The sequence below is a fragment of the Aplidium turbinatum genome, chromosome 5 (genome assembly GCF_918807975.1).
Source record: "Aplidium turbinatum chromosome 5, kaAplTurb1.1, whole genome shotgun sequence".
NCBI lineage: Eukaryota > Metazoa > Chordata > Ascidiacea > Aplousobranchia > Polyclinidae > Aplidium > Aplidium turbinatum.
In genome coordinates, this window is record NC_137476.1 from 28,941,836 (window position 1) to 29,013,924 (window position 72,089).

Here is a 72,089-nt window from a genome sequence, read left to right on the forward strand (position 1 = left end):
CCAGTAACAATTACTGTATAGTTAATTCGGAGTTAAACATGGGAAAAAGGCTTTCACAGTAAACTAAATATTTCCATGGAAAGCTACCCAAGTCCACTTTTCGGTGGGGTATGTTTTTACAAAATGGGAGCAATCTGTGACTTGGGCACCTTTAAAACGAAACTTACATTATTAAACTATATAGTTTCCCTTGTTTCGAAAGCAAGTAACGGGTATCCGCACCAGTGAACCAGCCAATAGCTTACAATATCATGATTTAAATATAAAGTCACCTGAAATCTGGAGTTCCACAGAAAAAAAGTTATCTTTGGTCCCAACTCTATTCTACATTATTTTAAGAAAACAATCCAAGTTTGAAATCTAAAAAAAACTTAACGTTAAGAATTGAATAAATGCTTCGTCGGCTACAAAGTGCTTTGTGAGCGGCCATTTATATTGAATATTAAACCTAGGATCATGTGGAATTATCCCGACAAAATAACCAATCGCGTCGTGGCATACCCTTTTGAAATATACATTTCTTTTCATAGTGGAATGACGACAACATAGCTGAACACAAAAAACCATAATATAAATCTAACTGATACAGTATCCTTGATTTCATCCGACCTCTATTGCAACATCAGGGATCACAATGATTCCGTTTTTTCGTGAACATCCCAGAAACATGAGGCCATTCACAATGAAACGCAATCGACTAAAACTTCTAGAAAGCTTGGCACTGCTGTCAAGCAGCAGGATTTAAAATGGCACAACTGGAAGAGAGTTGTGCGAGCGTTCAGTGTGTACTTGCACGCGATAACATGTTTACTTTATTAGCCGATTTCTAGAACTAAAAGGATGAATCAAAAAAATAAAGAGCACAAAATGTAGATGTTTAACTCATGTTCAGCAAACGTTTCGAAAACTTAACTGTTTTCAACTTTAGTGCTATTGCCTATTGAATTCCAAAAGCACTGAAAGCTCTTTATTTTTTTAAACCAAAACAATGAACTTTTTCAAAGTAAAACATCCAGGGCGGGATATTTTTGCCCGCTAAAATTTTTTATTCTTATTTCTAACGCCTGGTCACTGGTCAGTCGGACAATACGGACACCTTACAATAATTATATTATCACTAAATATTACATTTCAAAAATAAAAATTGATTGCATTAAATTGTTAAAATGGAAGACATTCGATTGATGTTTGTCACTACATAATTTCTGTAGGCGAAGCAAACAAAATAGTTTGCAGAAAAAGATTTACAGGAAGAGAGCTTGTTTCGTATTGATGGAAACCAATAAATTCTTAATCAGCTTCCAATTTTAACACAGAACCGCATAACATTGCTATGATTTTACACTGAATTTCTTCAATAATGAAGTACAAATAACGACGTTGTAGCTGGCCAGGTTCATACGCAAAGAACGAGTTGTTGACATTTTGACTAATGTTCTATCGCCAACGAAACACATAATTTTAACATATTTGAACGTCAATCAACGCAGACACTGGCTGCAGGAGCAAGACGGAAAAAGACGGGTGGAAGGTTCATTTGTTCCAATGGCTTGGAACCGGTTTTGGTCCTTTTGGCTTGCGAAGAATTCTCAGAGGAAAGCCTGAAAAAATAAATTAAAAATTAGAGCTATCATAAACTCTCATGCAGTCTTCTTCTTTGGCACTCCAAATGTCGAGGGTTCTGCCTTTCACCACCCTTGAGCAGAGGCGGCGACTCGGCTAGAAATTTTGGCTAGTGTCTCATGTAGTTACAGCAAACAACGCAGCCGAGAGTAAAGGTACTCTCGTCGTCGTCGTGTGAGCCTCTGGGGCCGAGGGTAAATCTTTTTACTAGTCCAGATTCACGATGTTATACGGGGATGTACGGTTGTGTCTCTGATATCGTACCTCAAATAAACTCAGTCTTACATTGCTTTTACAACAGCAGGAATAGCCATATCAATACTGCACTTTTGAACGATAAAGTTGAATAAGTTCAAAATTTTTGAGTTTGTCATAAAGCCAATATGCTTTGCGAGTTTACCATTCTTATTTTTAGCAAAAAGTAAAAGTGACAAACACGATAAAATCACATTTTAAAACGTTTTATTAAAATTTATCGGCTACATTTTGCAGCAAAACTTTGCGTCGAGTGTATGTTTGCCAAGCGTCAACAATCCAAACAGAAACACAATCAAGTCAATAGCCTGATAAATCCAGTTTCGTTTGTTCAACATCAAGTGGACAACCTTCAACACATTGTCTAAGCAACGTCGAATGATGTTATTTCGACATGTGAAAAATGGTTAATACTTGCACTACTTATTTCGCAAAAATGTCTAGCCAGCTGCTAAAATCCCATCCTTTTTACACTGATTCAACGTCGGCGTCGGCAAACGTTGAATCAATATAAAAAAGACGGGTATTGCTGGGTGGATGGCATTCGAGAATATTCTTGAAATAGTGTGTTGAGAAGCTGATAAGGCGTAATCCGACGTAATCAAAAATGCAAACAATCTCAAAATGTTCTCAGGACGATTCAACAACGTAGACAGCAAAACTCGTAATTTCTACATTGATTTAAAGTCTGCAAAAGTTGAATCAACGTCGTGTAAATGACGTTTTAATGTCTAGGAATTTGGTTTACACGTTAATATCTAATACAAGAGGAAGACCCTCTATGTCTATTCCAAATGACTGTACCACCTTCCGTGTTCTCAGTAAAAAAAGCACGACCCGCATGTCTTTAAGGTAACCAAGAAACTGTTATATTGTTTTTGAGGTCCGAGTGAGTACCTCTACCCTGAGCTAGGGACAATGCATAATATCAGCCCCAACAAGAAACGGGTTGAAAATTTTGGGAAAATTGCAGTTTTCTACTTAAACAATTCAATGGAGGCAAAGTTTACCAAACATACTTGTCACAATTAAACATCTCAAATTTGCCTTTAAAAAAATACTTACTCATATCTTGGCTTCGGTGATTACTAGAGTCTTGTGTGTAAGTCTGTGGAGTTGACTTTGCAGGTTCATCTGTTAAAAATATTTCTACGTTAGAAATCCCATCCAAACAGATTCAGGAAATAAGATTCATTGGCTAACCGATGTTGAAGTGTCTTGTTGAAAAGGAGCGATCTTCCTGGCGCCAGCACTACCTGACTACTCACTATAGAACAGCGAGCATTGTGTTTCGCTAACCATACCGGTGTAGCCTCCACACTAGCCATCAAGACTTTTCCAAAAACATGTGTTTCTCGGCAGTCGAGTGTAGCAGGAACTCAGCGATAGACACGTGTTTCGCCCATTAGGCTGGGCTCATCAGTACCGCATCAGTACATCAGGTGTCTTTCCTGACCAATATATACAACATTGAAACTACACACAAAGTAAACATCTTACAAAAACTAAAAATTCACATTGAGTTTTGATCTTACTAAGTTACGCATTTGATGCTTCTCAACATTTTTTCACCACGAAAAATTCCTCATGGCTCAAAACAGGCCAAAACAACGCATGAACCAACAGTCACTCCAAACCAACATAGTAGGACAGAGGACTTGTTTTTAAAAAAGTAAATAATCTCTTCCACTTACTGCCGGTAGTTCATTTTGAGGTGATTTAAAACGCGTGTGAGAAATATACAAACTCTATTTGAACGAGATTATGATTGAAGAAGTTACCATTACGGTGGTGAAAGCTTCAACAACAATAACCTACACAAGCTGCTGCACCTGACTGGTTTTATTCACTGTAAAAATGGCATGTAGACAATTAGACATGCAAATTTGCATATAGGTTTTGTTTATGACGTCATACAAAATTGCAATGTGACGTTATGTTGACGTCACAAGAAAAGAATTTGATTGGTACTGAGTCAAGAATATTGTATTTTGTTGAGTTCAAAAGATATTGCTGCAAGGAAGACCCTCGTGGCATTACTTGCACATAACTAGCAAAGGTATGCCTGCGAACTTAACTGTTGTGGACACTGAAGCAAAGAAGTAATCAAGCTGATGTGACCATGTAAGTCAGGGGACTTAAATTCATCAAGGGCTAAAAATAGAGAGCATCAAATTGCTCTTGGTGGTTGGTCGAAATATTTCTTAAAGTAATTCTTAATTTAAAAAATTCCCTGTGGTGAAAATTGTTTGCAAACTAGTACGTTCATAAATACGTTTATAACGTTTATAGCGCAGTTTATGGTATGAAACTGGGTACGATACTAGTACCAGGATAGTGGCGAAAAATCAAAAATTCAAACGAATCCCCTGCTACGTTCGTACAACAACAAAAAAATTGTGCGAAGAAACAGAACAGCACGGCGAAGGAAAATAACAGGCTCCTCCTTTCGTATAAAACAGACTGTTTAAATTTTAGGCCAGGCAGTGGAAAGTCAGGTCAGGACAGCTTAGTCCAGTGCTGCTATACCATTATCCATTAGCCTAACTCTGTTTGATGCGAAAAGGCTGGTCCAGCATCAATAAAACTGCGCTCGTCATTTACCCTTTGCGCCATCCTTCGAAACTTTCTTCCTGCCTCGAGGTATACCTCCCGATTTTTCCTTATATATGATACATTACTACTGTCTTTCTCGTGAGAGCGCAACCAATCCATGTCGCTTCCCTCATTGTAATTTGCAATAACGCCACCCTCTCTTTAACTTCACTCAACACTTCATTTGCAGCTTTCTTAATTTTCTTCGCCTTATTTCTCCACCTTTCTCTTCCTCACATGTCACTAACTCCGAAAGGCTTGAGCTTCGTTTTCCTCAGCGCCCAAGTCTCAGATTGTACGTTAACATACCTGACAACATTGCCTTCTTAACTATTCTTCTTAGAAAAGAAGCTTGTGTTTTCTAAATGAATTTTCAGTCAGTTTTTGCTTTTACTTCTATTTCAATGAATGCCTATAAAAAAATAAAGTTTTGGAAAAAATTTACGCGGACAAGAAAGCATGAAAGTTTACGCAATCAAACAATTTCATCTGCCGTATATACAGTAAATCAGAATACGACAAAATAAGTTAAAAAAATTTCCCAATTGTATAATTAATATTTAAAGTAGTGTAATTAATTCATTAAGTCAATGTCAACTTGAAAACAAAAATGCTTTTAAAGTTAAAATTCTTCCCCTGAAATTCCTCCCTGGGGAAGAATTCCTCCCCGACTGGAAACCACTAGTTTAGTGCCATGATAACGCTATGGTTGTGACCTGGCAAGAGGTCAAAACCCAAAACATCGACGAAAACGAGAATGAATATCCACTAAGCTGCAATTGGTATTTTTCCAGAATGGTTGACGTGAAGCAAAAAGAAACAGTGACGTAGTTACCGCAACATGCAAAGGCGAGCTGATGGACGACCGCGCACAGCAAACACGAAATGTCGCCGTTTACCAAGACAAACAGTCCGCAAGGTGAAAAGGTACGCAATCCATAAAGATCGTCGGAAAGTTCAAAGGAAAAGGCCAAAACAAAAAGCTTGCGTACATTTCAAGCAGTCGAAGCTCAAACACCAGTATCACAAACGCAGAGGAAGATCGAAAGCCGCGGCGTCGTCCAGAGACGAGCAGTCCCAATTACACAGGGATTTGTCAGAGATCTACATGCTGAAGCCAAGACTAAGTGCCAGTCGGCGATGTGCAAGGTGGTTGGTTGGACTGCCCAAGAAAAAGAAGTGGTCTACAGGGACAACCCAATCCACTATCACCATTCAAGGCGTGAGAAGAAAGCAACATCATAAACCCGTAAAGAAAATCACAAAATCAAGAAAAGCAGAAAGAGCGTATTCGAAAGAAAATCCAAGCAGCAGCCATTATCACCCGGCTGCTAAACACGTTAAAAAAACAAACAAAAACCCACATGTTAGCGCTAAGCGCCATGCAAGCTTTTCTCATTCACCGTACGAACCCACCATGCACGAGGTGTACAGAAAAAGGTCTGAATACAGCTACAGTCGACCAGACATTCGCTACATATCAAAAAGAGTGGACAGTTACAATGGCAGCGGTGCCAAGTGCCCAGAATGGAGCAACCTAAACTACCCAAATCAGTGTCGTCAGTGCTTGAAGAGGAAGTTACAAGAAGATAGAGACAAACTAAGATCAAGCGGCTTCTATTCTCAATACAGACAACATAAACCAAGCCATCACGTCATTAAACACGGACAGAAAGGTAAAAAGAGTAACAGTCACACGATTGAACTTAGACGTTGTTTTAAGAACAACGAACAAGAGTTTGATGCAAAAACACTTACGGCAAATTTTCAAACTGCATTTGCAAATCTTATAAAATTTTGGAGCTAATTTTTATCGTCTGAATTTTAAAATCAGAATTAAATAGTGTACATTTAGTCCTGGACGTCGAAAAAGATTGCAAGATATACATCAAAGCGTGTTGCAAAAAAGGAACATCCAAAAAACTAGCTCTTGTCATTAGATCATTAGTCGTCTTGATTGATCATCATTCATCAATGGTAGCAAATATGGTGACTACATTCTCCAAAAAAAAACTTAACAATCTGTTTCAATCATAGTGGGATTTTTAAGTTCTTATTCAAATATAATTAATTATGTAATAGATTATTTTTGAGCAATCTTCTGATCTGATCTTTAAAACCTTCTGAAGACAATATCTAGGGTGAAACAAACTATCACGGTTTTCAGGAGAGTAGCAACTATATTCGCTTTTATTCGGTCCGCTTGCTTTTTTGCTATGTAGGCATCTTTATGATGTAAATAAATTTGCATTGCATCATTTAGAATGCAGATATTCAATCTTATGTTAGGTCATCATCTAATAACGCTAGTTTCGTTAAACAACTGTTTTCAGAAGCGTCCTCACTGGGATGGGCAATACTGCAAGTGATTAAGATGTTGGGCAGAAAGCGAGCCTACCCTCTTGCTATACTGGAAGCGCTCAAGAAGAAATGGGGATTTCCAAAACTCAACCTGCTGTAAGTAGACTAGAGCGGGTATTGTGGATAGAAAACATGCCACCACGACAAGCAGCGGAAGTAAAAACGTATTTACAATTGGTGCACTACTGATGCAGCACACAACAGTTGTATACCGCTTCATTTTCTTCTCAATCAACTGGAAACAGGCACGAAATCTATTACCGTAATTGTATTGTGTTAACCTTCATCCGGTGGCATAAGTTTATAACGCTAACAGGCGACATCGGTGCAATTAAACCTTCAAATATGTTGCATGAAAATCAGCCTAGGTATACTTTCTGTATGGTTTTCATTGATCCGAACGTTTTAATACACTACTCAGACAAATCCTATTATGATTGTTGGCAGTTGCTGTCTGACTAGACCAGAAGCTGAAACAACGTTAAACTAAGAAAAGCTATGTAGTTGGTGTCCAACCTGTTTGCGACGAACGTTCACATGCAAAGACAACGTGTGTTATTTGTGAAAATGAATAAAAAAGCTTCATAAATTATCGTTGAAATTGTAAATAAGGTGCTTTGTATTATTTCATCGTAACAAAAAATTATTCCTTCAAAAATAAAATTATGTCTTTTTTCACATTAATTTCATACAAAATCTGGGAAGGTATTATATAATTGTACCTATGCCGCCTGTTAAGGGTGTAAAAACAACTTGGCTCCCTATCCCGGGAATGTGTAGAGACTTTTTTCTGAAATTTTGCCTACAAAATCTATCTCGAAAATGGAGAAACGTCAGGAAATTTAAGGTCAATGCGGACTCCAGTAAAAAAGTTAACAAATCAAAAACGCAAAAGTTACAATTAAATCCACATTACATCAGAGGACAGGTTTTATATAATGAGCCAATAAGTATAAACTTGCTTATGTAGTTTCATGACAACTAAACTAGGCTACTTAGAGTTTTGTAAGAACATTTGAATCTGTTGTTAGAAGAACATCTCTCTCTGTTGTTATTTAATAAAGTATGACAAAGTGAAGCCACCAAACATTTCCTTCACCACCAAAGTGAAGATAAACAAAGCCAACCAATACCAAAAATGATGCCCGACACCAAAGTGAGCACACCAAACTGGCCTAAGATCCTAAATTTATAACGCCAAAATATCATAAAGGTTTCCATGTTTTCCATTAAAGGTAAGATAGGGGATTAATATTTCCATAAAACGGATCACCGTCACAGTTACATAAAAAACTTTCATTTTAGAGAATTAAACAATGCACTGCGATGGATGGAGGAGAGAAAATTGCTTTTCTGCCACATCAAGATGAATAGGCACTACCCGAAGTTCCAAGTGGACACGAGGTAAAGCAATTAATTGCAATAAATTTATATCCAAGGTTAGTTCTGGTCCGGATTTTCATCGATAACTGGCAGTATTCGTGAAAAATAGGTAAAGTACGAGGCCTGTTTCTGTTGGCAGCACTCGTGACAAGATTGTAATGTTTTCAAATTGATTACAACTTTTTATTTGAAAGCTAATCAAGGGCATAAAGCTGGTCATGACAAAAAATAAAAGTCATCTTATTACATTTGAATAACGTTCAATCACCACGTGCCTTGAAACCATCTCTGCGGTGGTAAAACATCTAATTAAAAACCTATTAATGTCACTGAGCCAAGCTATTTTTCCGTAACCAGACAAAAACAAGTACACGACATTCTGGCGCGGCCGACCTGGCGGGATGCAATTGGCCACGTCGACCAGGGACGTCTCACCATGAGACTATTTGGCGCGAATTTCATTTTATCGATTGAAAATACCTTGCCTAAAGCATATATTTTCGCTTACCAATGTTGATACCGGTACTAATTCCATTGCAATTTTTTCACTAGATGCTTGAAACGCAAAATTAATTTAATGTTTGAAAGAAAATAAAAGCTTCCAAGGAAGAAAACCTCTAACTCATAACTGGAAAAAGAAATAACGCAACCATATTTCCACAGGGGAGAAGCGGTGCTTGCAAAGCGAATACGAGAATGTCGAAAGCAGGCATTTTTGGCACATAACTACCAGCGCAGGCAACCAAGAGTGCTCTACCAATCAAGACTACCGGTACCGCTATAGCTTCTGCTTTGCTGGTCACAGTCCACAATTTGGATAGAGAAATCTTTCAAGCTGCTGATTGAGAATTTTTGTTGGCCACGAGCAAAAGGCAGCACCATAAGCAGCTTGGGGGTTAAATTAAGCAAGAAAGAAATTAACGGCATTGTGTTAAACTAGTTTGAACCGGTTTGCACAGGTTACGAATGAAAAACCAGTACGTAGCAAGCTGAAAGGCATCGAATTACGTCTAAGACAATACTGCACGTCCATTATGGCTGGATAAAACGTCTGGAAACGTTGAAACGGTGTAAAACTAACATGCATTGTAAATTACCTCAGTTCAAATTTTTGCCAAGAGACGCTATGCAAGAGTTGATGACGAAAAATCAAAGGACAAATAAACATATATGAGGAAATTTTGAACCTAGTATACGCTCAAGCAGACTAGTTGCAAATTACCACGCAGTCATGTAGTAACTTAAATGATGCCTAATCATGGTTTAACCCATCCGTTGTTGCTGCCTCAGAATCCACAGACAAAAGAACATGCCACGAAATGCGAATGATGATATTGGACATCTTTAAACAAAGCGCTGCGGTAATTGTCATATCAACATACGTTTGCTAACTTGCTCACACATCTTTTAAGTTATGAGAGCGACAAGTCAAGCAGACTCTATAATTTTATGAAATGTCGATAACATCAAAAGAACGTTAAAAAATTAAAATAAAAAAGTAAAAAATTAATGAAACTACTCGATTTATCTCACCTTTGTTGCTTCCAAAGAAGTTTTTCTGCAAACAAAAAATAATTTCATATTCTAATTTTCATAAAAGCAAGGCTCATTTGTCATAATTTATAATCAGATTCTTTTTATTTTTTTTGTTCGAGAGCATGTGCATTGTGCATTGCAGTTCTAACACACAGACAAGCAAATAATTTGATGATGGTAGTGATCCTAGGATCAAATCGCAACAACAAACAAAGTTAAAAAAATGACAGGCAGCGAATTGGTGGCAATTCAAAAAAGTAATGAAAAACAATTAAAATTTCTGGTCAATGTAGTGTTAGGTGCTGTTCTAACAAAAAGTACCATTACACGGACTCTAAATTAGAGTTGACCAGAAATAGTGACAGTCAAAATTTGAACATTTTCTTTGACAGTGAAGGTGGCATAGAAATATTGTAGAACAGTGGAAGAGAACGCAAATTTTTCTAGTAAACAAAAGTTGCCGTTATACATCATCTCACCATCTGATAACGTTAAAAATATGCATAAGTGGAAAGTTTTGTTAACTGGCGTCATTTTGATCCCGGAAGTTTAAGTCGAAACTTCAACGAACACGTAAACTAGATTACTGAAAAAACTGGCTATCTGAGTAAACTGCGTTCAAAAGTTAGCATTTAGGAGAATATTAGTAGAGCTAAAACAAAAATAGTGTCAGCTGCTCAACAGCAAGTAAATGACGGATTTTGCTGTCTGGGTGGGTGGTTAATTAACTCTACAACAATACCATAATCAAACGGCTATGACGCTCAAGGTAAACGACAATCCAGCAGCATAAGCAACCTATCATGGCAACGTTGGCAATGGAGAGAAATATTCTGAAATCTTAACCGAGTAGCCTACATGGCAATGGCGCAAAACTTTTTTCGACCACAACAGCCTTTTTTTAAATGACACGTCTATTTGTGGTTTAACCAAAGTTAACTGCTGTAATATTAATGTAATACGCCTAGAACAAAGTTCTTACCTTGACGAAGATTTCTTTAGCTTTAGCACCCACACCTGCAAAGGTAGCTCCACTTGTACGACGAGCAGGGCTAAGATTAAAAAATATATACAGTACAGTTACGTGTTTGTCACATCACGTTAATTTCAATCTAGCACATATATCAACATTCAACAAGTTAGACTTGATCGAAAACGTTGTGAAAAAAATTCACTTGGAACCATGGTTGAGCCTTGAGTGATCTCAGTTCACAAAAACTTTCTTTTTTATATCAATGATTAACGGAGTTGAAACGGCATAAAAATGGAACTTTTACTAATTTGTCAGTTTGAAGTGGTGCCACTGAAAATTTCAACCCAGTTAGCAAATGGACCCTTTTTACATCGATTCTAAATTTGCAGACGACGAATTAATGCATAAAGAGCCAGCTTTGTGGGAAAACATGTGGAAATAGTTATCGATTTATCCGTCGAACAAAGCGATATGTTTAATTTTCAGCTCGCTGATGGCTTCTTGTGCAATCAGTCGGACGTTAAAAATACTCTACAATCTACATCATACAGACATTACAGCACACGAATGAAATTCCTGAGGCGAGCCTGGTCGGCACACAGATGCTCGTTAAACAAATTAAAAGCTTATAAACTTAGTATGCGTATAGACCAGAAATATAGACAAAGTTTGTAGACCAGAAATATGTAGACTTGTAACATGTACCAATGATAAATTTTACAAGTATTGTGTCATACTCAATTTAGCATAAACGAAACATCTATCTTTCCTGCTACAGTTGACAATTGCTTAACAACTCCATAAGTTTTACTACTAAAATTACAATCAACTCTGCATGAAGTTTAGTGACAACGATACTGCTTTAGCATAAAAGATAAGCATAAATACAGTAGTTTTTAGCCTATATACTGTAGTGCACTACAGTTTTCAGTTTCACGTAGTAAAAATCTTGCACTTCATATCTATATATGATAAAGCTTTGGTAGAGCGTTTACTTTTTTGAACCAAAGAAATTCAAAGCAAAGTAACTTAAGCGGGTTTAACATAATGTATTACACACAAAACAATATATATAATATAACATAATAACTCGAACGTGATTCGACACGTACAAGTGTGTGTCCTCATCAGGAATTAATCATTTGTTCAGTTTGTGCTTTTCAGTCCAGAGTGTCGTTACAGTTGTAGTGCAAAGTCAAATTTATCTTATAATTTTTCATTCATTTTTGTGTACAGTATATACTGTATATATCATATATTGTAGATTTAATTCTTGATGAGGACACACGTACGTGTCGAAAACGTTTGAGTGATTACGTTATGTATTTTGTTTTGTGGGTAATACATTATGTAAAACTCGCCAACATTACTTTGTTTTGCTTGTCAGGGTGACCCAAAAAGGGTTACAGGGTGACCCAAAAAGGGTTACAGGGTGACCCAAAAAGGGTTACAGGGTGACCCAAAAAGATGCGTACCCATGTTTTATTCGATTTTTTCACATTTGGAACACATCTTGGGAAAGCCATAAACTGACTAAAAATTGACAGAAAAAGCTGAAACTCTGGTCAATGGTCTTCCATAAACTGAATAATGTGTGGTTGTAATTTGAAATAAATAGCTTTTCATTTTCAATCAAAGTCACAATTGAAATTTTTATGGGTACGCATCTTTTTGAGTCACCCTGTATATAAGCATGAACTATCTACCACATTTATATCGTACAATTGTACAATGTACATTTCCACAGTGGTACATTGGCTTTTCTGCGTGGCGTTACGCGAATAAAGTTTCAAGTAACCACATTGACAATAAAGAACCAACTCAGCTGAGCTTTTGAGATCCCTTGTTCAAGACAAAGACTTTTGATGTCAACTTCTACCCAAATAAACACAATTTGAGCGTAAGCAATTTAATTGAACCGCAAATCATATCAAGAAAATATTTTCATATTTAATGTTTAAGCAAAACTGTTTCAACCCAGGTAAATGGCCTTGACGAAAGACAATCGGCATTGCCGGTCACGGTTCACTAATTTTCTATGCGAAGAGTAATTACCAGAAGAATTCCTCGAAGGCAAATTTGATTGGTCCAGTCGTAGTATACGCCACGTTCCAGTACAGTGTGACAAAAGCATCAGTCATTCTTTCAGTGTTGTATCGTGGGTAGCATCAATTTTTATAATCGGATTATCTGAGCGGTTTAGTCTAAATTATACATAGTTTTATGTGGGTGCTACTCGCATTCTCGTGAATTGTTTAACCCAAACACTTCACCAGAGTAGTTTAAATTTGATAAATTCAGTCATTCGTTTTAATAAAAAACAGAATTACCGCACTGTACTGCTAAATCACTATGTTTAGACCTTAGGCTCTGGTAACCCAGTTATCAAATCAGTCTTTTTTTACGTTTTTCAACGTCTGCAGACCTTGAAGCAATGTAGAAAAGAACTGATTTGCAAGCTCAAAAACAAATGAAAAGCTGTTTTCCTTCAAAACTAGCCGGAACCAGGGTGAATTGATCAAGCAAAGTATTACCACACTCATGCAGGCTTCTGTTAAGTGCAGTACATACCAGTGCAGTTCATTTCCGGATCAACAACGTGTGATCTAACCTAGAAAAACGAATTTAAAAACGATACATTGCTTCATTTGAACTGAGTGAAGTCGTCCTGTGATGGTACTGTATGACCATTAACTGTAAGTGTTAGACACCCTGCAAGGGTACGCCAACGGGTTTTACGCATGTGGCAGTGGGCACGTTCAAACCGAAACAAAAATCAAGAAAAATCACATGAAGGACGCACACCAACTGAGTTACCTGTACTTCATTTTTAGGCTAGATGAAAAAACAAGTGATTTTCCCAGCTAGAAGAGGAAGTACAACAAATTACCGCGGCACTACAAGGAAATGCACAAGGCAGAAGCCAAAGCAACACGTATCGACTATGAAGCCTTGCATGAGAGTGACCCAAGTCTCGAAACATAAGTCTAGTAAACAATGACATAATGGCAGCAAGAAGAAGCCAGGCTATCGCGATTAGCACAACCTTCGAATCAGAACAGCAACACTCATTGTCGTATGCGTGATTTAATTTAAACTATCCAACTTGTTTAAAAATATCACCGCATGATAACATGTAATACCTACTGTCCAGTGTCCAATGTCCATACAATGTAATATTGAAATAAAACGCAATCAATTGCAATGTAATATTGTTATGGGTAACCTCGTGCGAACTAAACATATCCCGCGATTGGTTAACCAAAAAAGGAAATACAAATGTTAAAATAGCAATGTTAAATGCAACTTGTTTAGAAATATCACCGCGTGATATATAGCATCACCTACGCCCTACGCACCATCTGGCTAAACTATTTACTGTCATAAACACTGCTATAGAATTTCACATGGCCGCAATGCTGAGTGCTACTTAGTCAGTAAAAAGTGCCATTTTCTCAAAAGAATCAAGTTTCGTTGGTTGGGGTATAACGTTAGCATTCGATAATATCAACCCCAGGCAGAAAATCAGTCGTTTTTTAAATTGATTTAACAACTCCAGACGTTAACTCAAGCTAAAAGTGACAGATTTTGTTGTCTGGAACCCTAGGTACCCATGTCTAATATGCATGGAAGATTTACACCGCTGGAGCCCGACGTAAGCTGACGTAACAACAGAAATGGTTGAGAACGTTGGTCTTCTAAACTTTCACAAACTTTTTATATTACAAGGTCGAGAGGTTTTTCTTCCACCAACGCAGATCACGTGACAATGCTGACACAAAACCGCCATTTTCATCCTGCTATTCAGCATGAGCGTATAACTTTCCCTGCTTTCAATGAATAAGTATGCCATTGTATTGGAATTACATTCCTTTACTGACGCTTCAAGCACCATGCTAATCAACTTCCTCGACAGCAAACACAATTTAAATATTCACAAAAGGCATGGAAGGTGAGCTCTTAGACTGAGAGCACACATCACTACACCAACGAAATTCACAACTGTCCCAGCTTGTTTGTGGTTGTGCCGTTTGTTTCTGGGCATAGAGAAACCAAACGTGAACTTTGCAGTTACCATACACAACAAAACTTCAAATAAGCTGCTCATGCGATCAAAGCGAGTTATTATCAATATCTCTTTTCAACCGAGTAAGGCTCAACAACGATAATAATAAAAAAATTAATCGTACTGCATCTCAGACAGCAAACCCGCCATTTTTACGATGAGTCAACGTCAGAAGGATTTTGCCGTCTGGGATACAGTACTGTACACAGCGTGTACATTTTGCAACTACCCTGGCAGCAAATCAGTGTGTTTTTTTTTACATTGATTCAACGTCTGCAAACGTTGAATCAATGGTTCGATACGTTCTACTTTTTGATCATTCACTCAAGTTCAATGACTTACTCTGCTTGCGTTGGGACTGTGTTGATGTCTTCGTAGCAAGATGAACTTGTGTCTGAAATATTGCAATCACAAGTTCAAAGCAACATGAGAGAAATGCAAACCATCAAACAGCCGATTCAACAAACACTACGTCATGATAACTAAAACAAACTGTGTGGGAGATAGCTAATCGTCGATGGTATAAAGATTGACTTCGAGCAAAAACTCTAGAGTTTTATGTCAACTAAAACAGCATCATTACAACTTAATGAAAATTTATTGTTTTTACATTACTCCTTAGGTTCATCATGCGTTCACAGACGTTCAATTAATGTCAAAACAGTGGATTTTGTTAAATGGGCAAAGAGTGGTTGGTTTTCACACTTATACAACACACAAGCAAATATTTCATTTGCTGTGATTTTCATAAACAAATCATTACCTGTGGCAGGGCTTAGCAGATACGACTCTGGTGTTCTTTCGGGTATAGCTGGAAAACAAAAGTGATGCTGGTTGTTATCATCATCATCAACCAAAAATGGCGGAATAACAAAACTAATTTTCGAAAATGTATTGTCAATTAAACCATAAAGTGCAACAATGAACTCCAAGTACAGTCAGCATTGTGCAAATCAACGATAAACTTGCGCTTGAGATTGTAGTACAGCAGTACTGCAATCATATGTACAGCAGTAATGGTGTGTAAAGACATTGAAACAAAAAGTCTTCGACCTATGAGGTTGCCATGTGTGAGTGAAACTGTTGCAGTGTTTGGTGTAGGCCTATAATTCTTTGCATTTCTCGGACTCCTGATAATTTCATTTGTGGACAATCAATACGATAACTGAACGAACGACTACAGATAAATAGACCGGGGCAAGACATATCAAAGTTAACCCATCACAAATTTTAAAAAAGGTGCTATCCTAAGATAAACTCTACCCTGACCCAGCAAGCAAATCAGTCTATTTTGACAATGGTTCAACGTCTGGGAATCGAAATATAAAAGAACTAGTTTAGTGGCTGGGCAACAGTGCCAGCAACTAATTTTCGATTACATAATCACAAAGCAACACGAGAGAATGAATCAACTGATCGAAGCAACATGAGACAAATGCACATATAAAATCAAAACAGCACTGTTGCTACTTGTTTAAAATCTATTTTTTTCAAATTACTTCTACGTTCACTGACGTTGAATTAACGTAATAACTAGGGCAACCAATTTTTTGACCTAAAAACTTGAAATTTTGACTTTATAACTTACAAATTTTGACCTTAATTTTGACCAATAACTTTCTGCGTTTGCAACCCAAATGCAAAATACAAAGCATATTAAGTTAGTAGAAATCAAACCGTTAGGTAAGGATATCTTCTTTTTCTCATGAAATAAAAGAAAAATGTGGAAGACTCAACTACATCACAGCTAATGAAAGTCACTCGAAAAACTTCAAAAGATAAATATGGAGAGTCTTTAAATATCCCGAAATTACTAAGAGGGTTCTGCAGTATTACACGATGGGATGCTAAGCTAAAACTCAATACTATATGTATAATGGTTTGAGTATTCACCTAACCAAGAACAAAGACCACGTTACCTGCCTTTCACGTCTAGCCTACTTAATATTCAATCGTCAGAAGTGGGAGAAACAAGATTATTACCTCAGAAATTGCAATAAATAGATTATTACGTCAGAATAGCAACAGAAATTGCAACAAAAATTTAATATCTGTATAGCTTTAATAAAATATCTATAGAGAGAAGAAAAACTACGTTAAAAGAAAATTTTGACCTAACCATGAAATTTGACTTTTTTTTTACTTAATAACTTTGAAACCTCTCTTTGTGTCAGCCTGAAATTTAGTTTATGGACGTTTTATAAACTTTGAATAAGGCAGAAAAATTTTGACTTTATTGACTTTTGGTTGCCCTAGTAATAACAATGGGTTTTGCTAAATGCGCAAAGAATGGATGGTTTTCTAAAACGCACAAAGACACAATATTGTAGTGAAAAGTTTAAAACGTTGGGTGGGAGACATTCGGGAGCTGGAGTATGAATGATACTGACAAAATCAAATATAATACTTTATTTCAGATAATACGAAACCAAGGAAGTTTCCAGAATAGTTGATAGAACTACCATACAACGTTTTTTATAGGTAGAGAAAACTTTTTCTCAAACTGTTGAAAATTTTTTTATGATCAGATCACCGCTGCAATGCGTGCTGGAAATTTACAGGAAAATCTGCATCAGGCATTGCAGAGTGTAAAACAGTGTTGCAGAACGCGTTTTCGAACATTGAATTGCTGTGATTTTTATAAACAAATCATTACCTGCGGAAGGGCTTAGCATATGCGACTCCGGGGTTCTAACGGGTATTGCTGAAATACAAAAGTAATGCTGGTTGTTATCATCATTATCAACCAAAAATGACGGAATACCTATGTTGATTTACGAAAAGGTATCGTTAATTACACCTTAAAATCTAGCAATCATCTGCAAGTGCAGCCTATATTGCGCAAACTAACGAGGTAAACTTGTTCAATGTTAGTAGTCTGAAGCACTCACTCACAGGACGCTCCAAACAGCTTCAATTGACCAGTCAAATAAAATCATTTAGGATTGATTGCACCAAAATTTGATTATTCACTGATTAACAAACTATCCGATTAAGCAACCTATTTCACGAATTTATTGTTTCTTATGCACCAACAGCAATCTACCGATTAGAATCACCGATTACTAATCCAATACCGAATTTTATGCAAGCGAATTTTTGACTCTTTAACCAGAAAGCCACATGAGATGAAGCAATTAATGAAACCAACATGAGAGAAATGCACTTGTTACCATCAAACAGCATATTTAACAAATGCGAAATCATGAAATTAAAACAGCACCTTTAGTGTGACGGAATAAAGTTATGTTAAAAATAGATATTTCGATAAACAAGTCATCACCTGTGGCTGGGCTTAGCAGATACGACTCTGGTGTTCTTTCGGGTAATACTGGAAAACAAAGGTCATGCTGATTATCATCATTCTTCTTCTTTTATTGTCGCACTTGATTCCAAGCATTGACTGCCTCGTGTATGAAAAGTTTCCAGGATTCTCTGTTGTTTGCTTTGTGTATTAGGTGTATGTTGGTGTTAGTTTTGTCGGTTTGTTGGTTTAAGTATGTTAATCTTTGTCTGCCTTGGGCACGCTTCCCTTCAATTTTGCCTGTGAGAGAGAGATGTTCTAACTTTCCTTTTCGCAGCACGTGTCCTAAAAATTGAAGTTGTTTTTCTTTGATATTTTTTAGAAGATTGTTTGTTTGTTTGACTTGATTTAAAACAGTTTGGTTGCTTTTTCTGTCAGTCCAGGAAATCCTCTGCATTTTTCGGAATGCCCACATTTCAAACCCATTTATTCTTTTATTAATTGATTTGGTAATTGTCCAGGTTTCTGAATTATATTTAAAAATTGGATAAATGTAACACTTCAATACTCTGAATCTGGTTGCGAAAGATATGTTCTTGTTGCATAATATTGTTTTCATTTGCTGGAAAGAGGCTTTATCATCATTATCAACCACAAATGACGGAATATCAATATTATTTTCACAAAAAGTATCGTCAATTAAACCACAAAGTGCATCAATTAACTCCAACTGCAGCCTATATTGTGCAAATCAACGATGAGCTAGTACACGAGATTGTAACACAGCAGTAATGGTGTGCAAAAACATTGAAACGAAAAGTCTTCTGCTTATATGGTTGCCATATGCGAAACTGTTGTAGTGTCTGGTGTCTTATTTTTTAGCACTTCTGCGGACTGCTGGTAATTCTATTTGTAAACAATCGACAGGCTAACTGAACGAATGACTCGAGATAAAGTGACTGGGGCAAGACAATTTGAAGTTCACCAATCATGTTGAGAAAGGGTGCAGTCCTCAGGCAAACTCGACCCTGCTCTAGCCAGAAAATCAGTCCTTTTTGACAGGAACTTAACATTTGGGAATCTATATAAAAAAGAAACTGGCTCGGTGGTTGGGCAAGAACTTTTCAGATAACATGTCAAATTTAGTTACAAACATACAAAGTGATTTACAATATATTACAGTCAACCTGTTAGTCTAAAACGGTGGGATGGTGCAGCGGATGAGCCGTTGGCTTTCCAATAATGCAATACTGGTTCGACACCCAAGCTATAGTGGTTGATAATCACCACCCACATCTACACAAGGTGTAAACAATTGGCTGGATGTAGTTGCTGAAAGGCGGCCGAGAGAAAGGAACTGGCCACCCTACTCTCGTTAGTGCCGAAGGCTTAGTACAATGAGAACCTTATATTTTTATTTTCGACGCTTGGAACAGGACCGCCAAGTATAAGATAAATAGATATTTCAATTGCTTACATTTTTATAAAAAAAATGATCACCTGTCTTATGGCTTAGCACATATGACTCTGGTGTTCTTTCGGGTAATGCTGAAAAACAAAAGTGATGCTGATTGTTATCATCATCAACCAAAAATGACGGAATACCAATGTGATTTTCCGAAAAGGTATCGTTAATTAAACCTCAAAGTGCAGCAATCAACTGCAAGTGCAGCCTATATAATACTGTGCAATTTAACGAGATAAGCTTGTGCACAAGATTGCAATACCGCTGCTAGTCTAAAGCACTTACTCACAGGACGCTTCAAACAGCTTCAATTGACCAGCCAAAATGAAATCATTTAGGATTGATTGCACCAAAATTCGATTATTCACTGATTAACAAATTATCCGATTAAGCAACCTATTTCATAAATTTATTTTTCTTATGCACCAACAGCAATTTACTAACTAAAATCACCTATAACTGATTCACAGATGAATTTTGTGTTATAAGGTAATTTTCGCCTATCTAAACACGCGATTAGCTTAATCGACGGCTTAAAAAATCCGCTGTTGGTGCATCTAATCTTTAGCACTATTCAGTATTCAAATATGTCATGCAACAGATCAGTTGTTTTTTCATATATATAATACAAAACTTTGTTCACATCAGTGTCTCTAAGGTGTTTTGTCTTAGACCAACCTCAGTGGTTCAAAAACTTTCGTCTTCTGTGGTTGCAAATTTAAGATTTAAAAAACAAAAAAAGTATTATAAAGCAAATAGGCAATCTCTAAGAGGACGGGCAGAGTATTCAGAATGGATCTTTCGCTTTAATCGCTGAAGAAAAACAGGTGAAACAAACCGATGGTCGATATCACGTGAGCGACAATCGTTGAAGCGTAACTACCTGCTCACTGGTGAAGGACGCTTTACAGTAGGAGATATGTAGCGTTGGGGCTTGGCAGAGAGTGCTGCCTGTGGGTGCAGTAGAGTGCAGACGACAGAGCAAATAATCAAGGCTATTTTTTTGGAACTTAAGCTTTTACATGTGTTAACGGTTGCAGATAACAACTCAGCAATTAATGGAATAAAACTCAGCATAACTGTAACAGTTTTTGTGTGAAAGGTACAATACAAAACATACGAGGCATCTCAGATGTCGGGGAGGGTCGACTATTCAATCTCGGAGGTCCAGGCCCATCAAGAATCGGGGGAGAGTGATTGCTTTGGGCGGCTACAGCAGATGATCTCGGCCTTGATCCTAGTCAGGTTAGAAAAGAAAATAACCAAAAAATATGAATTGACATGCTATAGCACACATGGCACCTACATATAGTTGATGATGTTTTCAAATTTGGTTTGCTTTTACAGCTTGTGTTTTCACGAAAAAAAAATATTATTATTTGTGATGCTACAGTGATGTATTAAATAGAAATAGGAAAACGTAAGTCCGTTTATGCGCATGACACGAAACATAGCATAACCATCAGTTTATGACTGTGTAAAAGGGTAATGCGGAGACGGGTAATATTATTCATAGATTTGGAAATTTGTCCAGTAAAAGATACATCTCTCTTATTAGAAACTACCACAAAATTTAGACCAATGACTACTAGGCCATGGCCCTTGTACGGTAGGAGGAAGTCTCTGTTTCGTGCAGTTGGCAGACAACAGGCGAAACCTGTTTTCCATCCGAATATCACTAAATAACAAACTATTGCCTGATACCAGAAACGATATCACAACACTACGCATACACGTACAGGAAGTCAGAGTATAGGAGTTAGTTAAAAATACAGTTAACAGTTCAACGTCACATGCGAATGAACTCGCCTCTCAGAGACAGGAAACAGGTGTTTAAAGTATAGAAAAGACTTGTAACACAGAGAAGAGTTTTGCCATACTACAACAAACCCTTTCTCACTTATTTTATTACTACAAACGCAGACATTTTAATAGGTTGGACTTGATTTGCGGTTGGTAAATGCCCAAATTATATTCGATTAATTGCTTTATCAATAAACAAACATGAGGATATGAATAGTTAAATTCTATATACTGTATCAAGTCAATTTCTGCTTAATTAAAAAAAACGTTTCTTTTACATCAAGTCAACGTCTGCACATGTTGAATTGAGGTAAAACGAACGGGTATTGCTGGCTGCGTACCACACCAAGCAGCCAGCCTATGATGACATTCAGAGTGTGCTTTAAAAAATGCCAAAGCGAAACAATAGTAAAAAATGATGAAATTTGCATGCGAGTTACAGCATAGAACGTTGTTAACACATTGCAATGCTTGCACGAGCAAGGTGTAACAAATTACAATCTCAAATCGTTGTTCATCATCATCCAAATTCGGTTTTGTCCCTACTAGTGGGAGTGGCGAATCTTTCCGTGCAGCGATTGCCTTCACTCCTATTCTCCATGTTCGAAATTACGTTTGTTCCGCAATGACTACCTATCCAATTATGTCAAGGTAGTCATGTAGCGCCACTTTCCCATGTCTCAATAACTTAAAGCAGATTTCGATTGCGAGCAAGTCACACATAAGAGCAAACAAGGTTGGCTTTGTACTGCACTGGAGCAAACAACTTACCAATGCAGTCTGAGTTTCTGTTTTCTCCAACTTCGCTATATTCTGATTGGTGGTGGTTAACTCCTGCAATGCATACAGCTGATAAGACTGCGACATACTCAAATTAATGTTTCGTTTGGTTTCGGTAACTTTGTAAATGTGGTCAAAAATTCGAAAAAAAAGTGTCCAAATTAAAAAAGGCTAAATTGTAGATGTAGCGAAGGTTTAGTTATTAACTAGTAAAGCAAAGGAGCTAACTAAGAACATTGTTTGCCCATAAGCATTGGCAACTGAAAACCAACTTCTACAGTTAGTGTAACCTATATAATATAACCTTAGTAGCTTTCATCTTAACTTGCATTTCTTTTTTTAAAGTTTTTAAAACATCATGAACCCATGAAGCCCATGTTTTGACAAATGTCAAAGCACCACTTTTAAAACTTTATCCAACACATCAGAAATTTTTGTTACAACTCAGGATTTAGCCAACTTTTTACAGTTTTTAATGATAATTATTTGCTTGCTTTAAAATTTACAGACGTTACGACGCAGACAGCAAGAACATGACTTGTAGTCCCACCATCTGTGCAGCTCGACTGCAGTACTTAAAAAAAAACCTTCGAGTAACATAGCATGTAAATGTTGTCACCATAGCAAACATTAGAAGCAGCATTACGATATTAATTTAGTAATTTTTTTTAGTAATTTGTTGCTTTTAGTAATTTTAAAGTTACCAAAAGCTTTGCAGCGTGTAATTTTACATTGATTTAACGTCGGCAGACGCTTAACTAACAAAAAGGACAACTTTTTCCAATTCATGACATCACGAACAGAAAGTTATTTTTCTGTTACGCTGAAGCTGAAATCATGCAAAAATTACAATTACTATAGCTGCTTGGTTGTAATCGCAAGAATTTAATATGTTAGTTCTAGGCTGTTGTTGAGTATATCTAATGTGAAAGGTTCGCAAAAGTAAATACATAGAAGTCTAACACTGCAATACATAAGCTTGTGAAGAAACTATTAAGCGGAGCAATAAAGCAAGTTACGGTACAAAACTCAAGGTATTTCCATCTACAAGGCATGCGATGATGAGAAAACGTACATGAACGAAAAACCAAGAAGCCAACAGGATAATACTAAAACAGAACGGTGTCATGCACGTGGTTGAAAAGCTTTTTCTCCACAAAAAACTTAGTTATCGAATTTCTGTCCTAAAAGCTGAGGTATCGAAAAAAAAAATCATCACAAAATAAAGCACAAAACAAACCAGGTGTGTTATAAGAGGGATTAAGTTGGGTGCAGTTTTCATCACGAGTTAAAGAGTGGTAAGCTGTCTGAGGAAGAGCAAGACTCCTTCCTGTTTTATTGGGGTTGGAGTACAATTCTTCGACGTCAACATCAATATCCTCAGACATAGCGTACTGCGGATCACTCTGCACGTCAACGTGGATGTTGGCAGTTGCGGATGGTGCTGTTGGAAAGTATAGTCAGGATGAGGAGGATTGTTTTTCAGAAGACGATTGATGCTTGGTAAGTTGGGTTTAAATTTGGGGAGGATATGTGAGATACCAGAACCATGTTCTAACTTGTTATCGTCCTTTGTTGGCTTGACGGTTAGTTGGTTGCTACTTAAACTTTAAAGTTTAAAACTTTGCAAACATGAGAACATAAACACACCCAAGCATCATTCAGCAAAATAAAACACAGGCCTCGAAATTCCGGCGGTCATGGCGGACATGACCTCCGGAATGACCTCGAATGTCTGCCGAAGCCGACTCATTGGTCGGTCATAAATGACCGCCGCAAAATTCTTGACAAAAATAGAGCTAATGCAGCAAAAATATATTTTAAATTTGAATTGTTACAATTGTTTGTTTAACGCGAACAAATACGGAGCTGAAACAATAATAGTACAGGCAATTGCTTTAAAGACCACATTAGAGTGGCGTGGTTAACAAGCTGATGGCAAAAGTAGCCATTTTTACATCATTTCAACGCCTTGCAATGTTGCCTTGAAATAAAGTTATCTGAACTTTTCGGCAGGATGTGTATTCAGCCCTCGAAATTAGCTGCCATCTACGACGGCAAAAACATTGCCGTCGCCAAATCAACAAACCTTGGATTGCGGCGGCAATTGCCGTATGCTTTAATCAAACGAAATTTTATACGCTTCTTCTTCATCGTCTGTCATACGGCGGTAGCCAAGAGCATCACGCAAGCTATTTTATGCGCTGACAATGCTCTTGTGAACTGTAAAAAGTTTGCAAGTTCCTTATAAATACTGGCTTAATTGTTACGCAAAAGTTATTCTTTCATCGAAGGGAATGCTTATTTTTGACCGGTGTCGTTGCGAATATAAAAAGTGGTACAAAATTTGATAAATGGTTCTTCGGCAGTAAAGAAAAGTAATGCTTCCGATTATGTGGCATCGCGCGTTCATGAACGGGCAGTTTTACGTCTTCAAGTATTCCAGTGACGACGCGACAACCTCATCCTCCGATGTTTCCGATTCTGACTAGTTTATCAAACAGACTTTGTGTTGCTCGCAGTATCCTAATTGTGCCGAAATTATGTTAGTGTACTGTATGCGTAAATCGAGGCAATCTTCTCGCAGGGAGCTATTGATTTGTTATCGGTACCTGATTGAGCAATTAACGTTATTTCATGATAATTTAACGTCGCTAGATGTCGAATTAATGTAAAACAAACGTAAATTTCTTATTGGGCATTGTTGTTGCGCGATATAACTCGCTGGGAAAATTAAATCGATTTGTGCTGACTCGAACGTTGAATCAACCCAAAATTAACTTACTTTTTCCCCCCAATGAGTTATAACGTGAATCACCGTAACAGCGTGCGTATCGCGTTGATCGCTACTTTTGGTATTATTACATCACAACAAATCAAACAGTGCGGTCGTGATAGACTATTCGATTATTTTTTTTCTCTTCTCGTTTTACATGTTTTGGTACAATTTTTTCGTAATAAACGTTCACAGCAATTGCCGAGGCAATTTCAACTTTTGCCGTTTGGCCTCGTCAACGTTTTTGCGAAGTAGAAATATGCTAATTTTGAAGACTGTGTGAGTGTTCACAGCAAGTAAAATAGTCCGAGGTGAGGTCTTGGTGCGATGTTTCTGCTGATTAAACTCACGCTGCGAGTAAATCAAACAGGAAGAAATTTTGAACAATTTTTGTCCGAATTAAATGCTCATTTTGCGACGGCATTTGTATTGCCGTAGCAGAATGGCCATTATGACGTTTGCGACGGCATTTACCACGGCAATTGCCGTGTGCCGCCGCTAATTTCGAGGACTATGTATTCTAATTTTAACAATGAGGATTATTGCGTTACATTGATCGTTTGTTAAAAAGAAACGTCACAGAGAAGCAAGTCTCGGCTGGGTTCCGCACGTGCTTAGGCGAATGTGGCGACCTTATTCATGCTGATACTGATAGAAATAGAGTTTCTGCACGGAAGGGAGCGTGTTAGACTAACACTAATGGTGTTAGTTAGCTCAGTTAACACTAACACCATTGAGGGCTAACACTATTGAGTCACTGATGCGGATTTGTCTGGACGGTCCTGAGCTGGAGATTTACGACCCCGCGCCGGCAGTAATCGCTTGGCACAACGATTCTATAACGCAAAAACCACGGAATAAGTGATCGTAGTTGCTTTTGTAATAAGGAAATTTGGATTGTTGTTTTCAATTGCGTTTATTGCGTCGTTACACGACTGTCATTAACGCACTGATTTATTTGCAAGCAATCTGCTCCAGTATACTTCAGGGTCGGTTAATTAAGCCATCAACCATTGCAGAGTTATTCTGTTGTAGAAAATCTTCTACAAACATGACTACACAATACTGTAGTGTGATTTTGTGCAAAATCTACTACATGCAAAAAATATGTCCGGTTGAGATATTAAATGTCCGCTGAAAGGGCTAGTCCGGTAGGACATGCATGACCGCCGGAAAAAAGTACAAATTTCGAGGCCTGAAACATATTGTCAACTATCTTACGAAAAAGCAAAGTTAATTTAGGTGTTGCATTGGTTAGTAGAAGACTTTGTTAAACTTGTGCAAAAAGTAGCAATAACACAAAACATTTTAAGATTTTTACAACCATGCTTCAAGATATTTCGTAGTTGCAACATTTTAGTAAATAGAACAATCTGTCTGGTCAAAAAGTGCCAGTTAGGATTAGTACAATAGTAGTAAAGAATAAATCTGTATTAGTTTCATACTGACTGTTAATTTATGATAAAGAAAATAAGAATTTGTGGTACACTGGTACAGTTGTTATCAATTATCATCAATTGCACCATGCTCAACGGAAAGGTATAGCTACCTTCTTTGGCAAGATGTTTTTGCAAATATGGGTTGTTCTTGCTTCGGAAAGTTCGTTTTGGCTTTAACGGTGGTTGCGGTTTTGCAGCAGTGGGGGTTGCTGTAGATTTGTTAACTTCTGCAAAGGATCAAAGATAGTTAATCGACTGTTTTCGTACGCTGCAACGAATCATCATCTTCTTGATTAACTTAAAAATTAACAGAAATCCACTTTCATAACATTGATCATTTAAGAAGTAAAGAAAACACACGATTTCTGTTGACACCGATTCCTGGTCCAAGATTTCAACATGCAATACTAAGAGCACAAGTTTAACTTTGCAAATTTTTGTAATAGAGGTAGTAGGTAGATTTAAAAAGTTTTCTTTCAACAATCCTGAACAAAACACATCTTTTTTCAAAATAGGTTCTTTTACTGCCACGGTATTTATTGTATTTAAAACTTCTAAATTGCACGCCATAAAATATCAAGACCTTTTATGTCAGTGCCCAAAAAGATAGGTCCTAAGAGAAAATCGAAAGGGAAAGACGTAATAAGATGTTAAGCGAAAGATAACCTGGTACAACCCTAGATTGATGCAAAATAGGTCTGCCCCGATAACTCAGTTGGTTAGCGCGTGACTTCGTGATCGAAGAAGTTTCAAGACCAAGTGGCGCTGGTTCCACTCTTGGTCTCGGGGTGTGCACTTGAGAATGATCAACGTACTTTGAGGACTGCTCTCCATTCAGCGGCATCTAAGCGATGAAATAATTCCACGGCAACAATACTTCAACAATCGGAAACTTCACTCTATCAATCTCGGTGACCGGGACGGGAAATTTTTTTCCCACGAACTTTTTGTTACTTCGCAGAGTTTGCATTAATACAGCGTGAATGCAAACATTTTTAGTTGGATTGTTTGATTCAATGGTTTCGGTTTTGTCTTACGTTCGTGAGGACATCGGTTGGACGCCCATCGAAGTCATTTTTTTTCTTTAAATTAATTTTTGCGGTGCACAAAAGCTTTCCAAAAAAAGTAGGGTTAGGGTTAATTCTTAATCAATTCGGAAAATCTTATTTTTAGAGTGACTAGAGTCAATTTCTTTTCTCAACTTTTTTAAACTTGACTAGACTAGGTGTGTCTCCAGGCTACGTTTTTTCAAGTTCAATGTTTAGATTTGGACCTGGAGAGCGAAAATTCGCTGCTGACTTTGAAAACCGCGCGAAAAAATGAATCGGTAAAAACAGTTACGCGCGCCACGTGGCAACCAGTAATGGCTACACTTACAGAAATATGCAAATGAGACAAAATGTTTGCAGGAAAAAAAAACGCAACCGGGACGCAACTTTTGAAAAGGTACCATAAAAAAATCCCCTATACCGAGATTCAACATAGTTTGACCAATCGGAGCGGTACTGATCAGTGAAGCGTGATATGTTGTTCTCAACAGTCAGTGGAGCGTGAGATTGCATTTTTCACAACTCAAGGCTTAGTAATGCAGCAATGCTGATTAGTCAGTCAGTCCCAGTGCTCAGCCGTTTTTGAATGTCAGTTGAAAGTATGAAGCAAATCGGTATACCAACAACTAGACTTCACACTTAGGCTAAATTCGACATTTCAAAAATTACCCAGATGATATATTTTTACCATCGCTAAATGAGTCGAATGTGAACAGAACACTTATTAGGCCAAGATGCCTCATGATATAGGATAGGACAATACCACCATGGACTTTATAACTGCAATAATCTTAGTAAGGGATTTGTGCTTTGCATACATACAAAATGTAATTGCAGATTCCTTTTTACTATTTTGTCTCTCAGTCACATGTTTCAATGAACATAACCTAGCTTGAAACTGCATTCATTAAAAACCCTGTTGGTTACAAATTTTTCTGTGAGGACTTGTTGGACTCATGATGACTATTTTGCTGTTTAAATGTAATGCCTCAACCTCCCTCAACATGAAATGGCTCATGACGAAGTATTTGAACTACAACATGCCTGTTCGTACATAAACCATCACTAGGCTCTATCATCAAATTATGGTACCGTACTTATGTTTTTATAGAATGGGGTTCAGTGGTAGAAAAAGGTACCTACATACATTGTTTGTTCATAGCAATGACAAAAAGCGTTATATTTGCTGATAAATTATTTGGTAGAAACGTAAGCTGGACCGGTATTCACAAATTTGCTCGAAATGATATCTGGTGTAATATGTGAGCCAGGTAGCCTACTAAGCAGCCCTTTTGTCAGGTGCCAATAAAACACCTTTTTAAAGTGCTCCCTGGTTTTAACTACTGAAGTTGGTGTGCCGTAACTTTCACTACATTGCAGAAGCAGCCTGAAATCAGCTGAATTTAGCAGATGCAGTTAGGCTACAAGGTTGTTCATCAGAAATTTGAAAGTGAATCTTAGGTGTTATGACAGTCTAATATCAACAAACCATTTCTCATGCTTTTTAAGAAGTTGTGAAAGGGCATTTCAAGTGTCACGGTTGTACAAGGTCGCTTTGCTTTTCAAAGCTTTGGGGGCCCGGATTTTTGCTTGGTACCGGGCCCGAAAGGTTCTCTCAATGGCCCTGATAGAAACCGTCGCATTTTGAAAGAAGTTTATCTTGTTTTTGACCATTTTGTGCTCGAAATACTCAGAATGAACTAAATTTAATGTAATTTTTTCAAAATTCTCTGAGGGAGGCCTCCACCTGTTACTGGGGTTGCCTAAGTCAACACACTGGAGGGGGTCCATCTGCATGGATTGACTCCTTGCTGTTTAAACTCCTGGCAATGCCACTACAAGACTACAGGGTGCTAAACTGTCCAGACCAGTTTACAGTAGTGCTCAGGCTTTGTTAAAAACAACATGTTTTATTTTACGCCCATTGCGACAACATACAGTACACTGCGATTACACATGCAACACAACAGATGACTGGAAGCAGCGAAGGAACCATACAGTTATCAAGCAGACGCTCTCACCACTCAGGCGGCTAGATGTTAAGGTGGAGGTAATGGAATGCTTTTCATCAAGACACAACTGCCAACTAGAAATTTATTTTCATAAACATTGGGCTAATGTAAATTTTTCTGAAATGATTTGACTACATTATTTTACTGTTTTGTATTTCAGTGTAGAACAAATATTTCAAATTTTTTTCTTGACTGTTAAATTTAATTCATTTATAAAGCGTCAAAACAACGATCGCAAAAGTTTTCTCCACACGAAAAAGATCTGTTTCTCACTTGCATTGCAACATATCGCAATATTATTGAATGCAAGAAGACTGATGGTGTGACTACACACAACAAAAATGATGCCTGGCGGGAACTCACCAAAGATTTTAATGGTGCCTCAACCTTCGCAGTTAGAGAAGAGGGTACGCTTCGAAGGTTATGGACAAACATGAAGGCCCAAGCAAAAAAAAGGGTCTCTTTGGCCCGCCAAGAACGCTTCACCACTGGCGGTGGTCCACCCCAAAAGAGTAATGACACCGAAAAAGAAAATTTGAATTAGCTGAACAACTGATACAGGCACAAATCGAGCAATGTAAAAAATAACAAATTTGAGCTTTGCTACTCTGTTTAAGTATTTGTGTGATAACTAGGGCGATTTTTTGTAACCAAAGTTACTTTTCTATAGTTGTACCAATTAACAAAGGAAATGTATTACCAAAATTTCATGGTTGTGTGGGGTCAATGTTTAAGATTATAAAGTTACCAAAAGTCACTTTTTGTGTTTTTAGATTACTTTTCATTTGTTAGGTCACTTTATTTTGCATACTTTTTTGCCTAATTCCCCTATTTGTATCATATATCTTTTATTGCTACTGGAGAGATGAATTTACATTTTATGTAATGCCAAGACTTTTAATATATCTTCTACTATGGTATGGATTTTAGATATGCACGAACCCATGCTTGTTCGTATCACGTGTATTACCGAAAACTCGAATCTTTGCGATCAAACAAATTGTGTTAACTATATTTAACCAATTGTTTTCCCTGCAACAGCTAGAGTGTTTGTTTTTTCCTGCTGTTTTCCCTGCAACAGCTAAGTTGTATAAAGTGTTCGATTGACAGAAACTTCTTCCCAGAGAATGTAAAACATTACATTGTGTAATTTGAATGTGTAATTCTGATTTGAGTACAAATTGAAACCAATTTAGATGCTTTTTTATGTGGAATTTCTGCCATTTCTTTCGCTTTCTTGTTTTCGAATAAAGTTACTTTTTGGTGACTTTTTCGCAAAATTGAAGTCATTTTAGTTACAAAAAATCGCCCTAGTGATAACATTTTGTATATGTACAATTGAATGGTTGTAACTTTTCACTGTTCGTAATTGTTATCCATACAGAACAATTTAGAAATAAACACACCAGGTAGCTGTAGCCATGGTTTCATAACTTCATTAAAACAGACAGAAAAAACTAGTACCTCAGGATACTACCCTGCCAGCAAATCAACCACTATTTACATTGATTCAACGTCTGTAAATGTTGAATCAATGTAAAAAAATGATTTGCTGGCTGAGTATTTACTCACAGATTCCTCATCAGGTGTACAATGAAAGAAAACAGCAACCGGCTCATTTACAGCACTGGGTGAAAATCAATCGATTACGTTAAAAATATTACTTTAGTTTAAAAATATTGACAACCCATGTCCTCCTGGTGATAAGATTGGTGTATGAGTTCCAAGACCGGATTACTTGAGAAGTATTGACTGATAATTTGCCATCTCATTGCGTTTCCACCAACTGTGGGCATGGGTTGCTGTTGGCTCCTTATGCAGGAGTTGGCGTGAGATGAAGATTCTTCAAAACCCACCACGGCGAACAGCAAAATTATGCAAACAAGCAGTTGCGACTATAATGGGAAGGGTGTTGTCCTGTTTAGTTCGGAGAGGAATTCGCAAGCACCGAAACCTTTGCTTCCAAACTTCGCTTTGTGAGGTCTTCAGCATCAAGTTCAGCACAATCCACTACATTCACTGCATCAACCATGTTGTTATTACTATTTTGTATCTAATTGTACACACTGGTATTCATGAATTCCATACATGTAATGAAAATACAAAGTGATAGGTGTGCATGGTCACTGTGATTAGGTAAACATTGATGACAAGCAAAAGGGTTAGGAATGGACAATGTAGTATGAGTATAACATATCATTGAATGCTAAAATATGGACAGTCACATGTATATAATATATCAAATATAGTTATTACGGTATCATACTCTCTAAAACCTCTACAGCCTGTTTCATCCTAAAAGAAGGATCAGCAGAAGGTCCTTATTCGAAAACAGCTTGTTAAACAATTTTTTATAGGCCTGGGACAATGTATTACCGGTATAAAGCCACAAGTTCAGTTCAGTTCAGTTGTTTTTATTTCTGACCATCATATCAAAACAATACACGTCAACATAGCAAAGGTCGAGAAAAGGGTAGAAGCGACAAAACGCGAACGTTAAAACGTGCTTGAGACCGAAGTAAGTTATTGATTTGAAAGAAATTTGGCACGGTCGCAAACAAGCCATCAGTAACAGCGCATATGCTACAATCAGGGGCGCCGGTAAGCTACTGCACATATTGCAATATAACAATTTCTGCTATTCGCTTTTAGCCTAATTATAATCTTTCATTTTTGCCTCAAAATAATATTCATGGCACAAAATTCTGCAACACAGTAGGTTACATCATTATAACAAAGCATGATGCCTTTCTTTGTATACCGGACACTTGTTCATTACTCAATAAGTGAGCTGATAGATGAGCATTATCGCTATATCTTAAAACTTTTAAAAGAATTGGCCTTTCAGCAACAAAAATGCCCTTTTTTCATAATCCTACACCCCCCGGTCAAAAATTGTTCCGGCACCCCTGGCTACAGTAGCCAAATTTTGGTAAGCAACCCATAACCTCAACTATTTTATATACAATTATAAATCAGTTGCTGTCCATGAAAAGTGAAGAACCTTTACAATTACATTTTGGTCATTCTAATCCTATCACACCTTCCATAGTTCAAAAGGTGTAGCCTGATGTTGCAATTATCAAGAACTAATACAATACCAGTACTAGAAACCTTTGCTGGAAAGTTAATCAAGCTTTAAACCTACTCCAGAGCTGTATTAACTCTGTTACTTAACTTGCCTGGTTAATCACAGTTTAATCATGGTTTAAACAGCCCATTGGTGTTGGTGCATACGAAAGTCTCACTTAATTTTAATTGTACTGTAGTTTAATTCAAGATTATCATGCTCCACTGATCAGCACCGCTCTGATTGGTCAAATCATTGCTGAAAGGGGATTTTTTTATGGTACCTTTTCAAAAGTTGCAACCGGGACTGCGTCCGTGGTTCAAAGCCTCCACAAGTATGCCAAGGTTAAGCTCTCAAGAAACTGCCAGGATTAAGCTTTCAAAATACGGTACGGTACTTAATCTTTTAGAAAATAACTATTTTCAAAATGTTTCATCGAAAATAAGGACGGGAAACGGCAAGTTAAATACTTAAATACTTCGCACTGAAAAAATAAGACACGTAAAGTTGTAAATAATTTGGATTAGTTATATTAAGTCCAACCGTGGAACAAATTTGCGATGTTTTGTTCAGGATAAAAACTTTTCATTTGAAATTACTTTTAACCGTGAAAGAATGGATTTCGCTTATATTTCTACCTTAAACAAAATCTAAAAGATTAAACACAGACATAGCAACTAAGAGCTTTCAACCAAAAAAGTCACTAATCTAAACTATCCGAAAACTTATATTCAGGCGTAAAAGAACATTGCTCAAAGATCCCATGAAAATAAATGAAAACCATGTTTCAAACAAGGCATGCATAAATTTACATAAAAATAATATTGCGAAGCTTATGAATTGAAATAAAATAGTATGAGTGATTTTGATAACTGAAATTAAATAACAAATGTGAATCTGATGGCTCTGCAAGACAGTGCTTGCAAGAGCAGTGGACTCACAAAATAGTGAATACTGAATAGCCATTTTGTGAAGAAATAGGCTACACTACGTACTATGCAGACTTAGTAGTGTATGGTGTGTAAGCTAGACTTTTCCAATCATTTTTTCAAGTTTGATGGAAGCGATATTATGGCGCATTTGTTAATTTGATGACGTTTCCAGAAACGTAGCATTTTATGCTTCTTTTCAATGAAACTTTATTGATTAATTCCATCTGTGATATAAGATTTAGATTCTCATTAACAATAGTTGATTGCCTCTATTGGAGAGATTATTATCCAACATTTTTGGTAGGATTGCAAGGAAGGCCATATTGATCATTGATCAAGCTTCTTTATAAATTGTTTGACAAAAATATTTAAATGGTGAAAATGCCCCACAATCTCACCTAAAATGCTTCAAAGTACGCAAACTAGTGATTTAAATTCAAACCTGTAACTTTTTTTATTTCTTTTTGTTCTGGAATGGAGGAATACAAGTTGGCTTCATTAGGAGGGGCTGTTGATGTAGGTGATGTTTCGAATACACTTGATGTGTTTGAACCCAAGGATGACCGAAAAGAAACTGGGCTAACAGGTTTTCCAGATAAGTACGAAGGCTCCAAGTGCGCTCCGTTGTCAGGAACAGTTCCGCCCATTGTGCTTCCATGTGCTTTAGTATTTTTATCTTGTTCAGTTTTCGTAGAAGATAAGCTTGTACTCAGTAAATTTCCCGGTCTATTCAAAACGTCGTAAGTGCTTGCACTGATAGGTTGAGGATTGTTACTGGGAATGTGAGTGTACACGGAAGTGTTGTTTGACAAAACACTTGACTCAGTAGTGACATTCAAAACTCTTGGATCTTGAGTAACCGAAGCTAGCAGACCGGTTGGCTGCACACTTGGGTCAGTAGTCCGTTCCAAGATTTTTGGTGAACTGCTGGCAATTGCATTTTTATGTCCTCTAACACTGTTGAAACACTTTTTTGGCAACACCGGTGGTTTTGTCTTAGCTGGTGGCATTAAAGGCGTCTTAGTCAGAATTTTGTTTCTGCTGTTGAAAGGAACTGGCTGCATAAACTCATGAATGTTTACTTTTTTAGGTGATTTAAAGCCGTCAAGGTCATTGTCAATGGAGTTAGCTCTTGCTATTTTCTTTTTATGAACAGTCGAATCTTGAATGGCTCGGAGATCGAAAACAGATAAAGAGACCTGAGAGTTTTTTTGCAAACCCATCCCGTCGGCCATCATCCCCTGAGACCATAGTCTCTCTTTGCGAGCTTGCAGGGATTCGGAAATCACAGGTGCAATTCCAGAACTTTTTCTCGCCTTTGGCACTACAAATATCCAGGAGTTGTAAGCAAAATAAATCTCAATAACTCTTATAAAGTTTAATTTACACGTGCACGGTGCACTCATGCAGGTTTGTGTTATCTTGTAGAAACAAAAACATGATGAAAAACAAGCAAAGAATGCTGAAACCAAATCTATATTATGCATGAGACATTAGTGATAAAGCAAAGAAAAAATATCATTTGAAACAAGACTTCGGTAGAACTGCACATGAAAAGTTTAAAAGTGCAAACACTAGGACCAACTACTTCACTACCGGTACCCTATTTCATCATTTTAAAGAAATGGATTGATTTATTGAAATGACTAAGTGGGTTCCCAGACAGCAAATCAACCATTTTTTACAGTAATCCAACGTCTGCAGACGTTGAATCAATGTAAAAAAATGGCTGATTTGCTGTCTGGGTAGTTTTAGTCGAGCAATGAACCTGCGCATTAGTAGCATGCTGATTGCTGAACTCAAAAAAGAAAGCCCATAACTAAAACTCTCACAGCAGACCTACGTAAACAAATTGCAAGAAATACGGCAAACTGTTACCTGCATTTGAATTAGTTTCCAGGCGGGGAACGCTTGCTGCAGGCAATCTATACAGAAGCAACAAAGTGAATCAGTAGGCAGTATTGCCATTTACAAGCAATTTGCATTTATCAGTTTGCTACTTAGCGGTTTTGATCAAATACCAGCAGCAACATTAAAAGACACAATAACAAGAAAATCAAAACAATAATCCGACATGCTTTTCTGCAAATTTAGTGATCGAAATAGAAATTTTAAAACGATCACTTAACGCTTAATACAGTGGTGTTATTTCAGTTGTGCAAATTCACAAATTCAACAGCAAATAAAAACGCTATACATTAGTAGTTTGAAGGAATTGGCTGAATAAAAGCTTTTCTGGCAGCATTTAATAAAATTAAGCAATGTGTGATAGCACGCGGTATCTTGCCAGTTATTTCGTCAACATTGAGTGATTATAACTTCGATGGGATTTTGCTAGTTTGTTGACAAGAAACCAAAACTGAAGATATTTTGTTTTCATCACATCACATAAAAAAACTAGTAAACACACGACACAGCTTAATAGTCAAATAATTTAACGTGTTAACAAAATTGTGATGCGAATTCAAAAGACTAAAGAAATTAACACTGACAAGCCAATACACAGAAATACCATTCTTTCGAAATATACAATTATACATGATACACAGTCATTGTCGTAAAAAATTTTTGGGGTAGAGAGCCTATCCTTTGTCATCTGAGACACGCAGAGCTACTTCATATTATTTGGTGGACAAAACGACAGTACAGTCGTTGATATATGGTCTGCTTCTCATCCCGCCAAACTCCCTCGTTGCAGATGCCAATCCGTGCTGATGCGCGATTGAACGGAAAAGCCGGTCGCACGTGCGACCGTGATTAATCGCTTCCAATATTGATCATCGACATTATGGGTATCAACGATGCAATAGGAGATACAAAACACTTGCAAAAACATGATATGAACCTTATAGAAACTGAAAGTGATCTTAACCTCAACAAACAAACCATCAAGATGATCACTGACTCATGAAATCGTATGTTCACATACGTATTAAGATATTATTTGGTTAACGTGATTTGTTGACAAACTGTAAACAAAACACAATCCTGTGTGTTGAAAGTAACGGTTAATTATAGGGAATGCACAGTTGCACACACGCGGAGACCACAGATGTGAGAGATCATTAACATACAAAATAGATATCTAGACTGCTATCTTAAGTTTCACGTTTGATTTTCTAATGGTATCCCCTCATGGCGTATGCCCGTATGAGAATCACAGGCTGCATGAGAGGGTCCACGTCTTTTAGGTGCAAACAGTTAGGCGCCGGTCAAATAGGCGCGTACACTGTGGCGTCAGGACATTTAGGTGCGGAGCACTGTGGGCTGTGGGGCCCGGTCATTTAGGTGCGAAGCACTGTGGTGCCCATTCATTTAGGTGCTATTACTAGTAAAGTATGCAGATTATATCAGCATGACAGGTAGGGCAATGCTTTAGAAAATTTAGATACTAAGCTAAAAACTCCAGATTGAAAAGTCTAGCGTTAAAAACACGCTTACCTTGGTTTCGCAATAGGTTTCACAACGTGGACAGGGGTAACCGGCTTCTGGTCAAAAGAGCTTTTTGACTTTGCTGCAATTTTTGACGGCTTCACAGGAAGGTCTGCAGGGGGGGAATTGTAGAAAGGGCGGCTTCCGGTACCCCCAGAGGGACGTTTGGTGTCAGAGTGTTTTCTTGTCAAATCAACATAAGAAGCATGTGGGACGTCGCTGGGACGTCGAGTCAGGGGTTCAAGACTTGACACAGGACGGGGCGCTAGAATTGATCCCTCTCTTCGAATTGGTTTAGGGGGAGGGTGGTGTTGCTCATCGAAGCGAGATGTAGCATTTGGTTGTTTTTGAAAAGATTGCTCTACGGGAACGTTTTCGTAATTCTTAGTCAAGTTCAAAGTTTTTCTTGGCTCGTGCTGTTGAGATTCGGGCAGATTTGAACTTTCTTTTGGTTTTATGGTAATATTTTCATAGTTCGTTGCTGTCAATGCCTTAGATAAATTTGAAGATGGCGTTTTGCCTTTTTCCATCATATACTTTGTGAACATTTCCGATACGGCCAAATGGACAAATTCGTACTGATCCTAAAAAATATTCAGAAAGTATCAACAATTGCCTACATCGTGACGTTACTCTCGTCCATTACAGCGCAGTGATTTCAAGTGCAAGAAAGGCAATCAAGTACACGGCCTTTTGTTATTTAAACTTTAAAATCCATTAGCTACTTCAAAATTCAATCTATCACTCCATTTGAAGTTTGGAGTAAAAGATGCAACCTAGCCACGTATACCCGTTGTGTTTTTTTTACAATCATCAATCTGTTGAAAGCTAATCCTACAAATTTCCTGCAGCGCAACTCGGTACTTTGACTGCTGGACAAGACCTTGGCTCATTCACGAAACTTTGAAGTGGACAGGTGTGTCTTAATTCTACTCCAGAAATAATAACGCTGCTTGGAAAAAACATAACGGTTAACTTAATATTGAAGCACACACTGCATCTTTCTTCTTTTTTCTTATCAACCCAAGTAGCAAGGAAAAACATTACAACGAATATTTGAAGACAGTTTTTTTCGCAACTTGTCAAGACAAGTATTATAATAAGTATATAACGAACAAAAATTGTATTTAAATACCAATGTTTAACGAACATTTGCAAAAAAAAAATTTTTGCCGCTGGCAAACTTAAAATGTTTTCAATACAAAAAAACGCCGATAAAGAAATTACAGTCCCGTGTACTGTACCTTTGTTTGCACAATGGCAGGACGTTGTTTCCTCATCAATGTCACAATATCAAACACTCTTAGATTCTTTTTCAATTTCTGAACAGAAAACAAACAGCAATGGCAGTACAGCATATTGTAAAAATCGCCGCATACCAATCGTAAATAAATCATAGTGTTACGTTTGCCATGGCAATAGAATTTCTTCAAAGAAACAACAAAGTAAGAAATAAATAAACAAGGTCAGTGCTAGCAGAGGTGTTCGACACAATTTGTTTACTGTCAATACAAAATTCCTTAGTGTTAGTTCTTTTCAAAATACCTTTCTTTGCACAGAAAAAACGTTTGACTAGGCCTACCCTGATAAGCTAAACATCTATTCGAAACGCGCTGAATGCAACCCAAGCGCGCATAAAACAATTTCGTGTTTTTCAGTAAAAGACAAAACCTAAAAAATTAAGCTCATCAGCGAAAAGGAAAAATCATACAAAAGGAGCGGTTGGACATTACCTTGTGGTGCAGCAGGTTTCTAAAATAGTCGATGACGAGAACAGCCCCAGTGCGGCCGCAACCGGCGCTACAGTGTACGCATAATGGAGTCTCGTAGTCACAACTAAAATAAACATAAAATAACATTGAAAAACGTTAACGTCACAGCGACCTATACATACACAGGCCCTGCCAACGTCCCAGACAGTAAAATCCGTCATTTTTACATTGATTCAACGTCTGCAGACGTTGAATCAATGTAAAAATGACGGATTTTGCTGTCTGGGGTGCGAATCTTCAATGACTCGAAGCTGATGTAACTTTGATTTCCAACTCTAAGGCTAAATGTGATTTATATCTTCAAGATGATAGTTATAAGCAAATACCAAGGTGAGATAACTGACTCTCGAATCTCTGCAAAATTCCTGATATAACTTTAAAAAAATACAAGTATTTTTCTGTCACCAGATGCTTGTCAGATTTCGAGGACAAGTTCTGAAAGCTACGGTCGGTAGATCAATGTTTGCATGGTAACAGTAGCACAAAAGTGACCCAAAATCCCATAAAGTATACACAACGAATATGCTCATTAAGTTCTGCTACTACTCAGACCAGCAACTTATGTCAGCGAATATGCGGATCAGTCAAATTTGAAGTTAGCACGGCCTGTGTATATGACTATAGTTAAAACGGACTTCCTTCTATTATGCTTGTGCTTTTCTTCATTGCTAGGTAAAATCTATAAAAAGTTTTCTGTTTTGTAAATTACCACTTTTTTAGGTTTTACTCAACTATTAGAGTTGGCAATAAGTTTTTGCAGAAAGTTTAAATCTGGCATTATACGTTAAAAACTTAAAATCATGTTTTTGATTATGCTAGGCCACAGAAAAATGAGAAATATTCTCAAACAATGATCGATACGTTAAACAACAATCGTCAATCTATAGAATAGTTTTTAAAATACCTTTCTCACTTTCAAGCTTCAAAGAAATATGCTTAACCCTTCCGCTTCCAGCTTGTCAAGAAAGTGGTGAGAAAGTTAGAGAAACATAACATTACGTAACACTATGTTTGTTCAAGTCATTTTTTTATGCTCCTTAATGTTTTTTTGGGGCGCTGAGTTCGTAAATCATCTTAGTTTTTGTATCATGGATGCTTTTTGATATAATTACACTTTTTGCTGTTTCCGATAATCTATATCGATTGTTATGTTTATACTTCCCATGCTGCTCAGGTAATAGAGATTAACTCTTGGTGATCTTCTGCTAGGTCTGTTTGAACACGACAATCACAATTAAACAGCAATTTGTTAATCACAGGTCTTAAAACTAACAAAACACATTCATTTCAAAGATTTACGGACTTCAAAACGTAGGCTACTGTTGAACGAGCTTTCCTTTTTTGACCAAATGTATCTTTCCTCATCAAAAACTACATGCAATCGTCCATAATTGCACTGCCCAAGTAGCCCTGACACCGTCTTGCATTGGCTGAACAGTGAACATCGTGGTGATTTAATATTTAAAACTTGAAAAAATTCGGTCAATTTTATTTATTTCGGTCATTTTTAGTCATTTTTGGTCATTATATAGTCATTAGTCAATTGACTATATATTTTTTCGGACATTTTGACCGAATTGACTATATTTTTTTCGGACATTCTGCTAAAAAATCGGTCAATGACCGATAAATAAGCGAAAAAAAACCCAGATGGTGAATACTCTCGTTTTGTTTCTCACTCAAGTCCCTAAACGTTTCTTGAACGAAATCAAGATGGAAGTATAGAAAATTAAGTTTAGACATGCGGCATCCTATCTTTTGGTAACTTGTGATCAGTATCAGTCGCCTATCTATCTCTTTGTAATTTTGATCTATATTATATTATTTCCTGAAAAAAAAAACATCATTCACACCTCAAAAAGGGAACTATTGTTTTGATTTTCTGAAAAACTTCTTAAAATCCAAAGCTTCAACAAATTGCTTTACTAAACGTATTGTTGCATGAAGAGGCGGTAACAAAAATTTTGGAAGGCTTACAAGCGGCTCATTGTACTTTCCTGGAGTCAGTTTTTCCCTAGGGGCCCATTGGATCTTATAGTAGGGCTCTCTATCAGCATCGTTGTTCCACAACCAAAGAAAACACGAGTATGCCTATCTGTGGTCTATGTAGTCTACCTTGTAGGCCCAACAAGAGCCCCAACATCTTAAAAAAACACAAACATACTTATTAAACTAAGTAGCCTACAGTTTAGTTTCAGCAATAGTTGCTCGACATTTTTGCAGTCGCCTTGAATTCGGATTGAGCAAACGAGAGAAATTGACGGATGTTTACTCCCAAGATGAACTAAAACTGCTTCAAGGCTTTTGGTGAAACTGTCCATAAAAAGTTACCACTGAGTGGAGTCATGTTCTATTCCAACATTAATCAAACCATTGACATCTTTGCAATAGCCAAGGTCTTGAACTACACCCAAGTAAACAAACAAGTCCACGTGCCTATTCCTATATTGTTATTTTGCAAATGACAAAGCTCTTCTAGAAGCCTTCGCCAACCTTTAAGATTAGATCTATACCACAGCTGCCACCAACTACATGGGGACTCATTGGGGAGCCCAGCAGGCCTTGTCCTGGTCTCCAAAAGGGCATCCCAAAAACAGTTTATATGCTGTCTAAGTGTCTAGTAGACGTGCTTACTTCTTTCAATACTTTTTGTAAAATGTGCTTTCCCACCAACATCATATTCACAAACATAAATAACAATCGGGTGAATTTTGGCATTGTATCCCAACCATTGCGGCTTTTATATCACGAAAGATACACTAACAAGTTGTCAAAATGCAGTAGCGCTGCTACGGTAGCTTATAGCTTACCAGAGGGTTTAAAAGTTTTGTTTCCGACACCTTTCAATTTATCAAATTTGTTTGAGACATTTTCTTCAAACTACGCTAAAGAAACCACGATTTTCACAACATTAATGCTGAGAGAGTGTTCAAGTTGGCTTAGAGCACAACCATTTACATAAACTGGCTTTCTGACAGTTAACGATCAATGATAGAAAAAAACTAATTGCATTTTTGGAATCAGCTCCTCGAAATCATCCAGAAACAATAAAAAGATAAACAAAAACTTTTTAAAAATTTGTTACATAATGATATAATTAACTCGAACAGCACAAAAGAAAATACAGTACTCTCAAAGACAAAGCGTGCGCTTTTTCTCCTCATTTGCTATCAATAATGTTTATTTTGAGTTGGTTTAAAACCTGCGGTATCTTGCAGCGTGTATTGTTGCTCTAGCATTGTATCAATAAATACAGCACACATCTCGCCTGTAATCTTGCAAGCTCCTAGCGACAGAGATCATGCTGAGAATCTCATCACGGGTTCGAGGGACACCATGGTCTGGCCATGCTGTGTAGTGAAGTTGGTGTATTGTTCTTGTTTCCTGTGCAAGGCAAAACTGATTTGACAAAAAACGGTCACCGGTTTCTGTGAACTTTGATACTGCAGAGTCAGTTTGTAAGTAGTTACTAATACTACATATTATATCGCCATTTTTGTACCGATCTTTTTTCCCTATTACAATTACCATCCTTAAAAATGCCCAGAGCATGATTTAATATTATTAGCTCAATAGTTGACAGATGCGCGCAGGAGACGTGAGTTCAATACCTCGCCGAGTTAAATGACCATATGCAATGGCACTGAATTTCATCTTCACGTAACACTCAGAATTAATAAACTGAACTCAAGAAAAATCATGTGTCATGTTGTATCCCTGTGCCGCTGCACTGAGACTTTCTGCTTTGTAAAGCGTTAAGGGGACACTCCTATCCTCATGGAAATAATTTTTTTATATCAAAACAATTTTTTGTATCTAAAAGCAGAATGTTGATGTTTTCAACTACTCATTTATTTCTTGTCAGAATGGCATGAAATTTTGCAGGCATAATCAATACATACTGGAGAAGTTATCGATGAAAGGATTTTTGCTATTTCTGTGTAGTTGAAAAACAACTGCAAACATAGCAAGTTTTTTTACTACATAAATTCAAAAGTCATTAATTTTTTTACCAGCGGTAAAAAAAAAATGGAAAAAACTTCTGCATTTCTTTAACATTTTTGTTTCACAAAAACGTTTTTCATCTATTTGAGTACCATATTTTGATACCCTTTCCAAAAATATACAATAGGGTGTTTTTAGCGTAATACGCAAAATTTTAACCATTGTTAATATTAATGTACAGGGTGGTGTTCATTTCCTTTTAGTAAAAAAATCCTTTTGGCAAATTTTTGTTGAAATCCGTCGACATTTACTACTTGCGCAAGGAAGCTAAAGTTTAGGTTGTTTAGCCTATAATCTAGCAGCGGAATATAAGCAATTACCGGTACTTGTAGGCTACGTCATTTCACAGAACAAATAAAGCATTGTTACGTCACAATTGCAACACCTCGTAAAACTACAAAAATTACACTGTCAAGTCTGTTGTGTTGTTGCATTTATTTCAGTTTGCTTTTGCCTATTTGGAGACGAGCACGAATTCCAACACGCCATCAAAACCATGTGATTAATCAGGTGAAAAAAATACACCAGAAATGGCAAAACTTGAAAAAATCTATCAATCGTAACTCGTAAGAGTGCGCTTGAGTTAATCAAACGGACAGACTTAAAGAAATCATTGGATCACAGATCAACATAGAAGAAGATCGCCAGTTCCTTCTTGCCCAGAGAGAAGAGGGGCGCCTAGGTTCCATGGTTGGCGTTGATATGGTTCTATGCAGGAGAGACGAGCGAGTGAGGAATAGAGCATTAAAGGAGAGAGAGCGAGTTGAGGCGGAAGCAGTTCGTGTTGCCGAATCTACTAATTTAACCATACTGGAATCCAATGATTCAGAAATGGATACTCAGCAAGAAGATAATCTCGACAAGTCTGGAGATGGGCGTCATCCATCAGCTGGTGGATCGACGTGCTCCGAACAGCCTGAGTCCAGTGCTGCAAGCTGTCTGCCGAAATTCCGACGAGGTAAAATTGCTGTAGTAACCCCCGAGATAGCAGCAGCTTTGGACAGGACCAATACTACCTCGAGGAAGGCCGTTCATATTTTAAATGCACTGGCGGTGTCCAAGCGATTGCTTCATCCAACCGGTGATCTGATGATTAGCCCAAGTTCAATTTACAAAGCTCGCCAGATCTATCGCCAAAAGCTGTCGGACGAAATTAGGGAGGCTTTTGACCCTTGCACCCCACTGACTATGCATTGGGATGGGAAGATCATGGGTGATTATGAGCAATACAATCACATCAAAGTAGACCGTTTGCCAATTTTAGTGTCTGGCAAAGACGTTACGAAACTTCTGGCAATCTGGCTGTACCAAAACTAGAATCGGGAAAATCAATCGTCGAAGCTGAAGCAGTGGTCTCCGAAATATATACAGTAGTTGGGGCATAGCGGATCTTGTACGTGCAATGTGTTTCGACACAACCAGTGTCAACACTGGCTGGCAGAACGGAGTCCGTGTTTTGATCGAAGCTTCTCTCAAGGAACAACTCTTGAATTTAGCCTGTCGACATCACATTATTATTAGATTCTGGACCGCTACACGGCTGACTGACACAATGTATTGCACTCCCCCCCCCCCTAATAAGCTTTCTAAATACGCCACTGCTTCTGATCATCTCGGTTATGGGTGAAACACGGCGTAAAGGTTGTTAGAGAAATAGTTGCTTTGTTGCTATATTTGCTTTGTTATCCTATAAACGTGCCTGAAATGCGTGCATATTAAAAGTACTGAATAAAGCTGGTTATTTGGTTGCGTGTTGTAAAGTTGCTTGTTTTATTGATTTTGCAAATTTTTCAACCTCCTTGCGCAAGTTGTAAATGTTGAAATAATTTCTTGAAATTTGAAAGACATTGTTTTCTTACCAATTGTAACGACCTGGTGCCCTGTACAAATCAAACTTACGATATGAGAAAATTAAAAACACCCTAATATACAATGTAGGGTTTTTCTACAATTTAAGCACATTTTTTGACCAATTTATTGAGGGCGGTGCTGAAATTGATATTCCATCAGAAGTGTCCCCTTAAGAGCAATGCGAATCTTAAATAGACAATTAGACATATGTTACACTGTGTAAAAACGGACAATGTTATTTTTATTATGTACTTTATTCAGATCGCTAATGAAATTTAAGTCATGACAAATCTCACAAACTCACTTGAAAGAATGTTACTACAGTATACATACATTTATTGCAGTACCAGATTAAATAAATTCTACTTACGCTGGCTTTCTTAGCGATGATAGTTCGTTTATCATATCCTTTATCAAACTGCTCACAAGATTCCTAAAAAAATGGCACAAAGTAGAAACGGAAATGAAAACTCACATTGACCATACATCGTTTCAACGAAAAATAACGCTCTAAGTATGAATTACGAATTACACTGCAATGAGAAAACGTTAGGCACAGCAGCCATAGCAAGCGACACTTCACGACTATGCAAAATAGATATATATATTTAGGTTCAAGGTCCTTTTTTTCGAAGCTTTGCCTCAACAAGCTGATCAAAAAGCACAGAAAAAAACACATATTGTTGCAAAAAGTGAAGCGCTGAATCAATTCAGGTTTTTGCTGGTTTAATCTTGTTTCAGATTTGATGGTAAGTGCAGTCAGCTGTGGCTAAATAAGTAAATAATCGCATGGATGAAATACTAAACTATGTCCATTGTCCAATTAAATCAAATTACACTAAAATTGGAAATTAAACATCCCAAAGCTAAAAATCCTTCAACTGTGCATATGCAGCAAATCACAAAAGGTGATACAACAGTAATTCCAACACTTGCTGACACAGCAATGCAATGTAAGTTTAAAACAACGTAACAAACCAGGGAGCAAGTAGGCGCAGACAGTTAGGCGCCAGTCAAATAGACGCGCACACTGTGGCGTTTGGATATTTAGGCACGGAGCACTGTGGCCGTGTGGCGCCCGTTCATTTAGGTGCTATTCCTAGTAAAGTCTGCAGATTGTATCAGCTTGGCAGGTAGGGCAATGCTTTTCACACAAAATGTTATATTATATTGAACAAAAAAATATGTCATGGCTTCCGTGAGTGAAGCTGCTTAAACCGGCAATGCTTTTCACACAAAATGTTATATTGAACAGAAAAATATATTGTGTTTTAATGCGCGTGTTCGGCATTTATTTGTTGCTAGTCCAGGTTTGCGTCGGCGAAAGCTTTATCAATAAATTATTCAAGTTTCCCAACATGACTAAATTAACTTTTAGTGAGTCAAATAATGACTACACAAAACATCAGTAAAAAATATAACGTAGCCTATATTCAAGGAAGCGGGAAGTAAGCTTGAGTGAAGAGTAACTTAGTTTTCCGTCAAAACTCCGACTAGGTTTAATAACGAGCAAAGTCGCACCATTATGCTTGCAACTTGTAGCCAGGGTTCTATGCCCTATAGAAATGTATTCATGTAGTAGAGCGTTGTCTCATACGTACTCGCCACACGACCAATCCATCCCGAGTAGAAGTAATTGTGAAAGATAACAGATTAAGCAAGGTTCCATCTGGCTGCAACCTGTGTTCAGGATGCATAGCAAATGTCCTGTGGAGATGTGCTAGTATCAAGAGTAGTAGAACGCTGTCTCGCACCTCATCTCCACACACGCATTAACAAACCAACATATGTTTCAGTTCAATATAACATTTTGTGAGAAAAACATTGCCCTACCTGCCAATCTGATACAATCTGCAGACTTTACTAGGAATAGCACCTAAGTGAACGGGCGCCACAGTGCTCCGCACCTAAATATCCAGACGCTACAAAGTGCGCGCCTATGTGACCAGCGCCTAAAAGACGTGGACCCAACCCCACAAACCATGCATATAATTGTAATGACATGCCTACCATAGTCACAGAAATGTCACCAAATACGGCTTGGTTGGTGTCAGTACCGGCCCAGTACCTGGAAAGTGTTGAAACCAAACTGCATTACCAGTTATACCAAAGCCTGTGAAAAGTCTTGTGCAAACTGAAATTTTGATGTATAATTGTACTGCATAATATGTAATATAATACTGTATAAATGTGATATTTGTTCTTTGCTAACAAAAGCAAATAAAATGAACTGAGTCTTGAGATAAATAAAATAAACTAATCGAAACGTATCGCCTTAGAAATGTATTTTCCGACCTGAACATTGCTTTAGTAAAGTTTCCCGTAAGAGTGGCAAAGTGAAAAAAAAACATTTTTGCCTTAACGGAGCTCTTTTACCTGAATATACGGCTTTCAAAACTCTACTTGTGCTATACATATAGTAAGCTGCGATGTTGCATTACTAAAAGTTAGGCATTTGCAGGTAAATACAAAAAATTGAGCATACTGTATACATTTGTAATAAAACTTAATAAAACATGAAGCGATTTTCGTCGAGAATGCTGATGCAGCAACAAAAACGTCATTTTGGCCTTGCTGATACCTGGAATTTCTATTCACCTTCTATGTACATAGCACTACTGCTGCAAACAAACCATTTGTTAATTTTATGCCTTCATTTAACAGCCTCCCATTTCACCACTTAAGTATAACAAAAAAAGTTGTAGCAAACTGCTAGTTCTCACTTTTCGCATTTTCTCTTGCCAAGTTCCACTTCTCGGCAAACCATGATGATAAGCTTGACATTGCAGCCCCAGATCATTCGCCAGAAGTCAATTGTTGTATGAGGTAATGGACCCTGAGATGCGATGTAACTTGGGGTACCGTTTGCACCCTGAAAAAAATATAGACAGTTTTAAGAAATTAAAACGTGCCAGTTATTATGCATTCTGTTTACATGTTTACTATTTTCGTGCATACAATTCAAGCTAGAGTGTTATAACATCAATGAAAATAGTTCAAAAATGCCATAAACTAAGAAGGCTATGACTTGGGTGTAAAGTGGATTTCTGCTCAATACTGATACTTTGAAATGCTACTGCTACTCTTTCATTGCCTAACATTCAGAATCTGACAGAAACCACACACCTCATGAGTTTAGAGCGAGTTTTAACAGTAAACTGTTTCTTCTGACAACTGCGGAGTAGACAATAAAACAGTTAATTTCATTTATTATATATATATTTTTTTTGCTGCTGGCGCAAACATGTACAGAACGGCAAAGTAATCATATGAATTTGACACCAACAAAAGGGAAGGATAGCAAAACCCAAAGGTTTAAAATATACATCGATAAAACAGTGAACTCACCACTATTTTAAAATTGCACAGCCACAATTAATAGACTGAAGTATGGAGGAAAGAATGAACACAGAAATCTTGCTTTAGTTTTTCAAAAAAATAAAAATCACAAAAACTCTTCTGTAAGCAATTTTCCGTTAAGTAGTCTCAGAGTGCATTAATATTTCTGCTTGCATCTCTCTCACAAAAAGACAAATGCTACGAAATAAGCCATTGTTCACACTTCAAAAACTTTGAAAAGTAAACGTTTTTACATACACTTTAACAAGTATATAATATACATGTAACAAAGCGAATTCACCTCAACAATACTGGCATTGATGTAATCAGAGGTATGTCCTCCTGACAAAGGAAGCTTCACACGGCAGGAGTCAACTGCAAACAGTGTGTAGAAGTAATTTTCAAAAAACAATTGACAACAGAAAAAACAGGTAAGGACTTAAAAGCAAAATCAAGATGCTTTTGATATCGACAGAAGTGGAAAAAATAATGATATTTTTAGTTACTGTATAATATAAAACTTTTTTTGTATATACAATACAACTTTGAAATCGTCACCTTGATTTTTAAAGTGCCTAGCAAAGGAATTATGATGTTTAATGTGTGTGTGTGTGTATATAATAATATATAAGGTTACACATCCGGTCTACTTACCAGGAAGTCATAACGATGATGTCAAATGAATATGAATGAAATCGGAATTTAAGAAATAAGAGCATAGACTTCTACTTTTTTATTACAACCATTACACTCCTGACATATTTTAATATTTAGTCACCACTTAATACAGTTGTGTAGATGTGTCTCTCTTGTGTATTTTAAATCCCTATATCTGTAAGCTTAGGAATTTGTCCGAAAAATAAGGCAAGTCATGGCCTGTAATCATGCATTCAAGACAACTGTAGCAATGCTTTTATAAGTCAACTCAAACAAGGTAATTATTATTAAACAGTGTTTGTTTGACTGGAAAACTTTCATGGTCACTTTGCAGCTTCTCGTTGTCATTTAATTGAAAAAAATGCAGTTTGCAGAACAATACCTTTATTTAGATTACGGTATCATTTTTGATGACTTATCCATTTTTTGTTGATTCATTCAAGTATATATGATTCTGATGCATATTGTGTCTTTACTGTTATGTTGTTACAAAATTACACTACAAAATACACCAATCAAACATATAATATTCCAGCAATAATTTAGGCATAAACGTGCTCACAAGGTAGTATATCTTTATAACGATTCTTCTTTTTATTGTCAATATGCTCTCCTACGTTTGACTTATGGCTAGGATTTTGCTTCAATGCCATTGACATCTTTTTAATTTCCTGTAATGTAATACAAACTCGACATAAACCAACAAGCATAAAATAAACAAACTGATGAAAATAAAGCATGCAGCTCACAAGGGACTGTTTTATAACTTTCATTTGAAAACATGATACATATCATCTGTTTTATAGATAGTAGCAGTATGCTATGTTACAAACTAGCAACTTCTTTTGAAAAAAAAATCAGTTACCAATACTAGTTTTACAGCAATGTAATCACGTTTTACAATTCAATAATTAATGGGTGCTATAGATAGGCCAACTGAAGTTTGCAAATCAAAGATATGCAACAAAAGTGGGCTGTAAGACAGATGTTGTAGAGTTTTATAAAACACAAGAACTAATGACATGTTAGCCATGACCAATTATGTTGGAAAAGTTGACAAAAATTATAAGGACAATATATGCCAACCTAATAGTTTACTACTAACCTTGAACTCAGTTCCAAATCCATCTTCTCCTTCTTGTGCGAGTTTAGTGTAAAGATTTTCAACACCATCAATGAATGCATCTATTATTGCCTCATCAGCCATTGAATTATATACCAAGCTAAACTCTGCAGAATTGAACACAAATCAATTGAACTAAATGCAAAAGTACAAAATTTTACTCAAACACTTGCAGGGAGAAATTACATGGGCCAAACATAGAATTTGGTACAGACAGGAAAATCTCTACAAAAGTAAACAATCATTTTTCAAAAGTGGTCAGTTAAAGCAGTTTCAAACAACCAAACATGTTTTGGAATATAATTAGACATACCATAGCCTACTTGTATCAGTTTGAAGCTGCACTGTAAATTGCTTCATTTCTTTGTTGCTGATTGCATTGAAATCGGTATAAAGGTTAAAATCCCCCCCAGAGTAAACAATTATTTTTGAACACCCAGAAGTTGTTTTTTATGTCGATTTAAACAGTTTCAGACAAGCAAACATTCTATACCATTGGATCTTAATTCCGGCATGAAGGAGTTAACTAGACAGAGTGGTGTGAAAAATGTATCCAGATGTATAATATAGGTACCATATGACTTCATACCATACATTTATAGCAGGCATGGACAATGCTGGATCACCCAGTGAAAGTATGTACCACAGGGTCTGCTACTATTCGGTGAGTCCGATTCGGTGAGTTCCTAACTCCTGACCCCTAACCTCTAACCCTTAAACGCCAATGACAATTAGGCTACGGTACCCGATAATTTTTAAAAAAATTCAAAAAATCACCGAATAGGGAATCGGACTCACCGAATTGGACTCACCGAATCGGATTCACCGAAATGGGCCATTCCGTGTACCACATGTTTCATTCACTGTTTATGTTCTTGACTATATTAGTGTATCATGGAGTGTTTGACAAACATTTTTTTACCTTACAGAAAGATGTGAAACTTTTAAAAGCGTTACCGGTATGTTATTTAACCTGACTTAAAGCTTGATCTTAGAATTTAATACTTACAAGTTCAATCACTCCGTACAATGTTGTCGTACAAATTCTGGTGACTTCTTCTAATTAAAACATGATAGAGTAACAAGAATAGAAGACATTGATCAAACAATTGGAGTAAAGAGGGCAAGTAGCTCATAAAGTGCCTTTTTGGTGAAAAATGTCAAAATTTCAAATCTACTTTTCAAATTTCAAAAACATTTGTCTAGTCTAGTGGGTGTCAATAATTCTCTTATTGTATAATACAATGTATATACATTCATTTAAAAGTCATACAAAAAGTTAGTAAAACAATCTTGCAGAATCTATTAAATTTAAATGATGAAGACGCCGAACTCTCTGTATTCGGAAACAAGTTTCCGTCATTAAACTATTGGCAGAGAAAACATTAAGCTGATATCATAATGTCAGCTGCTAAACTAGTTGCTCAATTTGAAAAGCAAAACAGCAATTGTGAAGTCATCCCAAATTGAAACTCTACTGACTACAATCGTCTCAAGGTAGGATTTTATTACATTGTTATAACACTTAATATTGACATTAAAATAAAAATGATGCTAACCTGCACATATTATGGGTGTACCATGCATCTTTTTGTTATAAAATTTCAGGGGATTAGGCCTATTAAGATAAAAGAGACATAAAGCTGTGTTGTGTATATTTTACAGATCTCTTTTTTCTATTTTCGTAAAAAAATCAGATTTTTTAAATTTTATTGAAAAACTATAGATTTTAATAGAAAAATTAATTCTTAAAGCTGATAGAAACATATTTATTTCTAATCCATGAAGCAGAAAATAAGGTTTCTATTACCTACAATTCACAAGTTATACCAAGTTTACATATATATACGTTTACGTTTGTCCCCATCTGATTCACACTGCTCCAGGTTGCACGAATAATGTTGGGGGCAACTGCCCAAAAATATGACAGGACAAGTTTTTTTAGGTCTACGCCACTTTTTTAGTACTCTTGTTTGAAATTCAATTTTGCTTATCACACCCTAATAGGCACCACATGAAAGGTAGGTATCAAAACAACAACTCAAAAATATGGCACCCTATATGTGCACACTATACGACTCTTCGGAGCTGGTATACAAGTCCCCCCCACCCCTTGGTAACTCATGACAAAGACAGGACTCAGTTCAGTTCAGTTGTTTTTATTTCTGACCATCATATCAAAACAATACACGTCAACATAGCAAAGGTCAAGATAAGGGTAGAAGCGACAAAACGCGAACTTTAAAACGTGCTTGTGATCGAAGTAAGTTATTGATTTGAAAGAAATTTGGCACGGTCGCAACACCTTCAGAAAAATTTAAGATATAAAGGGAAAATAAAAAAAGAAAATGTTACAAAAAAACAATTAAACAACATATATTTAGGCTATAGCTTTATTAGCCCACATAGCTTTAGCTGATATATTTAAGATTTGCATGGACAGTTGCTATGAAGATCGGCCATGGTGCGTTATCAAGAGTGCTGATGATATAAAGGGAAAATAAAAAAAGAAAATGTTACAAAAAAACAATTAAACAACATATATTTAGGCTATAGCTTTATTAGCCCACATAGCTTTAGCTGATATATTTAAGATTTGCATGGACAGTTGCTATGAAGATCGGCCATGGTGCGTTATCAAGAGTGCTGATGGTCGTAAGGGGAACACGTCTTGATGCGTTTAGCTCATAGCAAAGAAAAGCAAGGCAGGCAAAGAAAACCCCACAAAGAAATCCTACCACGGGCAAAGCCATTTCAAGCGCAAAGCACCATAGGCCTTGCACGACTCACAAAATAGATAGGTTATAACTTGACGACATGAAAACAATGACAAAAACAAATAAAACAAACTAGCAAAAACAACATTATCATCTTACGGAAATTCAATTATACCCAGGGAAGTTATAACTTGAAGATATCAAGCGTGCTTTGATAAAAGTTGCGTTGATAAAGCGATAATTTTAGACCCCAGTCAGCGAAACTCGTCACCTCCACACTGATCCAACGTGTCGCTTCTACACTGATCCAACGTTGTCGCTTATACCTTTTTTTAGACCTCTGCTATGTTTGTCATATATTGTTTTTTCGTTGGGATGGTCAAAAATAAAAAACAAACTGAACTGAGGTATGGCCTACCATACTTCAGAAAAATTTTGAAAGGAAACTGTGATAGTTTGAAACCTTGTCAAATACACGTTGCATGGCTACAATAGATGCAAATTTTAGACCAACTATTTCAGTTTCTTCTCTAATTAAGCTGATCCACTTCATCCGAATTCTGCAAAAGGTACCTAGGCTTAGGCTACGGTAGGCTACGTATTTGTAAGCTAAATTTGAGGTGAAATGTCGGAAGTGGGGGCAGTCGCACCAGAGTTGCCACGCAAAAAAGTCGCACTCGTATTCAATTGGAAGCATGGCGTGATTGGAAGCCAATTAAACATGACAATTTCCTATAAGACCCGATTAGATGCCCCAGAATGTCGAGCAGTCCTTAATGTGCGTTGCCCAAGCGAGAGTCGAGCCAGCAACGCTTGATCTTGAAGTTTATTCGTTTCAGAAGTCACGCGCTAACCAACTGAACTATCGGCGCGGACATTCATTCGAAGTTAAGCGGGAAAGTTTTCGCTCTTCAGGGCCAACTCTAAAAACTGGATTCATGATAAATTGGAGATAAAATAAGTCTGATAAAATGAAGAAGATAGAATGTTTGTGAACATTTTAATAACAAGATTTTTGAAATTGATCAAGAAGTTTGAAGAGAAACTATAATACAGTATCAAGAATCCAAGCCTGCGGTTGCCGTATATAGCAAACAAGCAATTGACTCCCCAGCCTCAGCTTTGACAGAATCGGGATAAGATATCAAAATTATTATCCAGTGAAGCAATTGAAGTAGGCTACAGTATAAAATTTATCAACAAACCATTAGTAAGCCGTCAGGCTTAATTGTTTTAACGTTGACCTGAAGCAGCAGAAGGAAGTTGATGATCGACTTCTGCTAGCTAACCAAATTGCAACAACAAATGTTGAAGTGAAGTAGAGGCTTGTTGCTGTTTAAAACTATTGAGAAACACAAGTGAAATTCTGGTTAAGCTAAACTTAAGCAATAGTTGAAGTCAGAAAGTCCATTTGTATTTGCACTGGACAGTAGAATATAATACATAGCCTAGGCCTATATGAATATGCCAGAACGTGGAGTCGCAGTCGGTACAAAGTCAAGTAGCTTTGTAGTCCTATACTTTTGTAGCTTGAATGTTTTATACAAATTGTTACAGTTACAGTCTTTTTCCTTAACTTGCATTTAACATTTTGTTGGCATTTTTACCACTTTGGGGATCTTTTTGGTGAAATGATTCACTTCAGTTTAATTTGTTTTTATGTCTGACCATCACCATGAAAAAAAATCTATGCTAAACATAACAGAAGCCTGAAAAAAGGTTAGAAGCAACAAAACGCGAACGTTATAACGTGCACGGTGCACGTTACCAAAGCAGGACAATCAGTTTAAAGTTAAACTATTGTATTGTCGCACGCAACACCTTAGCCTACAGTAGGCCTACGCATTTAAATCGAACAGTTGCATTTAAATCGAACAGTTGCATTTAAATCGCCCAAAATTTATTGCACTTGCAACTTTTATAAACCTATTGTAGGCTAGAACAATTCCAAAAAGCTATGGCTTTCAATGGAATCTCTTTATCTGCCAACTTTTGGCCTTAGTTTTGCGCTGCCCGGTAGGCACCGGGCCGCGTCAAGATAGGCTAGTTGCCGACCAATGTTTTAATCAATCAAAATTTATAGTTTTACGTCTCGTCAATGGATATTAAAATTTCATATCTGGTCTGCATAGCCAAGTGGTGAGAGCTCTGGTTCGAACCTCTTTCAAGAGCATGTGTCTTTGGCAAGACCATTAAAGACATGCCTAAAGGTAGACACAAACATTGGTTTCTTTGCCTTCCCGTCCACTTAATATAAATCTTCAACTAGCCTACAGGACGTAGGTTACGCCTGGAAATGACAAAAAATATCTTTTTTTATACAATTTTAAAACTTGGGCTATGCCACAAAAAAAATTTTGAAATACGGATCGATGTCTTCGAGCTCTGAACATAAAGGCGAATATTAAAAAAATTATGGAAACTAAAGATCTTTAACGATAAAACATAATCTAAGTTCAATTCAAACAAATTTTCTTACAGTTAGTGAAAAAAATAAAAGTGAAATATTTCGGACACACAATAGGCTACTGCAAAACTCCTTACAAAGGTCATAGCTATCTTTTATATGGTATCATGGGTGTCTAGAATTAATCTCCGCGAATTAGTTTAGTCTTCGAAGCGCAGTAGACACCAATATAGGTGTCTCTTAGTCTTGATCATGGGCGTACGAGCCAGGGGCGAGCTACTATGTTAGTTCCAGTTCAAATGCGTTTGAGTGGATCAAAAATGATCCATTCTAAATTAGTCCAACAGCTGGTAGCTATTATTTAGGTTAATTCAAGGTTTTGATCGACAACACCTTTGATCACCAACTTGCGCCATTGTAGTGAAGCTAATGCGCAGTTGGATGGTAGTTTAATCCCCTACACGTTGTGTTGACAATCACTTGGCAATTCTGGTAATCCTTTGCTGGAGACTAATCGTAACACCACACTCGAGATATTACCAGAGAGCCACAATCAAAGTGAAAACAAATTTAGCGAGGAAAATGGACAGATCCTCCCCCCTACAATGAAAACAATTCGCGTCAATTTGAAGTTACAAGCTATAAATAAATCCTTTACGCCAGGATGGCCAAAACCCTGGCACGCGAACACATCTTACATGCCGGATTTTCTGGTGCAAAATCCACAGGTGTTTGTAATACACCTAACTTACCTGCGTTTTACACAAATGCATTGCATTAACCACAACCTTAAATATGTCGCACGTCATCAAAGTGCATTCAGTGGTAACAACTTCTTTTTACGGCTTGTGACGACACAGGCTTGCGTTGATTTTTACTGTTTGTTGCTAGCATCCACTCTCGAATTTAGTAAGATATTTAAAGGCATACTAAAGGAAAATTTCAAACCGGAATTAAGCATTAAAATGAGTAAACTGAACATTCAAGAATACATTTCAAAAACAATTACCCAAAAAAATTTGTTTTCAATGGCGCTGGCAAGGCCCAAAGTCCAGTGTTTCATTTATTTTCATTTTTTTCAAAATGACCAAAACGTGCAAACACAGCTCAAGAATACGTCATAAAGTCCAGCAATAACAAAAGCCACGTTACCAATCTGATGTTTTGAGCAAACTGTCTGCTGTTTTGATGTTAAAATGTGCTGTTTTGATGTAAATACATACATAGCCTACAGTCAAATCGCCCGCAGTAACAATTATTGCGTGATCGGTTGATTGCTAGACTTTATGACGTAGACTTTATGACGTTCTTTACAGTCGCACGCTTCGTTGCTCAGGCCAATCTCGTTTTGAAAGCTCTGACAAAAGCACGCGCACAATGGTGGTCAGACCGCAATGGGGCAAAATTTTATTGAAAATCGTTTTATGGTAGCATGTTAAACACAAAGAACGTGGAAAATCGCCAAGTCAGGTTTTTCCTTTAATACCCCTTTAATAACTTATCTGTTTAGTCAAGTGAAGCAGTATATTAATAAAATTAGTGTCAAAAAAAGGGAAAACAGAGTTAAATTCTACAGTATAGGGAAAAAGGTATATTTTTGTCAACAACGCCAAAAGGGTTCAATTTCAAACACTTTGCACTGAAGATGTGTTCTAACTTCTTATGCTTGATAGCACGTAACCTACATTTGCGAAAGCACCTTCTCAATTATAAAGTGATTGAAAAAGTGACAGAATGGCTTATGAAGCCTTGGATGCCTGTTTACGTCGGTCGATTATCACATGTTAAGCAGAGATTGGCACAACAAACAATAGACCTTTCCTACAGCTCTGTGCAATGAAGCGTGGCGTGGAAAACAATCACACTAGCTACGGTACTTCATTGGCAAGCACTAATAAATTAAAATTATTGTCTTACTTGCACTGAATATGAATCAACTGGAGTAGGCTAATAAGCCTTGCTAAACGGACATAACTTTAAGAAGGCCATTCACCAACCTCGCTAATTTAGCCAAATTAAACAAATTTACTATAGAATAACAATAGATAATGGCTATAAAAGTAGGCTATATTTGAGGTAGGCTATCACAGCTGTACAATTTTCCATGGTTTTATTGAGCTGGACTGTCGTTCAATCAGGGCCGTAGCCCAACGTCTTCATCATTAAGGGCCCGGATGCAATTATGGGGCTTCCGTTTTTTTCTGTGCATATTATTGTTACCACGAAACACCGGTGTCTATCGCCGTCAATTCTTACTGCAATCGGCTGCCGAAAAACATTTATTGTTACCATACCTTTTCTTAGCCGTACCTTTTCTTACCATACCTTTTCTTACCATACCCTTTCTTAGCCTTAGGCCTACCTTTTCTTAGCCGCTTTTTGGGCTCAATAGCCCAACGGGTTAACCTGTTGATCAAAATGTAGGCATAGGCTGCACTTCGCATTTGTCCAATTTTATCAAACAAAACTGTATTTCCGTATAAGTTTGGTGATTACTTTAGGTTTAAAATCGAAGCTATAAGTTTGAAATAATTTTTCTTTCGGACCACAGAAGGATTTCAATAGTTTGTTTGTTTACCCAGTTTCATATAGCCTATCCAGCAACGTTGACATGGGAGTCCAGCTGTCCAGTAATATGCTAGCTTAATCCCGTTTTTTTTCTCCCATTGTGAAAACAAATGCAGTAGACCAGGGGTGACAAACCTTTTTGCGGTCGCGGGCCACTTTGTCAATTACACATGAGTTATCGGGCCACACAACTTAGCGCTTGTCAAAATTCTATGACGTCATAGATTGAAATCGACCAAAAATACAAGGTGAAGTTGGTGAATAGTGTTAACAACTTTGCCTTATAGCTTTCCTATTTTCTTACTTTAAACCTTGAAAGTTAGTGTTTAGGGCAAGAAAATAGCAAAGGAAAGGTTTACCAGTGAATGCATAAAACAGCTTTGAGATGTCTTTTGTGTTTAATGCATGAGCGATTGTCAAATCGTTTTGCGGGCCTCACAAAACTCTTTGACGGGCCGCAGGTTCGTCACCTCCGCAGTAGACTGAGTAGAGTACGTGCTATAGCCTACACTGCGATCACAAATGCAACACAACAGGAAGCTGCGAAGAAATACAGTATATAGCTTAGTCTTCGAGTCAGCTGCTATACCTTCTTTAGCATGTCTTTGCTGAGATGTCAGCCGCAAACTCTTTAGCGGTGTCGAACCGACGACATTTGGGAATGTCGCGCAAACGTTCTCACCATTCAACCATGCAGCCGCTGCATTACTAAAAATTGTTTGTAGTTAATTAGAGTTTTATAATGTTAAAAAGTTGCTAAACATTTAAACTAAGCTTACAGTTAGTAGGCTAATATTTTAATAAAATTGTAGTAGCCTACTCAAAAATATGGTATTGGGTGGTAGGCTACCACCTGCGCTATAGTCAACTTCAAAAAGAAAGCGTGTGTGTTGAAAACTTGTGATGTGACTATTCTTTGTTCGACAGAAAGTAATAATTGCAAAAATACAAATGCTGTTTGATTCTGTGTCAACATATTAGTTCTATAAGAGCCAAAAAAATTCGAACCAAACACAAACATTAAGTGGCTAGAAACTTGGAGGATCCGAAGTATTAGCCAAGTTAGGACAAAAGAATCAAATAATAAACGAAAGTGTGCACGAAAAGATTATAAGTGTAGATCCTAAACGAAATAATAACAAGTTTAGGATACCTACTTAACTTGTTAACTGCAACATTTTAAACTAGAATTTACCCATGCGAGGTCATTTCGTTCAGTGGGCCTGTGCAGTGTGCAGTATGCTATAGCGCTGTGCAGGCTGTAGTTAAATCCATGGGCTAAAGCCCCGCAGTAAATTCAATTCTTTTTTCTAAAAATTGGATAACTTAATTGTAATAGGCTACTCAGTTAATAAAGTACTTTTAGTACAAAATGTACGACTTAAAAATCAATTTTTACTGTGATTATCCTAGTTGCTGGGGGGGCTTCGACTCCGAGACTCCCCAACACTTTCTCAGAAATCCAATTTGAGTTACATTTTACTTAAAAAGTGGTTTGGTAGGCTACAGATAATTTAACTTTCGTGGTTGCGTATAAAATAACTTATTTACCGGACCGCTAAAAATATTCAACTTGTCAAACTGGACCTTTGTTACACTAGTTGAGTTGAGTAACCCTGGTCTATAGGCCAACAAGCAACCATAAATTGTTTTGCTCGTTTTGCGAAATGAAACAAAAACAAAGCACTTTTGTGGAAACAGAATGTTTCAAATAGACACCTTTTTAATGAAAGAGGATTAACCTAAATACTGAAAAGTTTGGGTGTTCATCAGGACAATTATCGTTTCTAGCACTAGTTGCAACGTTCATCTGATGAAACTGAAAGTAAAATTAACAACAAACAAGATGGTTTATTGAATGGTAAACGTCAGTGAAGCAATAAACCATCTTGTTTGTTGTTAATTTTACTTTCAATTTCGTCAGATGAACGTTGCAACTAGTGCTAGAAACAAGGATTAACCTACTTACAGTATAAAATTTCATCATATTCATCCAATTTTGTATTACCAGGGCTATTGACTTATTCTGTGAGAGATGTTTAAATGTGCAGGAACCTGCAACTGGATCTCAGCCAGCAAAGCAATTTTTCTTTTCTTTTTTATTAACCCAACAAATGCAGACGTTAAATCAACGTTGAAATGAAATGATTTATTGTCTGAGATTTTGGTACATTGCAATTGGTTACACGCGGTGTCACTGGTTCGCACAGCTGGAATTTTTTTTTACATGGATCAACGTGAAAGAACGTCCTGATTACGCAGGAATGCAACATCTGGTAAGAAGATTTAAAACTGAAACAAACGAGACAATGGAACTGATCAATTAGAAAAAGTGGATTGCAGTCCAAACTACAAAAAGCCGCGATTTGAATTATTGTCACTATTTTACGCATGCGTTGATTGAATACGCCTTTGACTAGATTGGTCAAAAACAAAGTTTGTTATCATAGCAGCCTGATAGCAGCTTACTCAAGAAAAGTGCAGTTTTGAAGCATTCGAAGTTACATCGTTTTGGCGAATGACAGATTCAGGCTTTATAATGTTCATGAAGAAAAGTCAGTCTACTAAGTCATCAAACAAATTATCTCAGGAGAAAAACATACTTGAACATTTTCCGCAAAAAGTGCGCGCAAAAGAAAAACATTCGAACAAACAACTGAAAACGAATACTGATCTTGCCGTTGTGACGTTAAACCGTTGGGCCCAGGAGAATATTGGAGATTCTCCCCCGACTAATAAAGCCCACTCCCGCAACCTTTTGGCTATAAGCCCAAAGGAGAGAGAGCAGAGAAGTTATTGGAGGTACGTTAAGTCAAAGGGAGCAACTAAATCAAAGAATACAAAGCGTTATTTTGACCAAGTAAGTACATATCTTGTATTTTTACATTTACTTTGTTTTGTGGAATGTGTTAAGGAACATAGCCTACTGATGCTGGTCTAAAATTAACGAATTGAGGTTGGTCGAAACACATTTCTTTCATACAACACAACGGATAAGTTTTGTATGGAAAGTGGTTCAAAATAAAAATAAATTTTCAACAGTCTTAGGAAAAATAATTCTAAACAAAATTAAACCAATAAATTTTGTATCGAAACGAGATTTCGCTGTCAACAATTGCTTTTAACCCTAATTAGACTACGTGCAATGAACCACTTTTCATGCAATAAGCTTTTATTGCTTGAGGGTGTTCAGGCAGTGGCGTAGCTAGGGAATGTGCCGCACGAGGCGGATTCAGATTTTGCCGCCCCTTCAAGAAAAAGCATGTGAAAATGAAATGCGTTTTTTATCAGATTATAATCAAAATAAAAAATCGTAGTCTGAAAGTGCCGCCCGGGGCGGTCCCCCCCCCTAGCTATGCCACTGTGTTCAGGAGTTGCATTTTGAGTTTGTGGCCAGCCCAATTTTTTTTGCAAACACGACGACACGTATTTTAAAATGAAACTTAGACAAGGAATTTTGCTTGGAAAAATATTTTTTACTTTTGTTTCAAATAGCCATAGTTTGCTGTTTATTTCTTATTTATAATTGGACTAATATTTTGTGCTATCAATAGTTTCAGATGCGTCGTTGGCCTAAATGCATGGGTTGATTTTGGTTATAACCCTATAAACCACCTTTATTTGAAATAGGCTTGTCATACACTCCAAATAGCCTTATATTACGACCGGTGAAACACTTTGAATATAGTTGTGTTTCAACCAAAATCACATCACTGTACCGGTAACTGATACATTATTTGAAACACTGTTGCTGACCTATTGTAAGATTTCCATGGACATAGCTTGAGGACCCTCAACCTGAAAATGTAAGATGTAAATAAAAATGAGGCGTTCGTTTTGAAAACTCGATGAAAACAACTAAATAGCTTATTTGATAATGATAGCTTAACATTGTTGCTTATTTCAGCTTACCACTAACCCGTCTGACGATAAGAATGATGTCATCATCCAGCGCTTGCAAGAAGAGCTGACAAAAAACGAAATACTCTTTGAAGAAAAATTGAATGAACAAAAACAATTTTATCATCGACAGGTAATGTTACTTTCTGCGTTCTTTGTCAGCAATAAGACTAATGTTTTTGAACGGACTGGAAAATATTACGTCATCCAGTTGGTTAGAACGGACTGGAAAATATTACGTCATCCAGTTGGTTAATCCGAGCCTGTCCTCAAGCTCGAATCTTGGTGGAATTCAGAAAGGGCGTAAGCTGGCCATTCAAAAAATTCCTACTTCCGCTGTTGAAGAATTTAGTAGCAATCCGCTGTTGGAGAATTCAGCAGCAATCCGCTGTTGGAGAATTCAGCAATCCGCTGTTGGAGGTTTCAAGTAGCCCATCCGCTGTTGAAGAATTCATCATCGAAACTTTTGCCAACAAATGGTTCGGTGTAATCTATTCTGTGAAAATTAGAAAAAGTTGCAATCGGTCTCCAACAGCTAAATTTCGCTGTTGTGCTCAAGAATTTAGATTGTACCAATTTGGTGCTGCAAAAAATAGTGGGTTATTGCTAAAATTGAAGGGCGTTTTTTTTCAGCAAAAACGGTCGGTTCATGTTGTGCGAATGTGTCTTAAAACTATTCAAGAAAACGAAGAAAGAGCAAAATTAATTCCGCAGCTTGAAATGGAGATAGCCAGGCTAAAACGACAGTTGGTGGAATGCAGGTACAGTAGGCTACTTTCAAAACACTGATTCCGTTTTAAAAGAATTCTTGTGTAGGACTTAGCCTACACTTAAAGTAAAGCAAAACACGGTTTTTGATGTAGGATAAAATAAATATATGTCTCTAATCCTTACTAACAGATATTATTCCTTTGCGGTTTTTAGATACAAATCTCCCACCCAGGCTCGTCACTTGAAAGTTGACTACGGTTATTTGGTATCTGATCACGATAGTCCGTTAGCAGATGGCGCAACTGATGACGAATTGGATGCAGACGACGCTGATGCAATGCAGCCGTCCACTTCCATAGCCATTCACAAATATTTTGAAGATGTTATTTTCAAGTAAAGTTCACAACAATGTGCAATATCTTTTGCAAGTATGGTTGATTGCGAAAACCGTATTGCTTGTCTTACATTTTTCTAGTTAGCGTTCGTTTGCTGACTAATTTTTTTTACATGTTCAAACCGTTAGGGAGGAACGTTCATTTTTTTTGTAGTATAGCTCACAGTAGCTAGTTAATGTGCGTTTCTTACAGTTGCACCTGTTTCATTTTCCGTCTCTTACAAGCCTTTGCCATGCTTAAAGTAAAAATTGGTAGGCCTACTGCGTTAAGGAAAACATGCTTTCAACACATTTTAGTTTGCTTTAGCTTCTGTCTTTATTTTTGTCCAATCAATTCATAAATTATTATCGGCTGCATTGCCGAGTGGTGAAAGCCCTGCAACGGCAATCGAAAGGGCGCCGGTTCGACACCGCTCAAGAGCATGCGGCTGTGTCTTTAGCATGACACTTAAAGGCATGCCTGAAGGTGGACACGAAGATTGCTTCTTTGCCTTTCCGTTCACTTAATCTAAATCTTCAACCACCGGGTGTAAGCCTGGATGCGACAATAAATTGTTCGTTTGTCCTGACGTTTCTTTGTCATTTGTCGCGCTTTTTCAAAAATCAAAAAAAGTCGGTTTTCACAACATGTAGATCTTGGTCCTCTTTTAAAGCTGCTTGGGATTTTGTGTTGAAATGTTTGAATAGTTTGTTTATAAGTTATTGCAAAGTCTAACTTGAGATTGTGCATAAACAGACTGTTGTATTTGATATTGTGTTAATGTTTAATACAAGTCTTAGTTGTACTGATATTGCTGGTTCTTTGTAGCCTAATTTACTTGTTTTTTTTCAATTATTTATAAATAAAAAATGAAAATTGAACAATATGACGTAGTTTCGTTGCAATAAAGAGTCGGTAGTTAAGATTATTACTAGCCTAAATGAAAATTTCTACAAATATGTTTAAACGTTTTTAAATAAAGGTTGTATGCTACGTCTTGAACTTTGAGGCTCGCAAATCGAGGCCCTAGGCTTCAGCCTATTTGGTCTAATGGTAAATCTGGAACTGCATAGGCCTAAAGAGCTTCCGTTCCATTTTATAGGTAGGTTACCTGAAACAAGTAAAGCACTGATACACTGCAATAGATAACAAAAAAAATCGCTGTAGACTGCGCACAGGTGAGGAAGAATATACGGGCGGCACGTGCAGGCGTAAAACTGGAGTTGTCGTTTTTTGTCATTTTCTGGCTTCAAGAAGCTTTCCAGACATCTATTTTATCTGGTCAGATTCGTACCTAATCGGGTTGAGATCTGGACGAGATAAAGTGGTTGTCTAGGTTAGCTCCTTTAATTCTTGCACTATAATAACTCCCGATTACTGATCAATTTAGACAGTCATTGCTGAATCACATCATCAAGAATGTTCATTATAATTTGTAAATTAATTTTATTGTCAATACAGTCAAATTACCACAAGTTATTCTTAACATTAATTATAAACAAAAACGACCAAAGGGCAGTACGGTACTAGTTCAGCGTACAACGTCTATTCTATATGCTTAAAAATCACCCCAGGCTATAAGAGAAATATTTCAATCAAGGTATGCTATCAAAAGGAAAAAAACCTCACTCTCCCACAGTAGTGGGCTATATGGAATATTATTGTTTAGAAATGGAATGTGAACATCAACAGAGCCTACAGAATGGAACCATTTTGCATCTTTTGTAGTATGGTATAACCATGGCCACCTGGAGATGCGGCCTGATTTGTCACATTTTGCAGATTTTGATTACAGCTACTGCTAGTGCTTAACTGACATTTTTTGAGATGTTTTTACTTTTTGCGGTTTCCTAATGACAAAAAACTTTTTTGTTGCCTTGGGGAAGCAATAGCAAATGAGAAAAAGTAAGTTGAAAAACGCAAAATCAGACTGTTATTGAAAATTAACAGTCTGACTAAAATCTACAAAATCAAATTTTCTTTGTTTTTCAACATGTGAGGATGTTAAAACCTATTGTGTCATCTGGGGAAAAGAATAAAGAAAGTGTAAAAATCTAATTTTTTGAAAAATATATTTAAGCGTTCGCCCAAAGTTAGAAAAACCTAGAAATTTCTGCAAAATGTGACAAATCAGGCCGTATCTTTAGGTGGCCATGGTATAACTTATATTTTCATCATATCGCTGTCATAATATAACGATCAGTTGGGTGTTGAAGGTATAGCAGAAGGAAAGGATTGCATTGGAAGAAGAAGAAAATATGGGGAGATGATGTACTGTACAACAATTGATGGCTGAATGATGAATATTACAATGTTATATTTGTTTGAAGATCTTGTTTTTTAACAGTAGCTACAACTAATGGTAATTGTTTTATATTGTACGATGAAACCTTTCGGCGTTCACTAAACAAGATTATTGATTTATGTCAGCACAAAGATACTTCAACACTGTTGCTTGAACACTTTACAAGTTTTTAAAATGATCAGTTTTAGAGTTCATTATTGAAATTACAGAGCAGGGAGTGTATACTACAAACGATCACAATAAATGGGACATCGTGCAATGTATGGAACATGAGGAATTAAAGTTCTGTTTCACAGCATACCTTGGTTCAACTTGCATACTCATTACAGTAAACATAAGAGCTCGAGACATATTCTCGTATTCAAAGATCTAATTTCAGGTTATTTGAAAGTGATTTCGTGTGTTAAATTTAACTTCAAAATGGATTTTAGACTACCCGTAGTCAGTGTAAAAGATTGTAAAGTTATATTTGCGGATTTTTTCCTCCGACACCTTAGTTTAGATAATTTGACAACAATCAACTATAGTCGGTGGAAAACCCATACAATTTTTTGTCTTTCATAGCTCTTTGTGGCTGGGAATTAGAATTTACATTCGGCGCTGGAACTGTGGTTGTCATGGCCTCGTTCCTTCTTGTTCTTCTTTTTTTGTCGTTGAAACTTTTTTCTGCAAAATCACAAACATATTAAAATCTTAAACCTCAAGTTTATGTTTGTGCTCAACTTCTGCTTAAATAAAGTCGGCAAAAAAAAAGATTTCTGAAGGCTAACTGAGCAGAAATAGAATAATTTTTCAGTGTTGTTTAAGAAAACCAACCTTGGATGATAAAAAGATAAAACCTCGGCCCCGTATAGGCTACTCAAGCAAAGAAATATATGTTGCTTCAATGGTAAGTTTACTTTCTGAAAAATATGATTAGCTTTGCAAGCGTTTGCAAATTTTTCAATAGGACAATTTGTTGGTTGTATTCACAAAAGAAAGGCAAAGCAGTTGAGTTTACGATCTTACTTGTATCTCCAGCAACAGAAGGATGTTATCAATGATGCAATAAGAAAAACTCCTGTGAGGACAATAAAGACTATCAACATAATTGCAGCATCCTCGTTAGACACAGCCATACCTGTAATAACAATATAGCAAGTTGTGCTTGAGCAAAGGTTCACGAGTAGAGTACCGGTACTGGAAGTCAGGGTAGGCAATGCTTATCTGGGAAGTAAAATTAAGATAACTACCATGGAAAATTCATTACAAGGTGTGATAGCCGATATTTTGGGTTTTTCTAGTCTAATGCATGTACTGTAAGAGATCCTGTTTAACAATGAGATATTGAGTCAAAACACGACAGAGGAGCTTCAAACGACCAAACCATTTGATACAATACAACCGTTGGGTGTCATAGTTTTTGGATGGAGCACTCAAGGATGGCTGTTTGCAATTTCTTTCTCTACGCCGCACTCCCTTTCGCCAACATTAGTTTGTGCAAAACCGGTCAAACATAAGCGCAATAACCTTTTGAAAACTACTCTATGTGATGCACCAGTTTTAAATACAGAGCACAAACGCTGAAAAGGATTTTAAGTAGGCTATACTTACCGATCGCATCTTGTACACTTGGTTCGCACTCTTCTTCGTTTGGTGCTAACAAATTGGTGTCATTCTTTATGCAAGAGAGGTCTGGAATCGAAATACAGTCTTTGAGGCAAACGTTAAAAATCTTATGTGGTCAACAGTGGGCTATGTCAGTAGATTATCCTGTACGATGATGTAATGTAACTTACAGCAAATTATATATACCGTACCTAACAAATAGGAAACTATCATTGACTGAGTAGGCTTACAATAAAAGCAAAAAGTGTTAAGCTGTCAATCTATCTTAAAGGTTAAGACAAAAAATGATATTTTTCTTGTTTTCTAGTTATTTTGGTTTTATTTTGGAAACATTTATTTTATTTAAGATATTTTATTTAAGAAAGATTTATTTATATTTGTTTTATTTTATTTTATTGAGGTTTTATTTTGGAAAAAAATTTATCGGTTTTATCGATAGATATAGTCTACGCCAAAGCAAAGAAATGGAGCCCACACCTAGAAGTTCGTAATACACGGTCCAAAAATCCCACGTTCTCAAAGCGGTGCTATCAGAGGATATGATTGTCTGGATTGCGTTTAGCTCGATGATATTTCGACATGAAGAATCGTCTATCGAATTAGCGTTATAAAGCGGCCAAGAATCAATAGCATCCATCGGATTGGGGTTGCTGAAACAATTCAGATAGAATTTACTGTAACAAATACCATTATCTCTCTCTTAAAGCAATGAATCTGATCACACGCAAGGTTTAGTTGATTTATTTTAGTTTGCAATCAGTTGCAAATCTTACTGGACATTTTAGTGAAAAAGGAATCACACGAATTGTACCTAAATTGCCTGCAGCCTACCAGCTAATTTTGTGGCTTAAGGCACTGAGCATAGTCAACGAAGGGCCCATTCTGTATTTAGCCTATCAGAAGTAATGGTGTCCCTACCATACATCTTCATCAGCTACCTCAGCAATAAGCTACATTGAAAAACAATAATGACGAAAATATAGACTTAACTTACTACATTTGGCAAACCAAGCGAAAGCATTAATAGGCCTACTTTATCAGGACGGTGCAAACCGCTTTCTGTACCCCCAGGAAGTTTATGGGTTCACTCCTTTTTTAGTAGGCTCATGTAAAAAATCTCATAGTATGAAGAAATCGACTTACCCTGTTTTTGCAAAATTAATCCAGTAAGCCATCATGGTTTCTACAAGAGCAGCATTGATAACTGGATTTGGTTGGAAACCGAAAATGTAAGGAAGTTCTGTAGACAGGCCTGCAGAACCATCAATTGCTTGTCCGGTGAACATGTATTTGTAGGTATCCATGTTTAGTTTGCTTGTCGTTCGGGATATCTTCAAGAAAAATAAATTTTAAAGCCTTTACCTTATAAAAAAATAATATTTTAAACTTGTATTTACAAAACGTTTAACTAGGCCGACATGCCTTTGGCCAAACGAACTATATCATGTGGCAAACGTCGTGCTTTATAGTTATAAAGGAGCAGCAACGTTAACAAGGGGTACTTTTGAAACTGAGCTAATTCACTAGAACGGCCGAAAAGAAATATACCTCCAACGGCCGCTGGTGTCAAAATGGACACTTTTCAAAAAACCCATATTTTCATGCCAAATTTGTCTGGCTTGTTTGGCATGAACACGATAAGAAGGACATCTGTTTTTCATTAGAAATAGCTGTTCATCGATTGTTAGGCTCCAATCCGGCGTGTAATTGTTGTAGATGCAATTAGCAACAAGTCCTTCCAGTGGTTCTTGAATATGAATAAACATCTGTTGCTAATCGCTGATAGATTAGTGAAAGGTATCTGTAAACCCAGTACTTGACCAAAAATCAAGCCGAGCGATGACACACATCAAGCCGAGCGTTGGATAATACCGTGAGAAACGCTATAACGTAGCTTAAGTGTGAAAACTATTGAATTAGTTTTTTTCATACCGGAAATCTTTTATATTTTTCAAATTTTTCTATACAATTAAATTTGTATAAGGGTCGATTTCGACTCCTCGGTTGTTAGAGGTATATCCACACATTGTAGATAACATAAAAAGATTTAAAAAAAAAATAATACTGAACTATAAACTGTAAGCATAATTGGGAAGCTACTGGAAGTTTGAAAACGTTGCGATAACAATTAGGCTAAGGCCAAAAATAGTGAAATAAATTTCTAAAAGTGTCGATTTCGACACCTCGGCCGTTCTAGTGTTAAGAGCTCAGACTCATTGCATGGAGCCCGAAAACTTTGCGCGGCCTAATTATGTAGCAAAGCATCCCATCTGTTTATTTAGGAACAATCTTTCATTTTCAGAGAAAAGCTATCATTTTGGAGAATCATTAATCTATATTGTGCATACTTTTTCACATTACGTTACTTTACACCTGTAGACTACTACTTTGTGACCAGTAGGCTAGACTATTTTTTTTCTTTTTAATGTTTTTTTTTCTGCTGACACAAATCTTTAGAGTTCTCCTAACCTTTAAATTCAAAGTTTATTTTGAGGTATATGCTTTTTTGAGTTTTGTTTGCCGTTTCCTCCAAAACCCCACCATGTTTTCCTGACTTTTATTTTTCTTTTTTCCCGCCAAAATATTTTTACAAATTAAGTCTACATTTTGCTTTTTTTAGTTATTTTTGAAACTTAAGATAAAAGTTTTTGGAGCATTGCTGTATGCACATTGCACAAACATACGTAAACTCGGACTGTGTTTGGGTGAAACAACAATTAATAAGCTTACTTTACAGTATATGCTAAGCTTATGCTTACATAAAGTTTTAACTACATACCTCTTCTGCCCACGTTTTGTAATACTGATCTCCGAAAGTGTTGAAAGAAAAACTACTTCTTTGAATTGCGTCTGAATCATCAAAATCATATCCAGCATAAAATTGAAAATAATTCTGCATAAAGTTATTCGGTTAGATCTAGACTTGTACCAGCACCAGCAGTGAGAGTCATCCTACAAACCTTTGACACTTTACTTTCGTCGCAGACATATAAAATAAGGTAACAATTTTTGCGTTTGAATCACAGTAATGTTTAGTCCATGGTTTAGTCTTGTATTGTTACATAGGTTATAGGCTATGCTTGTTGTGTAATAGCATATTTAGCTAGCTCTATTACATAGCTTTATTTTTCATATTATCTAGTAATGTACAGTAGTAAAGTAGTCTAGTAGTAAAGTAGCGTGAGAAAGCTATTGGGAAAACCTGAAACAAGTTTATGTAACCAAAATGAAACTTCAGTTTACAAAAATCTTTTTGAAACAAGTCGCAAGCAATAAACAGTACAAAAAATAAATAAATTTATTGAAATTACTCACGAAAAATATCAAACTCAACAAAATGGTGTCCGATAAAATGAAAGCGATTCCTTCTCCATCACATAATTTTGTTTGAGACTACTGAAGCTTATTAACTAATCTTTTTTTAGGGTTTAACGGTTTGTTATTTTGTAATTTAACACTATTGCTACTTGAAGTTATTTCGGTTGCAATTAAACTCTAAGGAAACGTGTTCATTTTTTTCTAACATTAGCGCATTAACTTCAAAAAAGCCATGATTTTAGCAAACCAAACTACTCACCTCACTCATGAAGCCAATGGTGCCAGAGTTGATGTTTTCGTAGAGTTGTGGAAAAGATGTCGTCACTATGTCTTCGGTGACGTTGAACAACCATGCGTCATCTGTGACGTCGAACTCACGTTCTTGTCCAACGCCAGAATTGGTCCCGCACAAAACCGAAATATCTGCATCGAAAACAGTTGTTGTCACCGAGAGTTGCTTACGGACTACATTTTGTGTACGCCTGAAGCAAATTACATTAGGCTGTTATCTCACTTGTGCTATTATAGACGAGATGTGCTTAATTTACAAATTTTCACTTATTTGAATATTTTTTTGGCACCGTCTTCTTCTTCTTCTTCTTCTCTCGTTTGACTTGTAGCAGCTTAGATTGGCAATGCCTCCTCGTGCAGCCAAGATACGGTAGTTGGGTCCAGTTGTCGAATACCAGTGATTCCACTTGGGGGTCGTAAGATGGAACATTCGTGGAGTATGTGTTGCATTGTTTGTTCTACCGCTCCGCAGACACATATCGGCGAATTATGCAACCCCCACCTAAACAGATTAGCTCCAGTACAGCCAACGTCACATCTGATCCTGTTCAATGTGACCCATGCCTTTCTTGAGAGGTCTGCTCCAGGAGGGATGGAGAGTGCTGGCATAACTGAAAACTGGGGAGGGATATGTGGCAGCTCGTTCCATTCTTGGGCCCATGTTTCCATGCAGCTGAAGTTCTTATCCACAAGTTGTTTGGCACCGTGAGACATATTGGCACCTAATTTAAGAGTTAATGTTTCGACGTTTTGCGTATTTTGTGCTGACCCAAAATTCTTTGTTTTAGTTTAATTATGTTTCGTTACAAGCTTCAAGCGAAAAAAATATATACAAAAGGTCTCTGAATGAAGAAAGCACAAAAAAGATTACAGTGAGTTACGTTGAGTTGCGTCATGAGTCATGACCTAAAAATTCTACTCAAAAACGTTCCCGCAAACTATTTATTTAAATATTTTCTTCAAATTCGATACAAGATTGCTTTTTTTTTCATTTCATTTCGTTTCGAATTCAATTACTTTATAAAAAAATTGATGTATTTCAATCTTTTTCATGGAAGAAAGTTTTGCATTGCTTTTTACAAAATAACGGTTTCAAACAGCTCGAGTAAATGACATTTTTACAATATCTAAAACTAAAACTTTGGTGAAGTCTAGTCTACAGATGGAGAGGCAATTGTAGAGAAAGATGAATATGCTTAAAGTGTCTGAATAGATGGGCCACAAACACATCCATCAAACACTTTATCCTTTTGTCACATGGCAGTCTGGTTTAAAAGGCCATGTTCGCGGACGTTTGCAGGAGATCAATCGAGTGCAAATAGTTCGCTGTAGTTGAGACGGACGTGTTCGGTTTCATATGAAAAAATTGTAGAGTTGAACTTACTGCTACTGCTTGAAAAATCTTCCTGCTTCATCAAAACGCTGGGAAAATCATTTAAGATATTAGAGAGATTACAAGGTCTCCATGTGCCCTGAAAATAAAAAAATACAACAAAGCGGTTGTGAAACATAGAATTTAAATTTTAAACTTGCTCAACTGAACTTTTCTTTGCAACAGAAAAAAGTGACATATTAAAAAAAATATTGTTTTTCTTAATCAAAGAATTAGTGATTTGTAAAATCATATTGTGTAAAGGTAACTTATATGGATAAATTGGATAGCCTACTATTTTAAAAATATTTTCATTTTTCAAAATACTAATTTTGATTCTCACCACAGACTCCGAAACCAATTGGAGTAAATCTGCTGACTGAGTGCTCAGCAGCTCGTTCACATCACTGGTCCAGTCATAGCCAAGAGCAGATAGAAAATCTGCAAAAACGTTTATATATTTATAGTCGCCATTTTCGCTTGAAGCAGACTGTGCATCAACATGGATTATCTGTTTCCATGAGTCACGGTTTTTAGCTGGCTCGCTCAGTAACATCAAATTGAACTCGGTCCATGACTGGATGTTGTCATGCCATCGCCTTGGCGGTCGGTCTCTTTTTCTTTTTCCGTTAACTTTTCCTTCAATACAAACTTTGCTGACTCGGTATTTTGATCTTTTAATATGGCCGAACAATTTTTAAATTTTTGTTTTTATTTTTGCTGCAAGTGGGTGTAGCTTAATTATAGTCAATAGGTCTTCTATTTTCATGTGGTAAAGTAGCCTTTTGTTGGTTATGCTTCTCAGGATGTGATTTCAAAAAGTGGTGAGTTTTTTCATTGTTGTGGAGGTCCAATTTACGCATTCTAGATTTTATAGCACGACTGGTAAAACGTAAGTGTTGAAAATTTTTTTATTTTAGTTTGATTGGAAGAATTTAAGTACAGTTAATTACTTAAAATTGTCCTTTTTTTCAACA

The 72,089-nt window shown here is 36.9% G+C and overlaps 3 protein-coding genes across 3 annotated transcripts in view; 1 reads left to right on the forward strand and 2 right to left on the reverse strand.

The window, feature by feature from the left end:
* Window positions 1-746: 746 nt before the first annotated feature.
* LOC145771106 (uncharacterized) lies at window positions 747-49,644 on the reverse strand. The gene is made up of 24 exons (XM_082582845.1): window positions 49,524-49,644; window positions 48,981-49,089; window positions 48,063-48,136; window positions 47,146-47,294; window positions 46,433-46,490; window positions 44,793-44,855; window positions 41,835-41,950; window positions 38,528-38,630; window positions 38,039-38,116; window positions 36,804-37,378; window positions 35,241-35,287; window positions 33,805-34,686; window positions 26,410-26,526; window positions 22,076-22,138; window positions 20,622-20,738; window positions 19,537-19,584; window positions 18,076-18,123; window positions 17,449-17,496; window positions 15,556-15,603; window positions 15,135-15,186; window positions 10,736-10,805; window positions 9,751-9,775; window positions 2,944-3,012; window positions 747-1,601 (listed from the first exon to the last, which is right to left on the reverse strand). Exons 1-24 carry the CDS (start codon window positions 49,623-49,625, stop codon window positions 1,534-1,536), a joined length of 3,129 nt encoding a protein of 1,042 aa, XP_082438971.1. The 5' UTR covers window positions 49,626-49,644; the 3' UTR covers window positions 747-1,533.
* Window positions 3,874-9,403, forward strand: LOC145769897 (uncharacterized). Its single transcript, XM_082581443.1, has 5 exons — window positions 3,874-4,002; window positions 5,268-6,149; window positions 6,807-6,930; window positions 8,140-8,238; window positions 8,881-9,403. The coding sequence occupies exons 2-5, from the start codon at window positions 5,315-5,317 to the stop codon at window positions 8,999-9,001; spliced, it is 1,179 nt and encodes a 392-aa protein (XP_082437569.1). The 5' UTR covers window positions 3,874-4,002; window positions 5,268-5,314; the 3' UTR covers window positions 9,002-9,403.
* A 14,001-nt stretch (window positions 49,645-63,645) lies between the features above and the next one.
* Window positions 63,646-72,089, reverse strand: part of LOC145771108 (para-nitrobenzyl esterase-like) — a 13,626-nt gene continuing 5,182 nt past the window's right edge. Inside the window, exons 6-14 of the mRNA XM_082582847.1 lie at window positions 71,456-71,553; window positions 71,125-71,212; window positions 69,709-69,872; window positions 68,911-69,024; window positions 67,275-67,462; window positions 66,609-66,781; window positions 66,117-66,197; window positions 65,532-65,643; window positions 63,646-65,189 (exon numbers count right to left, since the gene is read on the reverse strand). Of these exons, the coding sequence (XP_082438973.1) occupies window positions 65,105-65,189; window positions 65,532-65,643; window positions 66,117-66,197; window positions 66,609-66,781; window positions 67,275-67,462; window positions 68,911-69,024; window positions 69,709-69,872; window positions 71,125-71,212; window positions 71,456-71,553 (1,103 nt within the window). The 3' untranslated portion in view covers window positions 63,646-65,104. The remainder of the gene's footprint in view (window positions 65,190-65,531; window positions 65,644-66,116; window positions 66,198-66,608; window positions 66,782-67,274; window positions 67,463-68,910; window positions 69,025-69,708; window positions 69,873-71,124; window positions 71,213-71,455; window positions 71,554-72,089) is intronic.

Coding starts and splice junctions, on each gene's coding strand:
- LOC145771106 (XM_082582845.1), bottom strand. CDS start 49,625: ATGGCTGATGAGGCAATAATAGATGCATTCATTGATGGTGTTGAAAAT. Junction 48,137..48,980: donor TTATAAAGATATACTACCTT/GTGAGCACGTTT, acceptor CACTGTTTGCAG/TTGACTCCTGCCGTGTGAAG. Junction 38,631..41,834: donor AGGAGCTTGCAAGATTACAG/GCGAGATGTGTG, acceptor TGTTTATTTTAG/TTGTGACTACGAGACTCCAT.
- LOC145769897 (XM_082581443.1), top strand. CDS start 5,315: ATGCAAAGGCGAGCTGATGGACGACCGCGCACAGCAAACACGAAATGT. Junction 6,931..8,139: donor TTTCCAAAACTCAACCTGCT/GTAAGTAGACTA, acceptor CTTTCATTTTAG/AGAATTAAACAATGCACTGC. Junction 8,239..8,880: donor AAGTTCCAAGTGGACACGAG/GTAAAGCAATTA, acceptor ATATTTCCACAG/GGGAGAAGCGGTGCTTGCAA.